Raw genomic sequence first — 72,089 nt, 5'->3', positions numbered from 1 at the left:
ACTCCGCAAACTTCTTTTCATCCTCCTCTTGTCGCCTTAAGATATGAGATTCAAGATCTCTCAATTCCAGCATAGGGGCTTTGACGTGGCGGAAATTGGCAGATTAAGAAATTAATGTAAGAGATACGTTGCAAGTACAGTTCTTAACCAACAAAAATCCGCTTATCAATTTAGAAGGGTTGTCACAAAATTAGAATTAAAATACTGGGAGTATGAATCCCAGGTCGTCTCCCAACGAGTTGCAGAAAGATGTGCTATTTTATTAATCAGATGTTTTCGAAATGGTTTTTGAGTTTGATAAACAGGAAATTAAATCAGAGAATTTATGTAATTTAAATAAAAATCTTGACCGAGAGTAGATTAGTTGGAAAGCCTATCTGTTCCGAGGGTTACCCGAAACGGGAGGTTGATCTCAGATGAGATCTTCTGTACTGGTCGGAGATGACGTGTCCGGCTGTTTGATGACGGCCGGAACTGTTGGGTCCGACTCGTTGGACTCGCTGCGCTGCTGATCCTTGGCCACCGGAGGGTGGGAGCTACCTGCAAGAGACTCCGATGCTTAAGTTAGCATGGGTATTAAGCAGGTTTTTTATGTAGAATCAGAGTATGAGTTATACCTGGGTGCTCCAGCGTATTTATAGTAGAGTGGGCTGATCTTCCTGATAAGATAAGTTAGTTATCCTTATCTTATCTTATCTTACCTTGAGTGAAGTCAGCTTATCTTCAAGGGAACCGCCTTTATCTCTATAGGCTGGGATTGCCTTTGGATTCTGGGCCGTGTTCCTCTATTTGGGCCCTTTTATTGGGCTTTGCTTGTCATTTTGGCCGAGTTCTTCATAAAGAAGTCGGTCCTGTTTGATCATAACAAGTCAGTCGCTTCGCTACTGAACATCCCGGTTCAGACAGCTCGACCCTGGGTATGAACAGTGCCATTGCTTGAGCTCGGTCTTCCGTTTGAGGTCGAGTTCTTGACTTCGGTCCTTCTTTAGTGAAGCCGAACTCAAGCATTTTGTCGATTTCTTTGCAGAAGCTTTTTCGAATGTAGAACGTTTTCCTTCTAAAAGCGCGCCCCTTTGTATTAGCGTTTTGTCCTGGGGAATGTGCGAGGGTTTAATACCCTAATTAATTAGTATTAATTGCTCCGTTTTTCCTTTGGCTCTTTATTTTGATTTTTGAAAGCTTAGAGACGGTTTCTCTTCTTTGCTCTTTTCGTAACTTCTTCACCATTTTCCTCCGTTTTTCTCGTTCTCTGTTTCTCGTTTCCTCTTTTCCTTCGTGGCGATGTTGCTTGACGATTCTCGGGACAACCTGCCTCTCCTTTTTTCCTTTGAAGCTTTTCTCTTCTCCAGGTGAGTTCTATTCGCATTTTCTTCCTTTTTCGCTGCTTTTAGCCTTTTGTGATCAAATTGCGATTTTGCTTTGAGGGAAGTTTGCATCTTTCTGCTTTTACTGTGCCTGGTTACAGTCGTAATGCGTGCTCTGAATCTTTTTCGCCTTTACTATTGCTTGAATGTGCTTAGGGCTTCTGCATGTTATTTCTCGTTTGTGCTTTTGATGATAGTGCATCTGATTCTGGAAAAAGGCTGGTGTCTTTGATGATTTCTTGTTTGGTATTCTCGATGTTGGTGCTTGCTTTTTGCTTGATTTCGAAAAAGTTTGCGCCTTTCTGCTTGGTTATTTTTGCTAAACTGTAGAAATAGTGCTTTCTTTTGATAAAATGTATGAGGGTGATCTTTTTTGTATTTTCGCTTTCTTTTGTTTTCTTTCTGAGAGATGCCGGGGTGCGAGCTGTAGATTTTTCTTGGAAACTTTGCCTGATTATTGCCTCCAAAGGATGCCCCAAGATTTTAATTTTTGAGCCTTGGGGTTTTCCTTTTCTGTGTGATCTCCTACATCGTATTGAGTTGTTTTCTCCCTTGTCCGAGATGTTTTTAGTAATCCCCTCTTCTTTTCTTACTTGTAGGATTTAGTTGGCCTCATGTCTTCTCGCAATAACATTGTAGAGATGTCTTCCAGAGTTTCCGAGGGGATGTCCGACTGGCTGGACTCCCTTGTTTTGTTGTGTGTTTCTATTGTGGATGCTGAATTTTGCACAGAGCTGAGGAAGCGCCATAAGATTTGTGCTAACAGTTCCTGCGAGGGTGATTATGAGCTTGTTGCTCCTGATTCTGATGAGAGAGTTTGTTTTCCGACTTCTGTCGAGGGGGAGCGTCCCTCTTTCTATGCTTATGAATACTTTTTTAGCCAATTGAACGTTACTTTCCCTTTTACTGTCTTTGAAACTGATTTGTTGTGGTCCTGCAACATTGCCCTATCCCAGCTGCATCCAAACTCCTGAGGTTTTATCAAGATATTTCAACTTCTTTGTCAGGAGCTAGATATAACACCTTCTGAAACTTTTTTCCTTTATCTTTTTGTTTCGGCCAAACCTGGGGTTCCTCCAAAAAGAAAGCTTCCTGGGTTTCTTTCAGGTCGGCCCAGGGGCATAAAGTTTTTGCCATGTATGATGAGTCGTTTAAAGATTTTAAGAACTATTTCTTCCGAGTCCGTGCCATTGAGGGGGTTCGCCCCTTTTTTCTTGATGAAAATGATGAACCTGCTTTTCCTCTGGAGTGGAAAAAGAATGTAAGAGTGCCACATTACACGTGGGAGATGCTTAGTGAGGTTGAGCGGGCCTTTGTGGTCGTTCTTGAAGATTTGTGGGGGAAGCCACCCCACCTGGACATGAAGAGATTTTTGAGTGATCCATCTTTAGTTCGGGCTGCTTTGGGTACTGCCTGATTTGTTTTTATACTTGCTCTCAGGCTTTGCTTTTTTCTGTGTTGTAACTTGTCTTTGTTTTTTATGTTTTTCAGAGATGTCGAAGAATAATGATTCTATGAGAGCCTATAAGAAGGCAAAGAAGGCGACCGCAGCACTAAACCTCTCGGCCAAAGCGGCCGGAGAGGGGTCTTCTCAGCCTCTGGTTAAACCTCCTATACCGAGTTCTCCCGGGCCGAGGAGAGCAATTCCTACTCCTCGGGTCCGTCAGGTCGACCCTCCACAATCTTCCGTTGCTGCTTCCGGTCCCCCTCCTAATAAGAAGCAAAGAACAACTGAACCTTTCAACCTTGATGCTCCTGACTTTGATGCAGTTGAGTTTGTAGATCAACAAATTGGCCCTTATGGTGTTCTTCCGATGGATGATGTGTCAATTCTTCATCACTTTGATTATATCACCCGGAGTGGTATCAAGTTGGCACACATGGGGGCGGCCCTATATCGGACTTCTCAAAGTCTTCCACTCCATGCTACTAAAGCTTTTATGGAGGAGGCCAAACAGGAGTTTGATCGGATGAAGGATTTAAAGGGGGAGCTTGAAGTAAGGGTGGCCAGGTTGGAGAAAGATTTGGAGAATGAAAAGGCTATTTCTACTTCCTTGGCTGGCTCTCTGAAACTGGCCGAGGACACGGCTATGCGGCATAAGGACAGTTATTTGACGTCTTACAGGGAGGTGTTGCGTCTGAGAGAAGAGTTGGAGAATGCCCGGGCTAATTATTCCGAACTCCAAGGTCATCTTGTTGGCAGTGTAACTACTGCCTATGAGAACCTGAGGGAACAAGTTTGGGTTATTGCTCCCGAGGCCAACCTGACCCTCTTTAGCTTGGAAAATGTTGTCAGGGATGGCAAGGTTGTCCCTGATGACGAGGATGAGGATGATGTCGATCCTCCCCCTGTGGTCTCTACTAAGGTGTTGACTTCTGCTGTCCCTGCCGAGGTTGGTCCTCCTGCTTCTGACCCCGACTGCCAGATCTTGAACCGGGATGACGGTACTGTGGATGCCGTTCCTCTCCAGACTCGGCCTCCGTCTCCTCAGCCTGATGCTGCTAAAAAATCTTCTGACCCTTAGTTTTAATCTTTATTTTGGATATGTAGTTGGCCCGGCTTGTGGGCTTTTTTAAACTCTTTATGTTTTGCTGACACTTTCTTGTTGCTTGCCTAGCAACTTTTGTTTTTTTATAAAAACAAATGGTAGCATGCTTCTACTTTTGCGGTAGGTTTTGGTTGCCTCCGAGGCTTTTTTTAATCTTGTGGATGATAACTTTGTCTTTTGTGCTTGACTTGGTATTTCTTTTGCTGTCAATGCTGGAATCCTACAGCTTAACCTCCTTTGGATTGCTTTTGTATTTTGTGTTTTGAATCCTTTGTGGTTGTGGCTAGGTAGGTCTAAGAATTTTTTGGTTTGTTCTCGCTCTGGTTTATTTCTGACGATTCGTAACCGATTCCTTCAAGTTGGTCTCCGAGTTGTTTTTCGCAGTCCATTTTCAGGTTATATTTGTAATCCCTTTCCTGGATCTTTGTCAGATTTCCTTTAGGAATTTGCTTGTAGTAGAAGTCCGACTTGGTTATATCGGTCTCCCTTAAGTTATTTGTAGTTCTCTTTCTTGGATCTTTATCAGATCTCTTTCAGGCACTACTTTGATAACTTTTAGTAGCAGTAGTAGGAGTCCGACTTGGTTATATCGGTCTCCTTTAAGTTATTTGTAGTCCTCTTTCTTGGATCTTTGTCAGATCTCTTTCAGGGACTACTTTGATAACTTTTAGTAGCAGTAGTAGGAGTCCGACTTGGTTATATCGATCTCCTTTAAGTTATTTGTAGTCCTCTTTCTTGGATCTTTGTCAGATCTCTTTCAGGGACTACTTTGATAACTTTTAGTAGCAGTAGTAGGAGTCCGACTTGGTTATATCGGTCTCCTTTAAGTTATTTGTAGTCCTCTTTCTTAGATCTTTGTCAGATCTCTTTCAGGGACTACTTTGATAACTTTTAGTAGTAGGAGTCCGACTTGGTTATATCGGTCTCCTTTAAGTTATTTGTAGTCCTCTTTCTTGGATCTTTGTCAGATCTCTTTCAGGGACTACTTTGATAACTTTTAGTTTGGGCTGACTTTGTCACGTCGAGCCCTTCTAAGTTAAAGTAATCCTCTTTAATAGGGTTGACCAAACCTCTTTCCAGGGTTTACTTATAACTTGGGTTGACTTGGTCCGACTTCTCAACGTCGGCCAGTCTTAAAGTTATTATTTTAGCGATCCGTAAGACCTCGTCAGGTTCTTTTTATAGATCACTTTCGATAACTTCTTACATTATTCTGTGTTCATCTTTTGCCGATTTGTAGAAAGTGGTTGTCATCTCTAGATCGTCCTTTGGGTGAATCGTGTTTTCACCTTTATCGGACGGTTTGTCATTACCGTGATCGTGCAGTGAAACTGTTTTTCACTTTCTGTCGATCTGTCGCTTTATAATCGGACGATGAATGCTTCAGATCAATGTGTCTTGAAATCTTTGTAGAATATCTCAAATTTTATTAAAAGAAAAAGTATAAATATATATGTACGTATGGGATTGTCTGAGTCTCAACTTGGTGCCTCATTAAAAAACCTTTTCAGGAAAAAGAGTGTACCCAATGATGAGATCTTTTATATCCTCTTTTCTAACTGTAGTACCTTCTGAGGTTGCAGGCGTGCCATAACCTGGGGAGCTCTCGTCCGTCGAGTTCAAACAGTCTGTAGTAGCCCTTTCCAAGTATCTCTATAACTCGGTAGGGTCCTTTCCAGTTTGCTGCTAGCTTTCCTTCTCCTGGTCGAGTTGTTCCGATATCATTTCGGATTAGGATAAGATCATTCTCTGCAAAACTTCTCGGCACTACCTTTTGATTGTATCTGGAAGCCATGCGGCGCTTTAGGGCTTCTTCCTTGATCCGAGCTCTTTCTTGGATTTCGGGCAACAAGTCGAGCTCTTCTCTTTGGAGTTGGGAGTTTGCTCCTTCATTGTAGTGAACTACTCTTGGCGATCCTTCCTCAATTTCTACTGGAATCATCGCCTCTGTTTCGTATGCTAATCGGAAGGGAGATTCCTTCGTGGTGGAATGTGGAGTTGTTCGATATGCCCATAGGACCTGTGGAAGCTCTTCTGCCCAGGCTCCCTTTGCATTTTGTAATCTCCGTTTTAATCCAGCCAATATGACTTTGTTAGCAGCTTTGGCCTGCCCGTTGGCTTGTGGATGTTCGACGGAGGTGTAGTGGTGCTTTATATTCAAGTCGGCTACTAGTTTTCTGAAGCCTGCATCTGTGAATTGGGTGCCATTGTCTGTGGTTATTGAATACGGAACCCCGAACCTGGTGACAATGTTTTGATATAAGAACTTCCGGCTTCTTTGAGCAGTGGCATTGGCTAGGGGTTCTGCCTCGATCCACTTTGTAAAGTAATCTACTCCCACTATGAGAAATTTAACTTGTCCTGATCCTTGTGGGAAGGGGCCGAGAAGATCGAGTCCCCATTTTGCAAACGGCCAAGGCGAAGTCACGCTGATGAGCTCTTCTGGGGGGGCGATGTGAAGGTTGGCATGTTTTTGACATGGTGGACATGTCTTTACAAATTTTGTGGCTTCTTTCTGTAGAGTTGGCCAGTAAAATCCTGCCCGGAGTACTTTTTTGGCGAGAGCTTGTGCTCCGAGATGATTGCCACAAATGCCGCTATGTATTTCTTCTAGTACTTCCTTTGTGTTGGAGGTCGGCACGCATTTTAGTAAAGGTATTGAGATTCCTCTTTTGTACAGGATATTGTTTATGATGGTGTAGTACTGTGCCTCTCTTTTTAACTTTTTTGCCTCTTTTTCTTCTGCGGGGAGTGTTACTTCTTTGAGGTAGTTGATTATGGGGTTCATCCATCCTTGGTCCTGACTTGTTATGGCCAGGACTTTTTCCTCTTCCGAGATTGACGGGTTTTGCAACATTTCCTGGATGAGGCTTCTATTGTTGCCCCCTGGTTTGGTGCTGGCTAGTTTTGAGAGTGCATCAGCTCGGGCATTTTGTTCTCGGGGTATGTGGCAGATCTTATATTCCCCGATTTGTCCGAGTAATTCCTTGGTTTTATCCAAATATTTTTTCATGGTGGGGTCTTTGGCTTGGTAACTCCCTATTATTTGTGATGTGACCACTTGTGAATCGCTGTAAATATTGAGTTTTTGAGCTCCGACCTCTTTGGCCAGCTTCAAACCAGCTAATAATGCTTCATATTCCGCTTGGTTATTGGAGGCCGGGAACCCGAACTTGAGGGAGAGCTCAACTTGGGTTCCTTGGTTGCTTTCTATTATCACACCTGCGCCGCTTCCAGTTTTATTTGAGGAACCGTCCATGTAGAGATTCCATTCTGTGGGAGTTTTCGGGGTATCTGTGAATTCTGCGATGAAGTCGGCCAAATACTGTGATTTGATGGCCGTCCGAGCTTCATATCGGAGGTCGAACTCTGATAACTCGACTGCCCATTGTAGAATTCTGCCTGCTAAATCTATTTTCTGCAGTATTCCTTTTATGGGCTGGTTAGTTCTAACCTTAATGGTGTGAGCCTGAAAATACGGGCAGAGTCGTCGAGATGTTAGAATGAGAGTATAGGCAAATTTTTCTATTTTCTGGTAGTTCAGCTCGGATCCCTGCAGTGCTTTGCTAATGAAGTAGACGGGTTGTTGCACATTTTCGTCTTCTCTGACTAGTGCTGAGGCTATCGCCCGACTTCCTACTGCGAGATATAATATGAGTGGTTCCCCTTCTCGTGGTTGAGATAGGATAGGTGGCCGTCCTAAGAACTCCTTGAAGTCTCGGAAAGCTTGCTCACATTCTGTTGTCCATTCGAACTATTTTCCCTTTCTTAAAGTAGCATAGAAGGGGAGAGATCTTATCGCAGCTCCTGCTAAGAATCGGGATAGGGCGGCCAATCTCCCGTTGAGTTGTTGTACTTCTTTGATACAGGTTGGGCTCTTCATGTTGAGTATAGCTTGGCATTTGTCTGGATTTGCTTCAATTCCCCTTGTGTGAGCATGAAACCGAAGAATTTTCCTGCTTCAACTGCGAAGGTGCATTTTGCCGGGTTGAGTCGCATGTCATGCTTCCTTATAATGTTAAATACTTGGGACAGGTCGGACAATAATGTATTTTCGCTTTGTGTTTTTATCAACATGTCATCCACATAGACTTCCATGATTTTCCCGATGTGATCTGAGAAGACTTTATTCATTAGCCTTTGATAAGTAGCTCCCGCGTTCTTGAGACCAAAAGGCATCACGATGTAGCAGTAGTTCGCCTTTGGTGTTAAGAACGATGTTTTTTCTTGATCTGGTGGATACATGGGGATTTGGTTGTATCCCGAATAGGCGTCCATAAACGAGAGGTATTTATATCCGGAGGAAGCATCTACCATAGCGTCAATACTTGGGAGTGGATATGGATCTTTTGGGCAGGCTTTGTTGAGATCGGTGTAATTGGTACACATGCGCCACTTCCCGTTTGATTTTTTCACCAAAACGACGTTGGCTAGCCATAGTGGGTACTTGACTTCTCTTATGAATCCTGCCTCCAGTAACGCTTGTACTTGTTCTTCCACAACTTGGGATCGTTCTGGTCCGAGTTTTCTTCGCTTCTGCTGCACCGGCCGAGATCCGGGATAGACCGCCAACCTGTGGCACATTAACTTAGGGTCTATGCCTGGCATGTCTGCGACTTTCCATGCGAAGAGGTCGACATTATCTCGTAAGAATTGTATCAGTGATTCTTTTGAGTCTCCTCTTAGGACCGTGCCGATATTAGTCGTTTTATCCGAGGTGTCTCCAATCTGAACCTTCTCTATCTCACCTTCTGGGTGCGGACGGAGTTCTTCTCGATGTTGAGCTCCGCCAAGCTCAATTGTATGAAACTCTTCTCCTCTGCCTTTGAGGTTTAAACTCTCGTTATAACAGCGACGTGCCATCTTTTGATCTGCTTTTACTGTGGCTATCCCTTCTGTAGTTGGGAATTTCATGCATAGATGTGGAGTTGAGACTATTGCGCCGAGTTGATTGAGTGTTGTCTGTCCTATGAGAGCGTTGTAGGCCGAACTTACGTTGACCACAATGTAATCTATTTTGAGGGTCCTAGATTGGTTCCCTTTTCCAAAGGTAGTGTGTAGTAATAAGTATCCCAATGGTTGTATTAGAGTGTCTCCTAGTCCAAACAGATTGTTCGGGTATGCTCTAAGTTCCCTTTCGTCTAAGCCGAGTTTGTCGAAAGCTGTCTTGAATAAGATGTCGGCAGAACTCCTTTGGTCAACTAGTGTGTGGTGTAAATTGGCGTTTGCCAGTATAATTGTGATGACCATGGGATCGTCGTGTCCCGGGATGATGCCGGATGCGTCTTCTTTAGTAAATGTTATTGCTGGGATGTCAGGTGCTTCCTCCTTTCCCTCAACGTGATATACTTCTTTGAGATATCTCTTTCGGGATGATTTGGAGATCCCACCTCCTGCGAATCTGCCATGTATCATGTGGACGTGTCTTTCTGGTGTCCGAGGTGACCGCTCAGTTCGTCCATCATCTTCGTCTCTTTGTCTTTTTCTTTGTTCATCATCCCGGGTAGCTAGAAATCGATCTAATTTTCCTTCTCTTACCAATTTTTCTATGATGTTTTTTAGGTCGAAGCATTCGTTGGTAGAGTGCCCTCGAATTCGATGGTATTCACAGTATTCCTTTCGATTTCCTCCTCCCCTTTTGCCTTTGAGTGGTCGTGCTGGGGGGATTTTCTCTGTATGGCAGACTTCTTTGTACACGTCGACCAGGGATACTTTGAGAAGGGTGTAGTTGTGGTATTTTTTGATTTTCTCACCCCGTCGGTTTTCTTTCCTTTTGGAGTCCTTGTCTTTGTCTCGGTAGAAGGCTCCAGATTTTGAGGTTTCTCCCAGCCGAGCGTTCTCCTCCATGTTGATGTATTTTTCTGCTCGCTCCTGTACTTCGTCTAAGGAGGTAGGGTACTTTTTTGATATGGATTGGCTAAAAGGTCCCTCTCGTAAGCCATTGATAAGCCCCATGATGGCGGCCTCTGTTGGTAAACTTTGTATGTCCATGCATGTTTTGTTGAATCTTTCTATGTAGTTGCGGAGGCTCTCCGATCTCCTTGCTTGATCCCTAGTAAGCTGGGTGCGTGCTTGGCCTTATCTTTCTGGATGTAGAATCTGGCCAGGAACTTTTTGGCCAGGTCATCGAAGTTTGAGATGGACTTCGGAGGTAAGTTGTCGAACCATCTGATCGCCGTTTTTGTGAGAGTTGTTGGAAAAGCTTTGCAACGAACGGCATCTGAGGCATCTGTAAGGTACATCCTGCTTCTGAAATTGCTAAGATGATGGTTGGGATCTGTAGTGCCATCATACAAAACCATATTCGGGAGCTTGAAATCTCTTGGAATTTTGGTCTTCATGATTTCCCTGGTGAATGGGTCCTGTTCCTTGCATGAATTTTCCTCAGGAGTGGTCCGAGGAGCTTTTATTTTGAGGTCGGCCTCTAATTGCTGTAGTTTTTCTTCTAGTTCTCGACGTCGCCGTACCTCTCTTTGTAGATCTTTTCCGATCTCCTGTTGTTGCTGAGTTTCTTTCTCAAGTTTCTTTAAACGATCTTGGAGTGCTTCCATGGCTCCCGGATTTGGTGAGTTTTTGTCCCCGTTGGATTCCGGAGTATCCTTTAGCGTAGTGTCCGCGTTCTTGTGTGGTGTTCTGTTCTCCAGATCCGAGTCGTGGTCGTTGTCATGGCCGTCCACCATGGTTTTGGGATGACTTTCTTGGGTCCCCGGCAACGGCGCCAATGTTCCGAAGGTTACCCAAAACGGGAGGTCGATCTCGGATGAGATCTTCTGTACTGGTCGGAGATGACGTGTCCGGCTGGTTGATGACGGCCGGAACTGTTGGGTCCGACTCGTTGGACTCGCTGCGCTGCTGATCCTTGGCCACTGGAGGGTGGGGGGTACCTGCAAGAGACTCTGATGCTTAAGTTAGCACGGGTATTAAGCAGGCTTTTTATGTAGAATCAGAGTATGAGTTATACCTGGGTGCTCCAGCGTATTTATAGTAGAGTGGGCTGATCTTCCTGATAAGATAAGTTAGTTATCCTTATCTTATCTTATCTTACCTTGAGTGAAGTCAGCTTATCTTCAAGGGAACCGCCTTTATCTCTATAGGCTGGGATTGCCTTTAGATTCTGGGCCGTGTTCCTCTATTTGGGCCCTTTTATTGGGCTTTGCTTGTCATTTTGGCCGAGTTCTTCATAAAGAAGTCGGTCCTGTTTGATCATAACAAGTCGGTCGCTTCGCTACTGAACATCCCGGTTCGGACAGCTCGACCCTGGGTATGATCAATCTACTCCTCTCTAATCATGCTTTCTAAAATTTGTTCTACACCTAACCAATCAACAATATTTAACGTACCAATGCAAACATAATGAGGTCTTTTCAAGGTTGTAATGGGGCCAAGGTAACGGTAAGGGTACATATATGGCTAAGTAAGCTTATAAATTGAATCTTTAATTAACCTAAGCTTTCACCTAACACATGTATATTCTATATAACTTTAGATTTCATACCTAGCTACCCAAAAATTTCCCTTTCACATTCCATTCTCATGTATCAATTTTATTTTAATTTTATCATATCTGCTTTGATCTTTGAAATTTAACTTAGCAACGGCGCCATTTTTGAAGAACGCAAAACTCTCGCGCGATCTAGAATTTTCACATATGAATTTCCGTTGCAAGTATAGCTTCTAGATCGACAAGAATTTCTTTCTTACAAAAAAACTTTGGTTGTCACAAGTAACAAAACCTAATAAAAAGTAATAACCGAAGTATTTAAACCTCGGGTCATCTTCTCAAGGAATTACAGGGAGGTATGATTTATTATTGGTTATGGAAAAGGTAGAATTTTGTTTTGGGTTTTTAAAATAAGGAACAAGTAATGTAAAATAACAAGTCGTTAAAATAATAACTAATAAAGCTCTTGGCAAGGTATGAGAATTGGAAGTCCTATCCTAGTTATCCTTATCGATGGTGATGAGAATTGACTTTTTATCCCACTTAGTTAACCTTTACTAAAGCAAAGGAAAGTCAAGTGGACTAATTAGTTTGATCCTCAAGTCCTAGTCAATCCCTATGGGAAGACTAGCTTTAGAGCGATCTAGATCAATTAGTAATCTGCCAATTTCAACCACTGCTGAGTTTGATAACTCAAGTGTTACCAATTACTTAACCAAAGCCAAAAGGAAGAAAATATCTAAATTAAATTAAAAGCATTCATAAATAGAATAAAGCAATTATAAATCTGAAATACCTCAAATTACGTTTAAACATAAATTCAAATCTAACATGGAAATGTTTATAAGCTAAATTGAAAAGATAAATATCAATTAAAGTAATAAAATAAAAGTAGAAAAATAAATTAAAGGAACATTGAACCTGTGATGAAGAAGAAATAATCCTAAATCCTAAAACTAAATCCTAAGAGAGAGGAGAGAGCCTCTCTCTCTCTAAAACTACATCTAAATTATGAAAAGTGAATAATGGAAGATATATTCATGAATGGATGCATTCCCCCACTTTATAGCCTCTAATATGTGTTTTCCGGGCATCGAATGGTAATAAGAGAAGATTAAACATATCAAAATTAAGACCAAAGAAGCATGTTTTCAATCATAGCACAAAATCAGGAAGGAAAACGTAAACTCATGCAAATCATATGAATAAGTGTATGAAAGATTGATAAAATCCACTCAATTGAGCACAAGATAAACCATAAAATAATGGTTTATCAACCTCCCCACACTTAAACATTAGCATGTCCTCATGCTAAGGTCAAGAGAAGCTATAAGGGAGTGAAGAGGAATGGTAGAATGTATGAAATGCAACCTATCTATATAAATGCAACTACATGCAAAATGTTTCTACCTACTTGGTTAAAAGTAAATAAGTCCTCCAAGACAAATATGAATCAAATTCCACTAATTCAAATTACATAATAAAAGACAAGTAAACTTGTAAGAAGATAGCTCATGAAAACAGGGAACATAGAATTAAGCACTGAACCCTTACTGGTAGTGTATATCACTCTAACTCTCAAGTATTTAGGGTCAATCACTCTACTCTTCCCTAGTCATGCTTTCTCAACCTTGTTCTTCATCTAACCAATCAACAAATATTTAGTATACCAATGCAAACATCATGAGGTCTTTTCAGGGTTGTAATGGGACTGAGGTAAAGGTAAGGATATATATATATATATATAAGGCTAAGTGAGCTAACAAAGTGAATCCTTGATTAGTCTAAGATCTCACCTAACATATACATACTTTATATAATTTAAAATGCTTTACCTAGCTACCCAATTTTTTCCCACTTTTGTATTACATGCTCATGTATCAAACTTATTTTTGAATTTTATCCCATGTGCATTGATTCTTTTTATTTTGCATTTGGGGTGATATTATTTTTCTCTTTTTTTTTGTATCCCCTTATTTAATTACTTAATATATATTTTTTTTAATACACATGGTAATTTAATTATTTTGATTTCACATGAGCATGCTTCCCAAATTTTCAAATAACTTATTCAATTTAATTCCCTTTTTTTTTTCTATCATCCCATGTTCCCATAAAATTTTCCATACTTAAATTATACACAATATCTATCTTAAGCTAACCAAGGATTCAACTTGGGATTTTTATTTTATTTTTTTGCTTAAGGCTAGTAATGTGGTTATGGAATAGAGGGGGTTTAAAAAGCTCAAAGTGGCTAATAAGGGTGACATAAAAGGGTAGGCTTATTTGGGATAAGTGAGTGAAAACAAGTAATGGCCTCAATCATATGCAAGCATGTAAATACACTAAATAATGGACATATAGAATGGAACAAAGCAAAGATTGCAATTATAGAGAAGAAAACACACAAGAATAAAAAATTTATGGTTAAATAATATAACCATGTAAATAAGCTCAAAATCTCATAGGTTGTGTGTTCTTTGGCTCAAAAACCGTGTTCCAAATACAACTTCGAACAAATTTAACACATAGAAAATTTTAATTTTTTTATTTAAATTAGTGAAAATTTTTTTTTCAAAAATAGGGTCCTAGAAAGAAACTTATTATTTTTCAACTAAGTAGTATTTAAATGCAAATAATCAACTACACATGCAATCTATTCTGCAATGCAACAATGAACTAATGAAGAAAATAAGACATTGGTGTTGAAAAGAAGGTAACTAACCCCTGAAAGTCGGTATCGACCTCCCCACACTTAAAGATTGCACCGTCCTTGGTGCATGCTAAGATGTGCAAGTGGATGGGGGTTGTGGTTCCTTAGCTGGGGCTCTTTTTGTTCCTTTCCTTGCCGGTGGTTTGGGAGTAGCTTTTTCTTTACCCTTCTTGGTGGCCATCCTGAAAAGGGAAAAAGAAAGTAACTTTTAAAGCTAAGGATTAGAGCAAGGAAGAGAGCGGGAAAGGTGGTAATCAATGCACAATAAAGAAAAATAACGTTAACACATGGTCATGACTACATGTGAAAAGTTCATCAATGGAAATATAGCAAGTGCATGTAATGACAATTAAATGCAAGATGTTTATTGGTATGCTGGCAAAGGCATGAGTAGCATAGATCAAGCATTCCAATGCCAAGTTAGATTACCAAGTCTTTCAAACTAACATGTTTGAATAACAATTATATTTAATTAATAAAATATAAAAAGGGTTTTGTGAAAAGCAAGCATTTAGAGTAGTAGAATAAAAGAAATCTAAAAATAGTGCACAATGCCATACGGGCATTTTCACAAACACATAGCATGCATGGTAAATAAGTTATTAAATGTATTAAATTGAACATGCAAGCAACCCTTTAAAAAGTAATATATAATTGTCAAACAATTCCTTTAATAATCCACAAGCAAAATATAGAAAATAATGACCCAAATAAATTTCTAACACTAATGAAAATAATGCAATGAATGAAAGTATGCAAATAAATTAGATGAAATAGAATGGAAGTGAAGAGGGATGAGAAGTTAAAGAGATGAAGAAGAAGAAAGTAAGAAAAGAAAGAAGAAAGAAGAAAAGATAGAAGAAATTAGGATTAGAAAAGAAAGGATAAGATAATTGGCGCTGATCTGGATAAGTTATGTGGCGCAGGCGACATGAGCGCGTGGGTTACGCGTTCGCGCGGATAGCGCTTCTATGAAGTGACGCGGATGCGTGGGTCACGCGTTCGCGTGGAGTGATTTGTGCCATTAGCGCGAGGGCAGCCTCGCGGTCACGCAACTCTCTGTTTTAAATGTATTTTGCCAAAAATCTGGGTGACGCGGTAGCGTGGTTGACGCGATCGCGTGGATGGCCATATTTGCAAAACGTTGCGGACGCATGGGGCACGCGTTCGCGTGGTAAGGCTTGGGCTTCTAGCACCGTTCCAGCCCCATTTCAGCCTAACTTGCTGCCAAACACCCGTTTACGTCGATTTTACAGGGCCACGCATTCGCATGGGTGATGCGGACGCGTGGGAGGTATTTTCCTACATGACGCGGACGCGTCAGCGACGTGGTCACGTGGATCAATTTGTGCCAAAGGCACGCCTCCAGCCACGCTTTCGCGTGACTCTCTATTCAATCTTGTTTTCTTCCCAACGCACATATGACGCAGACGCGTCGGCGACGTTGTCGCGTCGCGTGCCATTTTTTTTATGCAAAATGCAAAATGCAGTATGCAGATGCTGATGCAGATGTTATGAATAATTCTAGGTTCAATAAAATAAAATAAAACTAAAAAATAAACAAAACTAAACAAGATTGAAAATGGAACGATCATACCATGGTGGGTTGTCTCCCACCTAGCACTTTTAGTTAAAGTCCTTAAGTTGGACATTTGGTGAGCTCCCTGTTATGGTGGCTTGTGCTTGTATTCATCCAAAAATCTCCACCAATGTTTGGAATTCCAATGGCCTCCGGGATCCCAAACTAGGTGCAGAAAGCCTTCAAGCAGGTTAAAGCAAGTGACAAGGCCCCAAGAGTGTTGATTGCCAGAATGAATTCCGGGGTCCCAAATCTTGCTTTTGCACCCGTCTTCTTGTTGATCATTATGATTCCATCTGGGTAGTAAGCAGTCTGAATTCTCACTAAAGCGGCCAAACAACTTCCTAGACCCATTCAGTTGAGCTTTACACTAACCATTGCATTTAAACTTTAAGCACACAACCATGTTGAACCTTGCTTGACAACTCCAACCACTAACCATCTTCCTCTTACTCTTAATGCCACAAAGAGCTCTAAGTTGACCATCCGTCTCCAGTAGTCCATATTCAAGTGGAATTAGGAAGCTAAGGGATATGAATTTTACCCACTTGAATGTTGTGAAGGATGATGGCAACTTAGGGGGAGGTATTTCTAACGAATTTGCAAGCTCCACTCCCTTATGCTCTTTTTTGACAACTTCCACCTCTTTGCAAGTTTCTTCAATATCAACTTCTTGCTCTTAGTAGCTTTCTTCCAATTCAATCTCTTCTTCATTGCTCACCAATGGCATGGGAGGCTGTGCTTCTTCTTCTTTAATCTCCATCTCTTGACCAACCTCTTCCAAGTCTTCAACTATGATATGCCTTGGAGGTTGTACACCCTCCTCAGCATCAATTTCAATCGCCTTGGAAGGAGGTTCTATAACCTGACTTTCCCATGGAGGTTCAGCATCTCCTAAGTCTGCAACCATTTCTTCCTCTGCAACTATTATGGCTTCCTCCACTTGTTCCAATACAAAGCCATGTTCCTCATTGTCCACCGAAGTTTCTAGTGTCTCCTTCATGCTACGCTCTTCTTTTGATTCTCCACATGCAGCCATGGGAGTACTTTGAGTGCTCAGATGTTGAGAAGCTAATTTATTTACTACCTCGGTTAAGGCAGTTGCGAGTTCCAGTACATCCCTTTGCATCTTCGCTTGCCCTTGAAGAAGACCACGAAGGAAGTCATCCATTGGAAATTGGGGTGGATATGAGGGTTCATTATTTTGGAGAAAGGGTTCATAATAGGAAGGTGGTTCTTCTTGATAATGATAAGGAGATGGTGTATATTGAGGTGGTGATTCATGAGAGTAATTGTGTTGGAATGGGGTGGTTCTATGTATGGTTCATTTGGCTCATAAAGGGGTTGGTATGGTGGATACGGGTTAGGGTCATATGGTGGTGTTTGGTGGTAACGGACTTGTGAGTATGGTGGTTCAAAATTACGTAGAGGAGGAGGTTCATAGGTTTTTTGTGGTGGGTGTTGATTGTCACGAAGAGGTCCACCATAACCATTGTCTTGGTGCGCATCATAGAATGGTTGTTGATAGTGCCTTGAAGGTGGTTGTCGCCAAGAGGGTTGATCAAATTCTTGTGGCTCCTCCCATCTTTGATTGTCCCATCCATGACCCAAGCTTTCATTGTAATCTCCTCTTCCTGTAACATGATTGTAACTAAACTCATAGCCAAAGGGGTGAGAACTCATAGTAGCTAATAAAAATTAAAAATAAAAACAGATTTAAATTTAAAGGTTATTGAAATTTAAATTTTGAAATTTGAAATTTGAAAATTTTTAAATTTGAAATTTTTTTTTAAATTTTCAAATTTGAATTTTGAAAAAGTCAACAATATAAGATAAAGATTTAAAAAAGATTTAATGTAAGAGATACGTTGCAAGTACAGTTCTTAACCAAAAAAAATCCGCTTATCAATTTAGAAGGGTTGTCACAAAATTAGAATTAAAATACTGGGAGTATGAATCCCAGGTCGTCTCCCAACGAGTTGCAGAAAGATGTGCTATTTTATTAATCAGATGTTTTCGAAAATGGTTTTTGAGTTTGATAAACTGGAAATTAATCAGAGAATTTATGTAATTTAAATAAAAATCTTGACCGGGAGAAGATTAGTTGGAAAGCCTATCCTTGTTGGAGTTCTCCCAAGATTAATTGATAATTGAAGGTTGTTTTGCTTAGTCATCCTTTACCAGGTAGAGGAAAGTCAAGCAAATTGGAAGTCTATTTCTATTCACAAGTTCTAATCCTCTCCCTTGGGAAGGATTAGTGTCAGTGACTAGAGGGCGATCCAACAATAAACCCAATTACAATTTTACTCTTGAGCATTCCAACTCAAGGTTCTCCTTTCAATCAACTTCCAATCAAGTTATGGAACTACTCGCTCATTATGAATGTAAACTTCACAAAATAAGAAAGGAATATAAAGAAAGACATGATAAATACTAATAAAAAAGATCAATTAAAAATAAAAATAGTTATTGTATTAATAAATTCTAAACATAATCCAATAGTAACTCTGAATAAATTAAGGATATGAAAGAGTAAGTGACAAGCAAGGAAAAAAAACTAGAATGATGAAGTCTTGGCAGAGGTAATAACTTTTCTCAATATCCCAATCCAAAAGCAATAAAAACAAAATCCTAAGATCTATGAATGTGTAGAGAGAAAACCTAGAGGAGGAGTAAAGTCAGATCTAAAAATAAAAATTATGCGGAATGAATGTCTCCCTGGTCTCTGCATGTTCCCTGGCTCTAATCTACTTTTCTGGGCCGAAAACTAGGTCAAAACATGGCCCAAAATCGCCCCCAGCGAATTCTGCAAATTCTGCAGATCGCGCACGTACCGCGATCGCGTCATCCAGCGTTTTGCCTTGCCACGCGTGCGCGTCGTCCATGCATTCGCGTCACTTGTGCAGTTTCCAATCCATGCGTTCGCGTCAGGCGCACGAGCGCGTCACTGCAATTTCCTCTATTTCGCGCGGTCGCGTGAGCCATGCGCCCGCATCACTTCTCGCTGGTCATCTCCTCAATTTCTTATGTTCTTTCCATTTTTGCAAGCCTCCTCTCCAATTTCCAAGTCATTCATGCCCTAAAAAACTTGAAACACTTAACACATGGATCACGACATCGAATGGAATAAAGGAGAATTAAAATACATAATTAAAAGTCTCTAGGAAGCAAGTTTTCAACCATGGAGTAATTTTGGAAAGGAATTGTAAATACATGCTAATCATATGAATAAGTGGGTAAAGATTTGATAAAACCACACAATTAAACACAATATAAACCATGAAATAATGGTTTATCAACCTCCCCACACTTAAATATTAGCATGTCCTCATGCTTAGTTGAAGGAGATAAAATAAATGAGTAGGAACATGTAAAGCTCATGCAATGCAACCTATACATATGAATGCAACTATATGATTCTTGTCCACTTGGTTAAAAGTAAATAAGCTCTTCAAGACAATCACAAACCAAATTCCACTAATTCAATTCTTATATAGTAAGAACAAGTAAAAATGCAAGAACGTAGCTCATAAAAGCAGGGAACATAGAATTTAAGCATTGAACCCTCACTGATGATGTATGTGCACTCTAGTCTCTCAAGTGTATGGGGTGATCAATCTACTCCTCTCTAATCATGCTTTCTAAAATTTGTTCTACACCTAACCAATCAACAACATTTAACGTACCAATGCAAACATCATGAGGTCTTTTCAAGGTTGTAATGGGGCCAAGGTAAGGGTAAAGGTACATATATGGCTAAGTAAGCTTATAAATTGAATCTTTAATTAACCTAAGCTTTCACCTAACACATGTATATTCTATATAACTTTAAATTTCATACCTAGCTACCCAAAAATTTCCCTTTCACATTCCATTCTCATGTATCAATTTTATTTTAATTTTATCATATCTGCATTGATCTTTGAAATTTAACTTAGCATTGGGGTAATTTTGTCCCCTTATTTATTTATTGAATGTTTTTTTTGGATTTTTTTTAAATAAAAATAGACATAGCTTATCAATGCACATAGATTTTTAATTTTCTTTTATAGTTTCACATGAGTAGGTACCCAAATTCCCATTATATTATCATGACACATTCCCTTATTACCTTTTGTTTCCACAATCTTCCCATACTCAATTAACGCACAATTCTATCTCAAGCTAACCAAAGCTTCAATTGGGATATATAATTATTTTTCCACTTAAGGTTAGTAATATGGTAAAATACAGAACAAATGAGATTTAAAGGCTCAAAGTGGCTAACAAAGGTAACTTAAGGGGTAAGTTTAATTGGGATAAGTGAGCTAAATAAATAATGACCTCAATCATATGGAAACATATAAATATATTAAACATTGGACATATAGGATGAAATAAAATATAGATTACAATCATAGAGAAGTAAATACACAAGAATAAAATATTTATGGTTAAATAAGGCAACCATGTAACTAAGCTCAAAGTCTCACAGGTTGTGTGTTCTTTAGCTCAAAAACCATGTTCCAATTACAACTTCAAACAAATTTAACATAAATGTTTTATTTATTTAAATTAGTGAAATTTTTTTTTCAAAAAAAATAGGGTCTTAAAAGAAACTTATTATCTTTTCAATCAAGTAGAACATGCATGCAACTAACCTATTACTATGCAATTTATCCTATTCTACAAAAGAAAAAACTAACTAAATATCCTATTTTATTGGTGTTAGGGAAGAGAAATTACCTCCGGAAGTCAGGTACTGACCGACCTCTCCACACTTAAGATTTTGCACCGTCCTCGGTGCCATCTGTCAGGAATAAAGGTGGGCTGGTAGTAGTATCTCCACAGTCGGGACCGTCATGGCTCCCTGTGCTGGTAAAGGAAGTGGAGTCCGAGGTGTCTGGGTCTTTGAAGTGTCCCATAAGTAGCTCCTTGAGGTATGTGAATCGGCACTTCTTACGGCGCTCTCTTAGCTTTGCTTTGTGTTCCTGCCGATCCAACCTTTCAAGTATCTGATGGAGCAGTTGGTTTGTTGAGGGTGCTTGTGGTGTTGAAGGAGGAATGTCTTCAGCCGGTTCAATAGGTTAGCTTGTAGTGGCAGCTGGAGGTCTGATATATTTCCCGTTAGGGACATATTGATCATCCCGTAGAAGCATGGCTTTGGTGTCCCCAGCTCTGTAGGAGACTCTGACTGCTGAGACGAGATCGGAAACCAAGGCGGGAAAAGGTAAGTTGCCCGTAATTTGTACGTGTCCCATTGTATTCGGGATGTGTCTTGGTAAGTTTAGGTGCTGGTCTGTATAGATACACCAGAGTAAAACAGCCATGTCTGCAGTGAAGGATGACTCGTGAGTGCCCGGAAAGACAGAATGGGACATGATCTGTGCCCATACGCGAGCCTCCAAGGTAAGTGCAGAAGCCGATATTCCCTTAGGTCGGGAACGATGGTATCCGTAGATCCATCTGCTGCCAAGTTGTGCGATAACTCTGAGAACAGCGTCCTAGTCGAATTGGTATGTCTGGCACTTGAGTGAAGCTTCTTGAAATGCATCCAGTCCTTCTGGAGTAGGGGGAAGATCTAAAGCTCGCTGAATGGCCTCGTCTGTAATGGGAACTTGCTTTTGATGAACATAGACAAACTTCAGGGTTGGCAGGTAGAAATTAGAGTAGAACTCGACTACCCAGGAAAGATTAACCTGCCGTGGCTGTCTCTGTAGGAAGCCCATTGTCGTCGCTCAATTCGCGGCTCAACAAATTTAGCAATACGGGTCGGGAGGATAAGAAGGTATTCGTTGTTGTAACTCCTTTCTGCCAGTATGGGGAACATCTGCTCACAGTAGTGGTTGGTAAATCGCGCAATGTCCTTTGCTGGGAAGGCTTTCTCTTTTTCATCAACCTTTATAATCCTTTTAATTCTTTTTGTTGAGGGCTTAACTACAGTTGAAGATGGCTTTGCCACTAATGCTCTTTTTGTTCCTCTCCGTGCTGTTGATTTGGGAGTAGCTTTCTCCTTGCCTTTCTTGGTGGCCATCCTAAAAGAAGGAAAAGAGAAAGTATGTTAAAATGTCAAGGGTTAGAGCAAGGAAGAGAACGGGAAAGGTGGTAATCAATGCACATTAAAGATGAATGATGTTAACACATGGTCATGACTATATGTGAAAAATCATCAATGGAAATATAGCAAGTGCATATGATGACAATTAAATGCAAGGTGTTTATTGGCATGCCGGCAAAGGCATGAGTAGCATAGATCACACATTCAATGTACAAGTTAGATTACCAAGCCTTTCAAACTAATAACCTGTTTGTGATAACAATTATATTTAAATAATATAATATAAAAAGGGTTTTGTGAAAAGCAAGCATTTAGAGTAGTAGAATAAAAAAAATCTTAAAAATGGTGCACAATGCCAATATATGATTGTCAAACAATTTCCATAACAATCCACAAGCAAATCATAAGAAATAATAATGACCCAAATAAATTTCCAACACCAATTAAAAGAAAAAGAAAAAAAAGAAAACATGGATAATGAAAGTAAAAATAAAAGAAAAAGAAAAGAAAAGAAAACATAAAAACAAGAAGAAGAATAGGAAAGTAAAGAGGGAAGAAAGAAAACAAAAACCATGATGATGGTGGTGAGAAAGAGAAAGTAGAAAGTGAGAAAGAAGGAAGGAGGAAGAAAGAGGAAGAAAGAAATAAGAAGGGAAAAGAAAAAGTAGGATTTGGGGAAGAGAAAGATAAGATATTTTGGCAGATATGGATATGTTGTGTGGCGCAGGCGACGCGGACGCGTGGGGTACGCGTTCGCGTGAATGGCGCTTATATGAATTGACGCGGACGCGTCGGTCACGCGGATGCGTGACTCGTTCTGTGCTACTGGCGCGAAGGCAGCCTCGCGCTCGCACAACTCTCTGTTCGAAACTCATTGTTGCCAAATTTCAGGGAGACGTGTTCGCGTGGTGGACGCGATCGCGTGAATGGCCAAGAGTGGAATAGGACCCGGACGCGTGAGGCACGCGTTCGCGTGGTAGGGCTTGTGCGTCTAGCGCCATTCTAGCCCCATTCCATCACAACTTGCTGCCATGCACCCTTTCTTACATCGAATTTCAGGGCACGCGTATGCGTTCAACGATGCGGTCGCGTGGGTCGAATTATGCCGAAGGCACGCCTCCAGCCACGCTGTCGCATGACTTTCTGTTAAGTTTGCTTTTTCTTCCCAGGGCTAATACGACGCGGATGCGTCGGTGACGCTTTCGCGTCGCATGCCGCTTTCCTCCTCTCTCTTTGCTTTTTTTTTATATGCAATTGTGCAAATGAAGATGCAAACTAAATGTGCTAATAATGAGAAGAGTTATTGAAAAAGAAAACTAAGAAGAAAGAAAGGAACGATCATACCATGGTGGGTTGTCTTCCACCCAGCACTTTGCTTTAACGTCCTTAAGTTGGACACTCCACTAGCTCAGTCTTCTGCTGTTGGTGGATCCTCCAAGAGGAAGATCTCTAGCTCCTTGTTTTTCGTTGCCTTCTCACCATGATATAGCTTTAAGCGATGTCCATTAACTTTGATGAATTCAGAGCTTGAAGGATGACTCAGGTGGAAAACTCCGTATGGCTTAGCCTTCTCTACTCTATATGGACCTTCCCATCTTGATCTCAACTTGCCTGGCATGAGCCTCGGTCTAGAGTTATAAAGGAGGACTAAGTCCCCAGGTTGGAACTCTCTCCTCTTGATGTGCTTATCATGCACAGCCTTCATCTTTTCCTTGTACAGTCTTGAGTTCTCATAAGCTTCTAGGCGAAGGCTTTCTAATTCTTGCAGTTGCAACTTCCTTTCAGCTCTGGCTTTCTCAAATCCCATGTTGCACTCCTTCACTGCCCAAAAGACTTTGTGCTCTACCTCAACTGGGAGGTGACAGGCTTTTCCATAAACTAAGCGGAAGGGACTCATCCCAATGGGTGTCTTGTATGCTGTTCTGTATGCCCAGAGTGCATCTTGTAGCCTGGTGCTCCAGTCTCTTCTATGGGGTTTGACTATCTTCTGCAATATACGCTTTATTTCTCTATTTGACACCTCAGCTTGCCCATTAATCTGAGGATGGTAAGCTATTGCCACTTTATGAATTATCTCATGCTTTTTCAGTAATCCTGTTAGTCTCCTGTTACAAAAATGGGTGCCTTGATCGCTCATGATTGCTCGTGGTGATCCAAAGCGACAAATAATATGGTTTCTAACAAAGGAAACAATAGTGTTAGCGTCATCAATGTGGGTAGGAATTGCTTCCACCCATTTAGAAACGTAATCTACATCTAACAATATATAAAAATGACCATTAGAATTTGGAAATGGACCCATGAAGTCAATGCCCCAAACATAAAAAATTTCACAGAAAAGCATAATCTGTTGAGGCATCTCATTCCTCTTGGATATATTACCAAACCTTTGGCATGGGGAACAAGATTTACAAAATTCAGCAGCGTCTTTAAAAAGAGTAGGCCACCAGAATCCACAGTCTAAAATTTTTCTAGCTGTTCTTTGAGGGCCAAAATATCCTCCACTCTCAGATGAGTGGTAGGCCTCCAAAATGGATTGGAATTCTGATTGAGGCACACACCGTCTAATTACCTGGTCAGTGCCACATCCCCATAAATATGGGTCATCCCATATATAATATTTGGACTGGCTTTTCAGCTTGTCTCTTTGATGCTTAGTAAAGTCTGGAGGAAAGGTGCGGCTAACTAGATAATTAGCTACAGGCGCATACCAAGGGACTACTTCAGATACTGCTTGTAGGTTGTCGAATGGGAAATTATCATTTATAGGAGTGGAGGTATCCTTAATGTGCTCAAGGCGACTCAAGTGGTCTGCCACTAGATTCTGGTTACCACTCCTATCCTTAATTTCTAAATCAAATTCTTGTAGTAGCAGTATCCAACGTATAAGCCTCGGTTTGGACTCCTTTTTAGCTAATAAATACTTTAGAGCTGCGTGGTCTGAGTACACTACTACTTTAGCACCAAGTAAATAGGCTCGGAATTTATCCAGAGCAAAAACAATAGCAAGAAGCTCTTTCTCAGTAGTAGTGTAATTAGACTGAGCGGCGTCTAAAGTCTTAGACGCATAAGCAATTACAAAAGGATCCTTACCTTCACGCTGAGCCAGCGCCGCTCCTACTGCATGATTGGAGGCGTCGCACATGATTTCAAATGGCTGGCTCCAGTCTAGTCCTCTCACAATTGGAGCTTGAGTCAAGGCGGTCTTCAGCTTATCAAATGCTTGTTTGCAATCCTCACTGAACTCGAACTCAATATCTTTCTGCAGTAGTCTGGATAAGGGTAGTGCTACCTTACTGAAGTCCTTAATGAATCTCCGGTAAAAACCCGCATGGCCAAGGAACGAACAGACTTCCTTCACAGAGGAGGGGTAAGGTAAACTAAAAATAACATCCACCTTTGTTGGATCTACAGAAATGCCAGTATTAGACACAACATGTCCTAGTACAATCCCTTGTTTTACCATAAAGTGACATTTTTCAAAATTCAATACAAGGTTCGTACTAACACATCTATCTAACACTCTAGGTAAACTATCTAGGCAAAGGCTAAATGAATAACCATAAACGCTAAAATCATCCATAAAAACCTCGATACAGTTCTCAATAAGGTCAGAGAAAAGACTCATCATGCACCTTTGGAAAGTAACTGGTGCATTGCATAAGCTAAAGGGCATTCTCTTATAAGCATAAGTTCCAAAAGAACATGTAAAAGTAGTCTTTTCCTGATCTTCAGGAGCTATATGGATTTGAAAATAGCCTGTATAACCATCTAAAAAGCAATAATGGGATTTACCTAACAGGTGATTGATAAACCCATATTTTATGATGTATTTTGTGCTTAATTTGAGTGATTTATTCAATCTTTCAAACACTTATTCATGTTAATTGCATGGTTTTACTCTCCTTCCTGATTATGTGATGTATGTGAAAAAACATGTTTCCTAAGCTTTAAAATTAATTATTTTAATTACCTTTATTTCCATTCGATGCCGTGATTAGTGTGTTGAGTAGTTTCAGATTTTCTAAGGCAGAATGACTTAAAGGATGGAAAGGAAACATACAAAATTGGAAGGAAAGCACAAAACGGAGCTTCTGAAGAAATTAGCATCCACGCGATCGCATGGGCGACGCGGACACATGCCAAGCGCAAAGAAGCAGTGACGCAGTCGCATGACTGACGCGACCGCGCGCCTTAAGCAGAATGTATATGACGCGGTCGCATGACTGACGCGACCGCGTGGCAAAGAAAAGCTCCGAATGATGCGACCGCGTGACCCATGCGGACGCGTCACAGAGGCCACGCACCAGAAATTGCAGAAAACTCTCATAGCGAATTCTGAAGCCCTTTTTGGCCCAAATCCAAGTCCATAAGGCATAGACCAGAGGTTATGAAGTGGGGGAATGCATCCATTCTGAGAGCTCGCCACTTTTCACTTTCCATGATTTAGATTTAGTTTTGAGGGAGGTTCTCTCCTCTCTCTCTTAGGATTAGGATTTAGGACTTCTCTTAGTTTTTAAGAGTGACTCTCGATCCAGGTTTAATATTTACTTTAATCTATGTTTCTATGCTACTTTTACTTTAATGCTTTTATTCGTATCTATAAATGTTGCCAAATTGGCTTATGAACCGTTTCCATGTTATGATTTGAATTAATGATTATTTGAGGTATTTCAGTTTATTATTGTTCTCTTTGAATTAAGATATTTTCGCTTCCCATCTAAGGGCATTTTTATTCCAGAAATTTTACTTTTTCCCCTTTTGGTCTTGGTTAAGAAATCAGTAACTCAATATTATCAACTCAGCATAATTGATAATCGTTATCTTGCTAATTGAACTGAACTTCAATAATCCCAACTTTTTCTTAGGAAATAAATAGGATTCGAAGGTCAAACTAATTAGTCCCTTGACTTTCCTTTGCTTTAAAGGTTGACTAAGAGGAATTAAGATTCAACTTTCATTATTGTTGAGAGGGATAACCAAGTTGGACTTCCAATTTCTCTTACCCTGCCAAAAGTTGCTTTACAGTTATTTATTGATTTTAATTGCCATTTAAATCACTTGCTTCTCATCTTCTAAACCCCGATTACAACCTTTATAGCCAATAATAAGAACATACTTCCCTGCAGTTCCTTGAGAAGACGACCCGAGGTTTGAATACTCGGTTAACAATTTTTAAGGGGTTTGTTACTTGTGACAACCAAAAACGTTTGTATGAAAGGACTTTTGAAGGTTTAAAAACTATACTTGCAACGAGGATTTATCCGCAAATTTCTAGACCACGCAAAAGTTCTCTCGTCAAAATGGCGCCGTTGCCGGGGATCTGCTAACGTGTGCCTTATTATTGGTTATTGTGAATATTTTTCTTTTACTTGTTTATTTATTTCTGTTTTTCCTTTTTATTTTTCATTCACTACTATGAATTCTCACCCCTCTCGCTTTGAGTTTGGTTCTAACTTTGTTAAGGAAATAGAAGTTACAGCAGGAATATGCGTCAAGGTCAGACCAATCAAGGATGGATGGAGCCAAGAGGATCTAATCAACCGTTTAGGCAACAACACCCTCCAAGATATCATGGACAACGACCATTCCACAATGCATACCCAGTTGGGAGATATGGTGGACAACCTTGTAACTACCAACAAGCCCCACCCCGTGCCTATAGACCATCCTCTCAACATAACCTCGAACCACCACACTCACAAGCTTCTTTTCACCTTTCGCCACCGTATGATGCTTCCTTACCCCAGTACCAATCCAATCACTCCCAATCACCACCACTTTCCTATGTATCATGTCCAAATCCAGCACCCCGAGAATCAGAGGTTCGCTTGAAGGAAATAGTAAATAAACTTCAAACAACCATTCGACAACTGGAGCAAGCAGTAATCCAATGGGTTTCTAGACGCTCAAACATTCAAGGACCAACCACAGCCCCATGTGGACAATTTCATGAAGAGCGTAGCATGAAGGAGATACTAGAGACTCCAGTGGACAAGACAGAGTATGAATTCATACTAGAACAAGTATAAGAAGCTGTCATTGTTCAAGAAGAAGAGTTGGTTGAAGATCTAGGAGATGCTGAACCTCCATGGGAATCCAGAGCTGAAGAGAACTCCATCAAGGACGTTACAGTTGATGCTAAGGAGGATAGTGCACAACCCCCAAGGCAAGTCGTTTATGAAGAATCAGACAAAATAATCCAAGAAGCAAATTCCCTTGATAGTGATAGTCACAAGTCTAGCTCTCTTAGTAATGAACTTGCATCCGCAAGTGAATTCTCTGAGATCGAAGAATCTTTCCCAGACGAATACGAAGATGACGCAGAGGTAGATTTCTCTCAACCTCCAATCTATGACTCGAGTGATGAGGAAGACATAGAAGACTTTGACCAGGGTGATACTACATTTGAAGACTCTTGCAAGGAAGCGGAGAAATTCACAGAAGAACCCAAGGGAGAAGAACTTACATAACCACCAGAAACACCTACCCCAAGGCCATTGCCACCCAATACAAGCTTCAAGTGGGTACAATCCTTAACCTATAATTTTACTTATTCATTTGAATATGGTTTGCTTGAAACAAATGGCCAGCTTAGAGCTCTTTGCGGCTTTAAGAGTAAAAGGGAAATGGCTCGTACTCAGAGCTGGTGCACAAGGTTCAATAAGGTTCCACGCTTCACCTCGAAGTACACGGATTGGTATCATGCTCAATTGCATGGATCACGGAGAACGTTTGGTCACCATGGTGAGATTCTACTTTTTAAACTGCCCGGATGGAAACATGTAGATCAAGACGGAGGTGGATTTAAAAGCAAGGCTTGGAATCATGGACTCTATCCTGACATTCGTCATCATGAGAGTCTGAAAATCTGTTTGAAGCTGCTCAGAAGCTTTACATGCCTAGTTTGGGACCCCGAAGGCTATTGGCATTCCAAGCACTGGTGGAGATTTTTGGACGAATTTAAACATAAGCCACCATAGCAGGAAGCTCCTCCAATGTCCAACTTAAGGACTTTAACTAAAAGTACTAGGTGGGAGACAACCCACCATGGTATGGTCGCTTTTTTTTCAGTTTATTTCATGTTATTTGTTTTTATTTTTACTTCCTTTTTAGTTTACTTTATTGAACCTGGAATCATGCATAACACTCATATTAATCATTGCATTCTGCATAAAAAAAAGGGGTGTAAGACGCGACCGCATGTCCCATGCGATCGCGTCATATTGCGAAAACATAACCCACGCGACCGCGTCAACCACGCGGCCGCGTGACCTGGAGATCGGCGTAAAGATCCAACGTCCAGAAAGTTAGGCTGGAATCATGCGGCCCTGGTGCGTTTAGCACAAAATGGACCACGCGACCGCATGCCCCAAGCGATTGTGTCACATGCACACAACCAATCCCATGCGACCGCGTGAGCGACGCGATCGCGTCGCATGGATTGCACATCACCCTAGAAGGAGATAGAGAGTTGCGCTGAAACGACGCTGGAGTCGTGCGTTTAGCACAATTTCCAGCGACGCGATCGCGCGGCCCACGCGATCGCGTCATCCCCTCTTCTATCCCTTTCATGCAATCGCGAGACCCACGCGATCGCGTTAACTCCATTTTCACCCCCCACCATGCGACCGCGTCCCCACGCGATCGCGTGGATTTGAAAATATAATCCCCCAAGCCACACGAACCCTATCAGTCGCGCAGCCCCCCCAACCCTCTTCTCCCTCTCTTCTTCTTCTATTCTCAACCACCACCCAGCCACCATTGCCGCCGCCCCGACCACCGCTGACACCACCGACCACCCAGACGCCACCACCACCCAACCCCCTCTTTTCCCCCCCTTTTCTTTCTTCTTCTTTCTTTCCCTTCCCCCCCTCTCTGCCACTGCCCTCCGTGAACCACCACCCACCGCCGCCGTCCGTCCCAGCCGCACCCACCCCCCTTCCTATCTTCCCCTACCCCCCATTATCCCATCCCTTCCCCCTGCCCCCAAACAGCCGCGCCAGCAACCGCCGTGCCCACCACCGCCAGCCGCCGCGCCGGACGTCACCGCCACCAACCCAGCCACCTCTGTACCCCAACCTCCTTCTTTCGCCTTCCAGGTTCCGCAACACGCGATTCCTTTTATCCGTTCGTATTTTTTCTTATTTTTTTTCCGTTTATGATCATGTTAGGATAGTTAGATATGCATGTTGTAGTGGATTTTAGGGTGTTAGGTAGCCTAGGACGTGGTTAGTGGATTTAGGTCTGTTTATTTGCACTGTTCTTGTTTTTGTTTTATCATATTTGCAAATCTGCTGTTGCTGTAATCTTGTTCATATGCTATGATTTCCTGCATTTGCTGCTTATTACTCTGAATTTTCATGTTTCTATTCATTATCTGTAACTGCAGCTTGATTTTTAATTCATATGAACTGCTTTGATTGTTGTTTATTTTCCGAGATAATCCAATTTTAGCCGGAATGCTGCCCAAATTTCTATAAAAATGTTTTCACTCATGTTTCGGTTTGGCAATTTGAACTCTGTTTTCCTCTGCTTTAACCAAACCATTTCATGAATGCCTGGGCATGCTTTCTTATCTTTTTTGATTTCCTGGTTTATAAACTGCATTTGTGATGTTTTGATTCCAATTTTTGCTTTCTTTATATCTATTTGAATCAGCATCAACTTGTTTTCTTGTTTGGTTGTGAGTTACTTATAGTTCCTACCTGTGAATCCTTGTTAAATGGAATATTTTCTTTATGCCACTTACCTTAACCCACTTTTTACTGACTCCCTGATTTTAAATTAGTAACTTCTTTTTCAAATTCTAACCAAACTACCCTTTTAAAATCTCTTTTCTGGTTTTTCACTTTCCTTTAACTTTCTAACCATGGCATAATGATAATTTTTTCTGTTTAACATGAATTCAATTACATTTTGGATTGTGAATTTTTCCTTTCGACCTTTTCATTCCTATACAATCCTGAATGCACATTTCCTTAACTCATTTACCTCATTCTAATTCTCCTTTGCCACTTTGTGTTTTCTTTGATTATTTGCCTATTTGCTTTCCCATTTTTATTATATCCTGGTTTTCTGCTTTTCAGGATGTCGGATTCCCATAGAAAGGGAAAAGGCAAGGCCACTACTGGCAAAAGGAAAAGAGGAGAAGCCTCCGTGTCTATCATCGACCTCATGCATGATGCCTCCTTGCGGGAGAAAAATTTTACCCAGCAGGAGAAGGCCGACCAGCTGCTACCGGCTACTGATCCAATAAAATTTGCAAACCGATACTGTAAGCTGAGGTATCCGGTGTTTGCAAACTCTAGGCACCTATACCTAGAGCGGACTTTGAAGATCCCAGAAGAACTCCAGCAATACACCTCTGATCAGATCAAACAAAGAGGCTGGTTCTTTCTGGAGAGACCTCTGACTGAGGTTAATGCATCTTGGGTTAGGAAATTCTAATACAACTACTTCAAAACTTCCCTAGATGTAGTGAACCTCAGAGGGAAGCAAATTTTGGTTACTAAGGAGGCAATAGAAGAGGTTCTGAAGCTTCTGCCTAAGACTGATCAGACAGATGGCTATCAGAAAGCTGAGGAGGACATGCGCTATATGCGTTTTGACTGGGATGCAGTCAAGGCCCGGATTGCCCTTGACCTGCCAGTTCCTTGGATCATGGGTCAGAACACCACCATGCCTAAAGGGATCAAGCGGATTTACCTGAACGATGAGGCTCGGCTATGGCATCAGATATTCAGCAACTACATTATGCCGAGTACTCACGAGACTGAGATACCTGCCGCTATGATCACCCTCCTTTGGTGTGTGATGGAGGGTAAGGACCTGTACCTGCCACGCTTTATTCAACACTATATGGCCAGGGTCCACATCCGAGGCACTCTTCCTTTCCCATACTTGGTTACACAGCTGGGCCGTCGGGTTGACGTGCCATGGGAGGATGTTGATGAGAGGCCACCCGCCGCGGACTGCAGGAAGATCATTCCTCACAGTAGGAACTTCCTGGCCTTGGGTTACAGACCTCCTTTCCTGACTGCCACTGCTGATGATACAGCTACACCATCTGCCGGTCCCTCTTTCTCTACTGCACCACCTACCCCTGCCACCACCACTACACCTCCACCTGCCACAGAGCCTGTCTATCATTTGGTGCACCGCTTGTTTTGACAACTTGACCAGATGGAGCGTCGCAACAAGCGACGCTATGAGCACCTGAAGCTGATGATTCGATCCGGTGACATCCCCTCCGAGCCCGACACACTATCCGAGGCATCTGAGGAAGAGGCGGATGAGTCTGAGGCAGCGACCCATTCCCAGGGAGAGGCAGAGCAGGCAGACACCCAGCAGGCAGCACCCCAGCAGATCCAGGCTGCAGATCCTGAGATCCCCATCCAGACAGCCCCTCCTTTGTAGCCGCCAGATCCTCAACCAGTCACCACCACTGAGACTCCAGCTACCATCCCTACCAGTGATGACACCCCTTCACACCCGGCTTAACTGAGCATCAGGGACAATGCTTCACTTTAAGTGTGGGGAGGTCGCCATCTCTGGCGTTTTATTTTGGTGAACCACTACATACTCTTTTCTTTTATTTTGGATATTTTTCTATATTTTTCTTTTTTTCGTTATTTTCTGAGTATTTATACATTGCTACTTTTATGTATTCTTACTCTATTTCTGTATTTTGCATTTTAGTCATATCTTAGTTATTTAGTTTAGTTTGTAATTATAACTTATTAGTGGATTAACTAGTATAGTTTACCCTTTTTAACATAAGATAGCTTAGTTATAGCCTAGTTTAATTTGATAAATATAAAAAGGAAGTAAGCTAGGAACTTGAACATAACAGATTAAAATCCATCAACCTTTTATATATAGCATTACATCACGTAGTTAAGTTAACAACATTTCACCAAGGAGTAACACTAAAACTTTAAAGGCATTCAATATAAGTTGTTGATGAGCGGATAATTTATACGCTTTTTGGCATTGTTTTTAGTATGTTTTTAGTAGGATCTAGTTAATTTTAGGGATGTTTTCATTAGTTTTTATGTTAAATTCACATTTCTGGACTTTACTATGAGTTTGTGTGTTTTTCTGTAATTTCAGGTATTTTCTGGCTGAAATTGAGGGACTTGAGCAAAAATCAGATTCAGAGGTTGAAGAAGGACTGCTGATGCTGTTGGATTCTGACCTCCCTGCACTCAAAATGGATTTTCTTGAGCTACAGAACTCAAAATGGCGCGCTTCTAATTGAGTTGGAAAGTAGACATCCAGGGCTTTCCAGCAATATATAATAGTCTATACTTTGGCCAAGTTTAGATGACGCAAACTGGCGTTCAACGCCAGCACTCTGCCCAAATCTGGCGTCCAGCGCCAGAAAAGGAGCCAAAACCAGAATTGAACGCTCAAACTGGCACAAAAGCTGGCGTTCAACTCCAAGGAGGACCTTTACACGTGCAACACTCAAAGCTCAGCCCAAGCACACACCAAGTGGGCCCCGGAAGTGGATTTATGCATCAATTACTTACTCATGTAAACCCTAGTAGCTAGTTTATTATAAATAGGACCTTTTACTATTGTGTTTGAAATCTATGATCAGTTGTATGCTATCTTAGATCATGTTTGGGGACTGGCCATCTCGGCCATGCCTGGACCTTTCACTTATGTATTTTTAACAGTAGAGTTTCTACACTCCATAGATTAAAGTGTGGAGCTCTGCTGTTCCTCAAAGATTAATGCAAAGTACTACTGTTTTCTATTCAATTCATCTTATTTCGCTTCTAAGATATCCATTCGTACCCAAGAACATGATGAAGGTGATGATTATATGACGCTCATCATCCTTCTCCCTTATGAACGCGTGCCTGACAAACACTTCCGTTCTACATGCAACAAGCTAGAATGAATATCTCTTAGATCTCTTAATCGGAATCTTTGTGGTGTAAGCTAGAATGATGGCAGCATTCAAGAGAATCCGGAAAGTCTAAACCTTGTCTGTGGTATTCCGAGTAGGATTCAATGATTGGATGACTGTAACGAGCTTCAAACTCGCGATTGTTGGGCGTAGTGACAGAACGCAAAAGAATCAATGGATTCTATTCCGACATGATCGAGAACCGACAGATGAATAGGCGTGCTGTGACAGAGCATGTTAGCATATTATTCACTGAGAGGATAGGATGCAACCATTGACAAGGGTGATGCCTCCAGACGATTAGCCGTGCCGTGACAGGGCATTGGATCATTTTCCCAAGAGATGACCGAAAGTAGCCATTGACAATGGGATGCATTACATAAAGCCAGCCATGGAAAGGAGTAAGACTGATTGGATGAAGATAGCAGGAAAGCAGAGGTTCAGAGGAACGAAAGCATCTCTATTCACTTATCTTAAATTCTCACCAATGATTTACATAAGTATTTCTATCCCTATTTTACCATTAATTTCGAAAACTCCATTATTATTTTATATCTGCCTGACTGAGATTTACAAGGTGACCATAGCTTGCTTCATACCAACAATCTCCGTGGGATTCGACCCTTACTCACGTAAGGTATTACTTGGACGACCCAGTGCACTTGCTAGTCAGTTACACGGAGTTGTGAACCATGGTATTGGCACCATGTTTTTGGGGCCATTGCCAGGGAAAGAAAGAGCGATGAATTTTACATAATTAAAGTGTAATCACGATTCCGCGTACCAAGTTTTTGGCGCCGTTGCCGGCGATTGTTTAAGTTTGAACAACTGACGGTTCATCTTGTTGCTCAGATTAGGTAATTTTCTTTTTGTTTTATTTTCAAAAGAAAAATTTTTCAAAAATCTTTCAAAAATATTTTCCTTTGTTTTCGAAAAAAAAAATACTAAAAATAATGTTTTCAAAAATAAATTATTCTATGGCTTCAAAATTTTTAAGAATGAATTCTAGTATTTCATGAAACATGTTGAATCCTATCTGGCTGTAAAGCCATACCCAAATTGCTTTGGGATTGGTCTTCAACTAATCACCTCAATGGAGCCATGTCCAATTCTTTTGGATAGGGCATGCTAGGCTTGTCATGTCTGAATTACACTCATATTTTTATTAAAGCTTGGCTGGCTATTAAGCCATGCCTGACCCTTTGATTGGAGCTTTAAGACTAACATGGCAAGATTCCTGGAATTCATATTAAAAATTTTGGAATCCTTATTTTTGTTTTTCAAATAATTTTCGAAAAATATAAAATAAAAATCCAAAAAAAATTAGAAAATCATAAAATTAAAAATATTTTCATGTTTATTGTTTGAGTCATGAGTCATGTTACAAGTTTGGTGTCTTTTGCATATGCATCTTGCATTTTTTTCGAAAATAATCATGCATTCATAGTGTTATTCATGATCTTCAAGTTGTTCTTGGTAAGTCTTCTTGTTTGATCTTTGCATTTGCATGTTGTGTCTTTTCTTGTTTTTCATATGCATTCTTGAATTCCTAGTGTCTAAGCATTGAAGAATTCTAAGTTTGGTGTCTTGCATGTTTTCTTTGCATCAAAAAATTTTTCAAAAATATGTTCTTGATGTTCATCTTGACATTCATAGTGTTCTTGGTGTTCATCTTGACATTCATAGCATTCTTGCATGCATCATATGTTTTGATCTAAAATTCTCATGCATTGCATAATTTTCATGTTTTTCTCTCTCATCATAAAAATTCAAAAAAAAAATATATTTCCCTCTTTCTCTCTCATAAATTCGAAAATTAGATTTGACTTTTTTTTAAAAATTTTTAAAATCAAGTTGTTTTTATGAGTCAAATCAAATTTTCATTTTAAAAAAATCTTATCTTTTTCAAAAATCAAATCTTTTTCAAAATTCTTAGTTATTTTCGAAAATTCCAAAAATATTTTTCAAAAATCTTTTTCTTATTTTTATATCAAATTTTCGAAAATAACAATAACAATTAATGTTTTGATTCAAAAATTTCAAGTTTGTTACTTACTTGCTAAGAAAGATTCAAACTTTAAGTTCTAGAATCATATCTTGTGATTTCTTGTGAATCAAGTCATTAATTGTGATTTTAAAAATCAATTCTTTTTCAAAACTAATTTCAATCATATCTTTTCAAAAATATCTTCTTATCTTACTTTTTTTTAAAAATTTTATTTCAAAATATCTTTTCTAACCTCCTAACTTCTTCTCTTTTCAAAATTTGTTTCAACTAACTAACTAACTTTTTGTTTGTTTCTTAACTTTTTCAAAACTACTTAACTAACTCTCTATCTCTCTCATTTTCGAAAATATCTTCCCTCTTTTTCAAAAATTTCTTTTTAATTAACTAATTATTTTTATTTTTGATTTCAAAAATTTTTTGAAAAATTACTAACATTTTTCAAAAACCATTTTCGAAAATCACTAACCCTTTTTCAAAAAATTATTTTCGAAAATTCTCCCTCTCCCATCTTATTCTATTTATTTATTCATCTTCTAACATCTCATCTCACATCTCTACCCTCCTCACAGTTTTGTTTCTTCCATTACATTACATTCTTTATCTCCCTCTTTTCTTCCACTCACAAAGGGATCCCTATACTGTGGTATAAAGGATCTCTATTATTATTATCTTTTTTCTGTGCCCTCTTCTTTGTCATATGAGCAGGAGCAAGGACAAGAACATTCTTGTTGAAGCAGATCCAGAACCTGAAAGGACTCTGAAGAGAAAATTAAGAGAAGCTAAATTACAACAATCCAGAGAGAACCTTTCAGAAATTTTCGAACAGGAAGAGGAGATGGCAGCCGAAAATAATAATAATGAAAGGAGGATGAAACCTCAATTAGTTTCTCTGATGCAGCAGAACTGCAAGTTTCATGGACTTTCATCTGAAGATCCTTTTCAGTTCTTAACTGAATTCTTGCAGATCTGTGATACTGTTAAGACTAATGGAGTAGATCCTGAAGTCTACAGGCTCGTGCTTTTCCCTTTTGCTGTAAGAGACAGAGCTAGAATATGGTTGGACTCTCAACCCAAAGACAGCCTGAACTCTTGGGATAAGCTGGTCACGGCTTTCTTAGCCAAGTTCTTTCCTCCTCAAAAGCTGAGCAAGCTTAGAGTGGATGTTCAAACCTTCAAACAAAAAGATGGTGAATCCCTCTATGAAGCTTGGGAAAGATACAAACAGTTGACCAAAAAGTGTCCTTCTGACATACTTTCAGAATGGACCATCCTGGATATATTCTATGATGGTTTATCTGAGCTATCAAAGATGTCATTGGACACTTCTGCAGGTGGATCCATTCACCTAAAGAAAACGCCTGCAGAAGCTCAAGAACTCATTGACATGGTTGCAAATAACCAGTTCATGTACACTTCTGAGAGGAATCCTGTGAATAATGGGACGCCTATGAAGAAGGGAGTTCTTGAAGTTGATACTCTGAATGCCATATTGTCTCAGAACAAAATATTAACTCAGCAAGTCAATATGATTTCTCAGAGTCTGAATGGAATGCAAGCTGCATCCAACAGTACTCAAGAGGCTTCTTATGAAGAAGAAGCCTATGATCCTGAGAACCCTGCAATAGCAGAGGTGAATTACTTAGGTGAACCTTATGGAAACACCTATAGCTCATCATGGAGAAATCATCCCAATTTCTCATGGAAGGATCAAAAGCCTCAACAAGGCTTTAATAATGGTGGAAGAAACAGGTTTAACAATAATAAACCTTTTCCATCATCCACTCAGCAACAGACAGAGAACTCTGAACAAAATACTTCTAATTTAGCAAACTTAGTCTCTGATCTATCCAAAGCCACTGTAAGTTTCATGAATGAAACAAGATCTTCCATTAGAAATTTGGAAGCACAAGTGGGCCAGCTGAGTAAAAGGATCACTGAAATCCCTCCTAGTACTCTCCCAAGCAATACAGAAGAGAATCCAAAAGGAGAGTGCAAGGCCATTGACATAAGCACCATGGCCGAACCTGTAAGGGAAGGAGAGGACGCGAATCCCAATGAGGAAGACCTCCTGGGACGTCAAGTGATCAATAAGGAGTGTCCCTCTGAGAAACCAAGGGACTCTAAGGCTCATCTAGAGACCATAGAGATTCCATTGAACCTCCTTATGCCATTCATGAGCTCTGATAAGTATTCCTCTTCTGAAGAGAATGAGGATGTTACAGAAGAGCAAGCTGCCAAGTTTCTTGGTGCAATCATGAAGCTGAATGCCAAATTATTTGGCAATGAGACTTGGGAAGATGAACCTCCCTTGTTCACCAATGAACTAAGTGATCTGGATCAACTGACATTGCCTCAGAAGAGACAGGATCCTGGAAAGTTCATAATACCTTGTACCATAGGCACCATGATCTTTAAGGCTTTGTGTGATCTTGGTTCAGGTATAAACCTCATGCCCCTCTCTGTAATAGAGAAACTGGGAATCTATGGGGTGCAAGCTGCTAAAATCTCATTAGAGATGGCAGAGAATTCAAGAAAATAGGCTTATGGACAAGTAGAGGACGTGTTAATAAAGGTTGAAGGCCTTTACATCCCTGCTGATTTCATAGTCCTGGATACTGGAAAGGAAGAGGATGAATCCATCATCCTAGGAAGACCTTTCCTAGCCACAGCAAGAGCTGTGATTGATGTGGACAGAGGAGAATTGATCCTTCAATTGAATAAGGACAACCTTGTGTTTACAACTCAAGGATCTCTCTCTGCATCCATGGAGAGAAAGCAGAAAAAGCTTCTCTCAAAGCAGAGTCAAACAAAGCCCCCACAGTCAAACTCTAAGTTTGGTGTTGGGAGGCCACAACCAAACTCTAAGTTTGGTGTTGAACTCCCATATCCAAACTCTAAGTTTGGTGTTGGAGAGTCTCAACAATGCTCTGAACATCTGTGAGGCTCCATGAGAGCCCACTGTCAAGCTAGTGACATTAAAGAAGCGCTTGTTGGGAGGCAACCCAATTTTTATTTATCTAACTATATTTTTCTTAGATATATGTCTTTATAGGTTCATGATCATGTGGAGTCACAAAATAAAGAGAAAAATTGAAAACGGAATCAAAAACAGCAGAAGAAAAATCACACCCTGGAGGAAGCATATGCCTGGCGTTCAACGCCAGAACAGAGCATGGTTCTGGCGCTGAATGCCCAAAATGGGCACCAACCTGGCGCTGAACGCCCAGAGTTGTGTGCAAGAGCATTTTTACATGCCTAATGGGTGCAGGGATGTAAATCCTTGACACCTCCGGATCTATGGACACCACAGGATCACCTCAAGATCTGTGGACCCCACAGGATCATCTCAGGATCTGTGGATCCCACAGGATCCCCACCTACCTCACCCTCTCTCTCCATTCATGATCATCCCTTCTGTTTTCCATTCACCACTCACATCCCACTTACCTACAAAATTCAATACCCCTTTTTCCACCCAATCCCACCCATATGGCCGAATACACACATCCATCCATCTCCTCCATATCTTCTTCTTCTTCTTCTATTCTTTCTTCTTTTGCTCGAGGGCGAGCAACATTCTAAGTTTAGTGTGGAAAAAAGCATAGCTTTTTTGTTTTTTCCATAACCATTGATGGCACCTAAGGCCAGAGAAACCTCTAGAAAGAGGAAAGGGAAGACAAAAGCTTCCATCAAGGGTCTATAGCTCAGTGGTAGAACATTTGACTGCAAATCAAGAGATCCCTGAGATACCTCAGGGGATACATTTTCTCCCACACAATTATTGGAAGCAACTAAGGGTGGAACATCAAGAGCACTCCATCATCCTTCATGAAATCAGAGAAGATCAAAAAGCAATGAGGGAGGAGCAACAAAGACAAGGAAGAGACATAGAAGAGCTCAAGGACATCATTGGTTCCTCAAGAAGGAAACACCACCGTCACTAAGGTGGACTCATTCCTTGTTCTTATTTCTTCTGTTTTTCGTTTTCTTTATGTTATGTGTTATCTGTGTTTGTGTCTTCATTACATGATCATTAGTAGTTAGTAAATTTGTCTTAAAGTTATGAATGTCCTATGAATCCATCACCTCTCTTAAATGAAAAATGTTTTAATTCAAAAGAACAAGAAGTACATGAGTTTCGAATTTATCCTTGAACTTAGTTTGATTATATTGATGTGGTGACAATGCTTCTTATTTTCTGAATGAATGCTTGAACAGTGCATATGTCTTTTGAAGTTGTTGTTTAAGAATGTTAAATATGTTGGCTCTTGAAAGAATGATGATAAGGAGACATGTTATTTGATAATCTGAAAAATCATAAAAATGATTCTTGAAGCAAGAAAAAGCAGCAAAGAACAAAGCTTGCAGAAAAAAAAAATATATTAGGCGAAAAAAAAAATAAAATAGAAAAGAAAAAGCAAGCAGAAAAAGCCAAAGCTCTTAAAACCAAAAGGCAAGAGCAAAAAGCCAATAACCCTTAAAACCAAAAGGCAAGGGCAAATAAAAAGGATCCCAAGGCTTTGAGCATCAGTGGATAGGAGGGCCTAAAGGAATAAAATCCTGGTCTAAGCGGCTAAACCAAGCTGTCCCTAACCATGTGCTTGTGGCATGTAGGTGTCAAGTGAAAACTTGAGACTGAGCGGTTAAAGTCAAGGTCCAAAGCAAAAAAAGAGTGTGCTTAAGAACCCTGGACACCTCTAATTGGGGACTCTAGCAAAGCTGAGTCACAATCTGAAAAGGTTCACCCAATTATGTGTCTGTGGCATTTATGTATCCGGTGGTAATATTGGAAAACAAAGTGCTTAGGGCCACGGCCAAGACTCATAAAATAGCTGTGTTCAAGAATCATCATACTGAACTAGGAGAATCAATAACACTATCTGAACTCTGAGTTCCTATAGATGCCAATCATTCTGAACCTCAATGGATAAAGTGAGATGCCAAAACTATTCAAGAGGCAAAAAGCTATAAGTCCCGCTCATTTAATTGGAGCTATGTTTCATTGATAGTTGGAATTTATAGTATATTCTCTTCTTTTTATCCTATTTTATTTTCAGTTGCTTGGGGACAAGCAACAATTTAAGTTTGGTGTTGTGATGAGCGGATAATTTATACGCTTTTTGGCATTGTTTTTAGTATGTTTTTAGTAGGATCTAGTTAATTTTAGGGATGTTTTCATTAGTTTTTATGTTAAATTCACATTTCCGGAATTTACTATGAGTTTGTGTGTTTTTCTGTGGTTTCAGGTATTTTCTGGCTGAAATTGAGGGACTTGAGCAAAAATCAGATTCAGAGGTTGAAGAAGGACTACTGATGCTGTTGGATTCTGACCTCCCTGCACTCAAAATGGATTTTCTGGAGCTACAGAACACAAAATGGAACGCTTCCAATTGATTTGGAAAGTAGACATCCAGGGCTTTCCAGCAATATATAATAGTCCATATTTTGGCCAAGTTTAGACGACGCAAACTGGCGTTCAACGCCAGCTCTCTGCCCAAATCTGGCGTCCAGCGCCAGAAAAGGAGCCAAAACCAGAGTTGAACGTCCAAACTGGCACAAAAGCTGGCGTTCAACTCCAAGGAGGACCTCTACACGTGAAACACTCAAAGCTCAGCCCAAGCACACACCAAGTGGGCCCCGGAAGTGGATTTATGCATCAATTACTTACTCATGTAAACCCTAGTAGCTAGTTTATTATAAATAGGACCTTTTACTATTGTGTTTGAAATCTTTGATCAGTTGTATGCTATCTTAGATCATGTTTGGGGGCTGGCCATCTCGGCCATGCCTGGACCTTTCACTTATGTATTTTTAACGGTAGAGTTTCTACACTCCATAGATTAAGGTGTGGAGCTCTGCTGTTCCTCAAAGATTAATGCAAAGTACTACTGTTTTCTATTCAATTTATCTTATTTCGCTTCTAAGATATCCATTCGTACCCAAGAACATGATGAAGGTGATGATTATGTGACGCTCATCATCCTTCTCCCTTATGAATGCGTGCCTGACAAACACTTCCGTTCTACATGCAACAAGCTAGAATGAATATCTCTTAGATCTCTTAATCGGAATCTTCGTGGTGTAAGCTAGAATGATGGCGGCATTCAAGAGAATCTGGAAAGTCTAAACCTTGTCTGTGGTATTCCGAGTAGGATTCAATGATTAGATGACTGTGACGAGCTTTAAACTCGCGATTGTTGGGCGTAGTGACAGAACGCAAAAGAATCAATGGATTCTATTCCGACAGATGAATAGCCATGCTGTGACAGAGCATGTTAGCATATTATTCACTGAGAGGATAGGATGCAACCATTGACAAGGGTGATGCCTCCAGACGATTAGCTGTGCCGTGACAGGGCATTGGATCATTTTCCCGAGAGATGACCGAAAGTAGCCATTGACAATGGGATGCATTACATAAAGCCAGCCATGGTAAGGAGTAAGACTGATTGGATGAAGATAGAAGGAAAGCAGAGGTTCAAAGGAACGAAAGCATCTCTATTCACTTATCTGAAATTCTCACCAGTGATTTACATAAGTATTTCTATCCCTATTTTACCATTAATTTCAAAAACTCCATTATTATTTTATATCCGCCTGACTGAGATTTACAAGGTGACCATAGCTTGCTTCATACCAACAATCTCCGTGGGATTCGACCCTTACTCACGTAAGGTATTACTTGGACGACCCAGTGCACTTGCTGGTCAGTTACACGGAGTTGTGAACCATGGTATTGGCACCATGTTTTTGGGGCCATTGCCAGGGAAAGAAAGAGTGATGAATTTTACATAATTAAAGTGTAATCACGATTCCGCGTACCAGTTGTACATTGAGAATAGTGAGAATTTTTAACTAAACCTGCATGACATACATAACTGATAAATGATTTTTGAGCTAGAGAACACATAGCCTGTGAGTTTTGAGCTTAATTGTATGGTTACATTTAAACCATAATTTTTATTCCTGTGTGTTTCACCCTTCTTTTCGTTTCTGATGTTCTTTACTTTGTTTTAATCTATATGTCCAATTATAGAATATAGACACATACCAAAAGAGTGATTGAGGCCATCATTTGATTTTAGCTCACTTATCCCAAAATAACCTACCTTTCACATCACCCTTGTTAGCCCCCTTGAGCCTTTAAATCCCCTTTTATTCTATCAGCCACACTACTAGCCTTAAGCAGAAAAACAAAATAAAATCCCAAGTTGAATCCTTGGTTAGCTTAAGATAGAAAATTATGAATAGTTTAAATGTGGGAAACCTATTGGGAACATGGATGATTAAAACAAAAGGTAGAAGAATTGAAAAGAATAAAATAACTCAACTAAGAAATTTTTGGGAAGCATGCTCATGAGAAATCAAAGTGATTAAATTACCATGTGCGTTAAAAAAAATTTCAGTATTTAATAAAGGGGATACAAAAGAATTCCCCAAATGCAAAAATAAAAACAATGCACATGGAATAAGAACAAAAGTTGAAACATGAGCATGTAACATCCAAAAGTGGGAAAAGTATGGGAAAATAGGTAAAGAAATTCTGTTTTACTAAGTATGTATGTTAGGTGAGATCTTAGTCTAATTAAGGATTCACTTATTTGCTCACTTAGCCTTATACATATACCCTTACCTTTACCTTGGTCGCATTACAACCTTAATTAAAGACCTCATGATTTTTGGTATGACTGTACTCTATAATTGTTGATTGGTTAGATAAAGAACAAAGTTATAGAAAGGAAGAATAAAAAGAGGAATAGAGTGATTAACCCAATAAACACTGAGTAACTAGAGAGTAAACACAAATCCAGTGAGGGTTGGATAGCTCATTAACATTTATCTCTGTTTGAATTATCTAATTGTCTTGCAAATGTTTCTTCTCCCATCTCAATTGTAAAAGTGCTTATTGATTATCCAAGGCTTGGCTATATATACATATATGACTCCTTGAGAATGTGAATTAATTTAACTACCTGTAAGCTTAATATATGAGTGAATAAATTAGAATTGCATGATGCATCATTCATTTAGGTAGTTGCATTTAGAATAGGTTGCATTGCATGACATTCCATCACTTTAACCTTACTTATTACCTTGGATTTAGCATGAGGACATGCTATTGTTTAAGTGTGGGGAGGTTGATAAACCCATATTTTATGATGTATTTTGTGCTTAATTTGAGTGATTTATTCAATCCTTCAACCACTTATTCATGTTAATTGCATGGTTTTACTCTCCTTCCTGATTATGTGATGTATGTGAAAAACATGTTTCCTAAGCTTTAAAATTAATTATTTTAATTACCTTTATTTCCATTCGATGCCGTGATTAGTGTGTTGAGTAGTTTCAGATTTTCTAAGGCAGAATGACTTAAAGGATGGAAAGGAAACATACAAAATTGGAAGGAAAGCACAAAACGGAGCTTCTGAAGAAATTAGCATCCACGCGATCGCATGGGCGACGCAGACGCATGCCAAGCGCAAAGAAGCAGTGACGCGGTCACATGACTGACGCGACCGCGTGGCAAGGAAAAGCTCCGAATGACGCGACCGCGTGACCCACGCGGACGCGTCATAGAGGCCACGCACCAGAAATTGCAGAAAACGCTCATAGCGAATTCTGAAGCCCTTTTTGGCCCAAATCCAAGTCCAGAAGGCATAGACCAGAGGTTATGAAGTGGGGGAATGCATCCATTCAGAGAGCTTGCCACTTTTCACTTTCCATGATTTAGATTTAGTTTTGAGGGAGGTTCTCTCCTCTCTCTCTTAGGATTAGGATTTAGGACTTCTCTTAGTTTTTAAGAGTGACTCTCGATCCAGGTTTAATATTTACTTTAATCTATGTTTCTATGCTACTTTTACTTTAATGTTTTTATTCGTATCTATAAATGTTGCCAAATTGGCTTATGAACCGTTTCCATGTTATGATTTGAATTAATGATTATTTGAGGTATTTCAGTTTATTATTGTTCTCTTTGAATTAAGATATTTTCGCTTCCCATCTAAGGGCATTTTTATTCCAGCAATTTTACTTTTTTCCCTTTTGGTCTTGGTTAAGAAATCAGTAACTCAATATTATAAAATCAGCATAATTGATAATCGTTATCTTGCTAATTGAACTGAACTTCAATAATCCCAACTTTTTCTTAGGAAATAAATAGGATTCGAAGGTCAAACTAAGTAGTCCCTTGACTTTCCTTTGCTTTAAAGGTTGACTAAGAGGAATTAAGATTCAACTTTCATTATTGTTGAGAGGGATAACCAAGTTGGACTTCCAATTTCTCTTACCCTGCCAAAAGTTGCTTTACAGTTATTTATTGATTTTAATTGCCATTTAAATCACTTGCTTCTCATCTTCTAAATCCCGATTACAACCTTTATAGCCAATAATAAGAACATACTTCCCTGCAGTTCCTTGAGAAGACAACCCGAGGTTTGAATACTCGGTTAACAATTTTTAAGGGGTTTGTTACTTGTGACAACCAAAAAAGTTTGTATGAAAGGACTTTTGAAGGTTTAGAAACTATACTTGCAACGAGAATTTATCCGCAAATTTCTAGACCACGCAAAAGTTCTCTCACCAGTGATCAAGCATCTGATCAATGAATGGCAAGGGGTAATGATCCTTGCGAGTGGCTTGGTTGAGACGCCTATAGTCAATGCAAACTCTCCATGAATTCTGCAGTTTAGTTGTCAGAAGCTCTCCATGCTCATTTCTTACTGTTGTGATTCCAGACTTCTTGGGCACCACTTGTACTGGACTGACCCATTCGCTATCTGAGATGGGGTAAATGATATCTGCTTCAAGTAGCATGGTCACTTCTTTCTTGACAACTTCTAAGATGGTGGGATTCAGTCTTCTTTGAGATTGACAGACAGGCTTTTCTCCCTCTTCTAAGAATATTCTGTGCTAAAAAACTTGAGGGTTGATGCCTACTATATCTGCTAGGCTCCATCCAATTGCTTTCTTGTGTTTTCTCAGCACACTGAGTAGCTGTTCTTCTTGTTGAGAAGTGAGTTCCCATGCAATGATAACTGGAAACTTCTGCTTGTCCTCAAGATAAGCATACTTGAGGTGTGGAGGGAGGGGTTTTAATTCTAATTTCTGCTCATGGCCAGGCTCTGGATCATTCGGAGCTGGTGATAATGGTGCAGTGCTCTCATTGTCCTCTGAAAATGTCCCTACACTTGGACCTTGTCCTATGTACTTCTCTTCTAATTCCTCCTGGTGAACTTTAGCCACGGTTTGATCTATGATGTCACACTGGGAGATAGAATGATCATCCGGAGGGTGCTTCATAGCTTCATTTAAGCTGAATTCTGCCATCTATTTCAAAAGAATAGGTTCCGAAAAATGCGTCCAACTTGAACTTTGAAGTCTTCAGGAATGGTCTTCCAAGCAGGATTGACGATGGCCTTCCTGAGTTGTTAGGGGGCATTTCCAGGATATAGAAGTCAATGGGAAATGTGAGCCCCTTAATGCTCACTAATACTTCTTCAGCAATTCCAACCACTGTAATAATGCTTTTATCTGCTAACACAAAACGAGCTGCCGACCTTTTCAAGGGAGGGAGCCTCAAAGTATCATATATAGACAAAGGCATTATACTAACACACGCTCCTAAATCACACATACAGTCAGAAAATATCACACCTCCAATAGTACAATTAACCATACATGGACCTGGATTACTACACTTCTCAGGTATACCTCCCATTAAAGCAGATATAGAACTACCTAAAGGAATAGTTTCAAATTCATTAATTTTGTATTTATGTATACATAAATCTTTTAGAAACTTTGCGTATTTAGGTACTTGCTGAATAACATCAAAAAGGGGAACAGTTACCTCAACCTTTTTGAATATTTCTACCATTTTGGGATCTAGTTCCATTTGCTTTTTGGGCTTCCTTGCAATTTGTGGAAATGGAATAGGGAGGGCGTTTTCTGCAGCGTCTACAACCTTTGGTGCTTCTTTCTGTAGTTGAGCTTCTTCTTCTTCAACCATGTCTTGTATGTCCTCTTCCTCTTCAGCATCCTTTACTTCCACCACCTCTTCAGCTGAGGCGTGTTCTGGTGGGTTTGGCTCCTCCTGATTCCTCTCTTGCAGTGTGGTTCCGGACCTTAGGGTGATGGCATTGATGCCACCCTTTGGAGAATTTATGTAATTTAAATAAAAATCTTGACCGGGAGTAGATTAGTTGGAAAGCCTATCCTTGTTGGAGTTCTCCCAAGATTAATTGATAATTGAAGGTTGTTCTGCTTAGTCATCCTTTACCAGGTAAAGAAAAGTCAAGAAAATTGGAAGTCTATTTCTATTCACAAGTTCTAATCATCTCCCTTGGGAAGGATTAGTGTTAGTGACTAGAAGGCGATCCAACAATAAACCCAATTACAATTTTACTCTTGAACATTCCAACTCAAGGTTCTCCTTTCAATCAACTCCCAATCAAGTTATGGAACTACTCGCTCATTATGAATGTAAACTTCATAAAATAAGAAAGGGAAATAAAGAAAGACATGATAAATACTAATAAAAAAGATCAATTAAAAATAAAAATAGTTCTTGTATTAATAAATTCTAAACATAATCCAATAGTAACTCTGAATAAATTAAGGATATGAAAGAGTAAGTGACAAGTAAGGAAAACAAACTAGAATGATGAAGTCTTGGCGGAGGTAATAACTCTTCTCAATATCCCAATCCAAAAAGCAATAAAAACAAAATCCTAAGAACTATGAATGTGTAGAGAGAAAACCTAGAGGAGGAGTAAAGTCAGATCTAAAACTAAAAATTATGCGGAATGAATGTCTCCCTGATCTCTGCATGTTTTGAGCCAAAAACTGGGTCAAAACATGGCCTAAAATCGCCCCCAGCGAATTTTGCAAATTCTGCATATTGCGCACATCACGCTATCACGTCATCCACGCGTTCGCATCATCCAGCGTTTTGCCTTGCCACGCGTGCGCGTCGTCCACGCATTCGCGTCACTTGTGCAGTTTCCAATCCATGCGTTCGCGTCAGGTGTGCGAGCGCGTCACTGCAATTTCCTCTATTTCGCGCGGTCGCGTGAGCCATGCGCTCGCGTTACTTCTCGCTGGTCATCTCCTCAATTTCTTGTGTTCCTTCCATTTTTGCAAGCCTCCTCTCCAATTTTCAAGTCATTTATGCCCTAAAAAGCCTGAAACATTTAACAGACGGATCACGGCATCAAATGGAATAAAGGAGAATTAAAATACATAATTAAAATTCTCTAGGAAGCAAGTTTTCAACCATGGAGTAATTTTAGGAAGGAATTGTAAATACATGTTAATCATATGAATAAGTGGGTAAAGATTTGATAAAACCACACAATTAAACACAATATAAACCATGAAATAATGGTTTATCAGCCTTCATCGGGAGATGATGGTGGAAGAGAAGGTTCATTATTTGAGGGAAGGTTGTTGTAATTGGAAGGTGGTTCATATTGATGAAATTTCTGCGGTGGTGCGTGTGAACTTTGTGGTCCATGCGAGTATTGGTATTGGAAAGGTGGTTCATATGGTGGGTATGGGTTGGGGTAATATGGAGGTGAGTGGTGGTAGAAGGCTTGTGAGTGTGGTTGAGGGTTATGTTGAGGAAGGGGCTCATATGCATGTGGTGGTTGTGGTTGACAATCACAATAAGGGTCATCACACACATTGGATTGGTATGCATTAGGATTAGGAGTATACCCATAAGAGTTTGGAGGAGGTTGTTGCCAAGAAGGTTGCCCATAAGCTTAGGGTTCCTCCCATCTTTGACTTCCAAATCCTTGATGCACATCCTCGTTGAAGCTTCCATTTCCTACAACATAGTCTGAACTACATTCATAGCCAAAGTGATGAGAATTCATGATGTCAGAGAAAATAAAAATAGAAGCTAACAAGAAATAAAGAAAATTAAGCCATACAACCAGCAAAAACTAACAAGGAAACAAAAAATCAGGCTATTCACAATATATACAATAGCCAATAACATAGCACCATTACAATCCCCGGCAACGGCGCCATTTTAATGAAGAGAATTGTTGTGGTGGTATAGAATTTCACAAATAAATTCTCGTTGCAAGTATAGTTCTACACCAACAAACAATCCTCAAATCAAAAATTTGGTTGTCACAAATAACAAACCCAAATAAGAATTAACCGGAGTATTTGAACTCCGGATCGTCTCACGATGATTGCAATGAAGTGATCAATTATTGGCTATGAAGATGCAAGGGGGTTTGATTGATAAGAGGGCAAGAAATTAAATGGGCAAGAATTTAAATGACAAGACGAGTAAATCAAGAAATTAAAGAAAGCAAGTAATAAAGAGAAACATTCATGGCAAGGATTGAGATCATAGGCTTTCCATCCTAGTCACTAGTAACAATAATTAACAAGAATTTATCTTATTTCGTCATCTCCAACATGGGAAGAAGGTGTAAGTTATCTTCCATGAGAGAAAGTCAAACAAGACTAGCTAATCTTAATCCAAATGTTCCAATCAACTCACTAATTAAATTAGCAAGAGATTAGAGTCAATGGAAATAATATTAACTAACAACTCTAGATCACCAATCTAAATTGGGTTTTCATGACTCAAGATTACCTAATTACTCTTTCCAAGCCAAGAATGCTCAAAGTCTACTCTAAAGCCCAACCAAGCATTTTGTCAAACACTTGGTGGGTACAAAAGGAAAGCATGGTAAAAGTTCAAGAATGATAAATCTACCAACTACCAATTGCAAGAAAAGTAAATTCACAACTCAATCATCAATAAAGGAAACATCAAACCTCAAATTTCATTAAATGTAAACCAAATCCAACATAGAACATTCATGAACATAAAAGAGACAAGAAAGTAAAATTAACACTACAAACCATGAGAATGTAAGAGTAGAAGCCAGAAATTGTAAAGAAAATAAGATGAGAACATGAAATTGGACCTAGATCTAAGATGGAAATATCCTAAGAACCCTAATTCTAGAGAGAAGAGGGAGCTTCTCTCTCTAGAAACTAAGCTACATGAAGCCAAAACTCCAAAACAATTGCTCCCTCCTTGCTTGGACTTCAATTCTGTATGAAATACACTCAGAAATAAGTTAGAATTGGACTTGGGCAGCACAGAAATCGCCCCTAGCATTTTGCCTTTAAGTGAGTCACGTGCGAGTATCGGCGTGTACGCACCATTTGCGCGTGCGTGTCGATTGGCTATTTATTCATTCCCGCGGATGCGTCGTGTACGCATGCGCGTCTCTATGCGAAGTCACTTTTGCTCGCGCGCACCTTGTATGCTTGGGCACCCATCGATGCATTTCCAATTCTTGTTTCCTCATGCATCCTCCACTTTGTATGCTTCTTTCCTCATTTCTTCCATCCAATACTTGCCTTATGAACCTGAAATCACTCAACAAATACATCAAGGCATCGAATGGAATTAAGGTGAATTAAAATCACCAATTTAAGGGCCTAAAAAGTATGTTTTTACATTTAAGCACAAATCAAGGAAGAATTGCAAAACCATGCTATTTCATTGAATAAATGTGGGAAAAGGTGAATAAATCCCCTAAAATAAGCACAAGATAAACCACAAAATCGGGGTTTATCACCTTACCACAGACCATCTAATAGGGGTATATCCCGATGGGAGTCTTGAATGCAATTCGGTATGCCTAGAGAGCATCGTCAAGTCTCCTTGCCCAGTCCATCCTGAAGGTGCTCACTGTCCTCTCTAGAATTCGTTTGTGCTCCCTCTTGGAGACTTCAGCTTGTTCATTGGTTTGTGGATGGTAGGGGGTTGCCACTCGGTGTCGGACACCATAACTTTGTAAGATGGATTCAAGCTGTCTGTTGCAGAAGTGAGTGCCTCCATTACTGATCAGTGTCCTTGGGACACTGAATCTACTGAAGATATACTTTTGGAGGAATTTTAACACCACTCGGGTGTCATTGGTGGGTGATGTGATTGCTTTAACCCACTTAGACATATAGTCTACCGCCACAAGGATGTATGTGTTCGTGTAAGAGGGTGGAAAGGGTCCCATGAAGTCTATTCCCCATACGTCAAATAGCTCGATTTCCACGATCCCTTGTTGTGGCATTTCGTGATTATAAGGAAGATTTCCAGCTCGTTGACATCTGTCACAACTGCGGACAAACTCTTGGGAATCCTTGAAGAGTGTTAGCCAGTAGAACCCGCTCTGAAGGACCTTGGTAGCTGTTCGCTCTCCTCCAAAATGTCCTTGATGAGCAGATAATTTATACGCTTTTTGGCATTGTTTTTACATAGTTTTTAGTATAATTTAGTTACTTTTTATTATTTTTTATTAGTTTTTAAATAAAAATCACATTTCTGGACTTTACTATGAGTTTGTGTGTTTTTCTATGATTTCAGGTAATTTCTGGCTGAAATTGAGGGACTTGAGCAAAAATCTGATTCAGAGGCTGAAGAAGGACTGCAGATGCTATTGGATTCTGACCTCCCTGCACTTGTAGTGGATTTTCTGGAGCTACAAAAACCCAATTGGCGCGCTCTCAATTGCGTTGGAAAGTCGACATCCAGGGCTTTCCAGAAATATATAATAGTCCATACTTTGCCCGAGTTTTGATGACGCAAACTGGCGTTCAAATGCGAACTCCCTGCCCTATTCTAGAGTTAAACGCCAGAAACAGGTTGCAAATCAGAGTTAAACGCCAGAACCAGGCTACAACCGGGCGTTTAACTCCAAAAGAGTCTCTACACATGAAAGCTCAATGCTCAGCCCAAGCACACACCAAGTGGGCCCGGAAGTAGATTTCTGCATCATTTACTTAATTCTGTAACCCTAGTAACTAGTTTAGTATAAATAGAACTTTTTACTATTGTACTAGGGGTCTTCTTCCCTATTTTCGAATTCATATGCCATTTGGGGAGGCTGGCCATTCGGCCATGCCTAGACCTTGTTCTTATGTATTTTCAATGGTAGAGTTTCTACACACCATAAATTAAGGTGTGGAGCTCTGCTGTTTCTCATGAATTAATACAAAGTACTATTGTTTTTCTATTCAACTCAAGCCTATTTCTTCTCTAAGATATTCATTCACACACAAGAACATGATGAATGTGATGATTATGTGACGTTCATCACCATTCTCACTTATGAACGCGTGCCTGACAAACACGTCCGTTCTACATGAAAGCAAGCTTGAATGCATATCTCTTAGCCTCCTGATTTACGATCAGAGTCTTCGTAGTATAGGCTAGAATTATTGGCGGCCATTCTTGAGATCCGGAAAGTCTAAACCTTGTCTGTAGTATTCCGAGTAGGATCTGGGAAGGGATGGCTGTGACGAGCTTCAAACTCGCGAGTGCTGGGCGTAGTGACAGACGCAAAAGGATCACTGGATCCTATTCCAGCATGATCGAGAACCGACAGATGATTAGCCGTGCGGTGACAGCGCATTTGGACTATTTTCACTGAGAGGACGGGATGTAGCCATTGACAACGGTGATGCCCAACATATAGCTTGCCATGGAAAGGAGTATGAATGATTGGATGAAGACAGTAGGAAAGCAGAGGTTCAGAAGGAACAAAAGCATCTCCATACGCTTATGTGAAATTCTCACCAATGAATTGCATAAGTATCTCTATCCCATTTTATATTTTAATTATATTTTAACTATCAATTCACCATAACCATTTGAATCCGCCTGACTGAGATTTGCAAGATGACCATAGCTTGCTTCAAGCCGACAATCTCCGTGGGATCGACCCTTACTCACGTAAGGTTTATTACTTGGACGACCCAGTGCACTTGCTGGTTAGTTGTGCGAAGTTGTGAAAAAGAACTAAGAGTATGAACGTGCGTATTAAGTTTTTGGCGCCGTTACCCAGGATAAGGTTTATTACTTGGACGACCCAGTGCACTTGCTGGTTAGTTGTGCGAAGTTGTGAAAAAGAACTAAGAGTATGAACGTGCGTATTAAGTTTTTGGCGCCGTTACCCAGGAATGAACAATCACGATTTCGTGCACCAGTCCTCCATATTCGGAGCCATGACAGTGCCAAAGAATCTGCTGGGTTTCTTCCTCGAAGACACAACGTCGGATTATACCATCCGAGCACCTCTTAAAGAGGTAAGGTTCATCCCACAGGTAGTATTTAGCATCATGCAGAAGTTTGCACACTTGCTGCTTGCTATACTCTTTTGGAATGAACTTCATTTATTTATAGTTTGCAATGTCTGCGAACCACGGTGCTTTTTAGATTGCAAAAAGTTGCTCATCAAGGAAAATCTCTGATACTTCAGTGATGGGCATGGTCATCCCTGCTTCAGGCTCAATTCGGGATAGATGATCAGCTACCTGGTTTTCTGATCCTTTTCTATTCTTGATCTCAATCTGATTAACCTTGGTTTAGAGTCCTGCTTGGTCAGGAGGTACTTTAGAGCCGCATGGTCAGTGTAAACAATGATCTTTGAACCGATCAAATAAGATCTCAACTTATCCATTGTGTAGACAACTACTAGTAGTTCCTTCTCAGTGGTGGTATAGTTCCTCTAAGCATCATTTAAGACGCGGCTAGCATAATAAATGACGTGCAAAAGCTTGCCATGTCGCTACCCCAGAACTGCACCTATAGCATAGTTACTGGCGTCGTACATCAGTTCAAATGGAAGGGCCCAGTTGGGTGCAGAAATGACGGTTGCAATGACAAGCTTTGCCTTTAAAGTTAGCAGGTAGTCCTCATCAAAAGCAAAAGGTGTGTCTGTGACAAGAAGGTTGCACAGGGGTTTTGCAATTTTAGAGAAATCCTTGATAAACCTCCTGTAGAACCCTGCATGGCCTAAGAAACTTCTAATTGCCTTAACATTCATAGGCGATGGTAATTTTTTAATTACTCCCACCTTAGCTTGGTCAACCTCTATTTCCTTGTTCGAGATCCTATGCCCAAGAACAATCACTTCAGTAACCATAAAATGGCATTTCTCCTAGTTTAGAACTAGGTTTGTTTCTTGGCAACGCTTCAGCACCAGGGCTAGATGGTTAATGTAAGAATACAAGGAATCGCCAAAATAGAGAAGTCATCCATGAATACCTCCAAGAATTTTTTCACCATATCAGAGAAGATGGAGAGCATGCACCTTTGGAAGGTTGCTGGCGCATTGTAGATGCCAAATGGCATCCTCCTATAAGTGAACACTCCATATGGGCATGTGAACGCTGTCTTTTCTTGATCCTAAGGATTTACTGCGATTTGGTTGTAGCCCAAGTAGTGATAAATCCATATTTCATGGTATTTATTTGCTCTAATTGGGTGGATTTTATTAACTTTTCCTACACTTATTCAAGGATATATCTTGGTTTTGTAAATTTTCCATAAATCATGCTCAAAAGTGAAAACATGCTATTTAGGCCCTTAGTTGCTAAATTTTATTTATTTTAATTCCATTTGATGCCTTGATGTGTTTGTTGAGTAATTTCAGGCTTGTAAGGCAAAGATTGGATTGAAAGAATGAAGAAAAAACAAGTAAAAGTGGAGAATTCATGAAGACATAGAGTTTGGAGCTTTTCAGCAAGTGTGCGTACGCACAAGTGAAAAAATCAGAAAGTGTGCATATGCACAGGTGCCAGCACGTGACCTCATTAATGCAATTCATTGGCAGCGAATTTTGGGCCTGCATAACCCAATCCAACTCATTTTTGAAGCTATTTCAACCCTAATTTAAGAGGAGGCAAGGGGGGAGCAATTAGGTTTAGATTTTTCATGTTTATGTCTTAATTTTCTAGAGAGAGAAGCTCCCCTTCTCTCTAGAATTTAGGTTTTCTTAGTTAATTTCTCTTTAATTTCAGTTACTAATTCTTGTTTTAATATAGTTTCATTTTTGTTTTCATGCTTTATTGTCTTAATTCTCTTAGTTCTTCTTCTTAATTTCTCATTTATGTCACTTTTTATTTTATGAACACTCTTGTAAATCTTAATTTTTTATTAATGTAATTTAATGTTTCTTTGCTTATTGTTATTTAATTGAGTTGTTATTATTATTTTCTTGCACTTGGTAGCTTTAGATTTTATTTTGATTGCAATTTAACATGCTTTTATTTTCATGCACACCAAGTGTTTGATAAAAATACTTGGCTTAGTTTTTACTTAGTTTTTCCTCACTCTTGGCTTGAAATTGAGGACTTGGGTGACCTTGAGTCATTGATGTCCATTTTTGATTGATATATTAGGGTAGTTAGTTGATTTGGTTTCCACTAACTCTAAGTCTTTGATGGGAGGAAAAATGCCGGTTAAGAATTTCTGATAAAAATAGCGTTGTAGGTACAGCCTTAACCGACAAAATTCCCACTATCAATTTAGAATATATCACAATTAAGAATAAATAACTGGGAGAAGAATCCCAAGTCATTTCCCTAAAAGTTGACATAGGATGCAATTTATTGGTTAGGATTTTTTTGAATATTTTCTGAATTTAAGAACGAAAAGATAAATAACTATAAATTAAAGCAATGAATGAATAATAAGAGGTGATATGTATTTGAAATAAAAGGCCTTGGTTAGGGGAGAGAATTGGGGTTTCTATCCTTGTTGCCTTTTCCAAGTATAATAATAAAGGTTCATTGCTCTGACTTAGTTATCCTCTAACAATTGAAGAAAAGTCAAGTGGTTGTCACTAACTCTGACTTATAAGTCCTAGTTACTCCATGGAGAATGGCTAGAGTTAGTGAGAAATGAGCTAGCCATCAATGTCCAATTACAGATTAATACTTGAGTATCACAACTCAAGGGACCCCAACTAATCAACCCCTAAGCTAAGTTGGAAGGTCTACTCTATTAACATGAATGCCATTTTCATAAACACATAATAGGAGTAAATAAAAGACATGGTAATTATGATAAATTAATGAAATCAAAATTGGCACTAACAATTAATCAACAAGGATCAAACAAGCAATAAAAATAAACATAAAAATAATTGACTGCATTAATTAAATTTAAGAGTGACAAGATCCAAACATGAATGCAAAATAATCAAATAGAACAGAGTAATAGAGAAATTAGAACAGAAAACTAGAAGGAAATTGACTCCAATTGAAGGTAGTAGCAACTCTCTCAAGATCCGATTCCAAGCAAAAACTAAGTCAAAAACCCTAGGAGAAGTAGTAATTTTTCTATCTAGAACTCAAAACTAATAAAAAAATAAAGTGGAAAGTGAAGTGTCCTTAGTCTCAGCTCTATCCCTGCCTCTAGTCTGCGTTTTCGGGCTTGAATTTGGGACCAAATCAGCCCAGAAATGGCCCCCAGTGAGTTCTGTTAAGTGCAGCACGTGACGCTCTGTCACACGTACGCGTCGGCCACGCGTACGCATTGCTGAACCTTGCACCTGGCCACGCGTACGTGACGCGTACGCGTCGCCGAACAACACTCCTGGTCACGCACACGCATCAGCCATGCGTGTGCATCGCTCCTCGCTTCTCAACTCTTTAGTTTCTTGTGTTCCTTCCACTTTAACATGCTCCATCTTCATCCTTTAAGCCATTCATGCCCTATAAACCTGAAAACACATAACAAAAATATCACGGCATCGAATGGTAATAAAGGAGAATTAAAAATTAACAATTTTAAAGCCTAGGAGGCATGTTTCAATCATAGCATAAAATTAGGAGGGAAACTTAAAAACATGCAATTTACATGAAAAAGTGTGAGAATAGTTGACACAACCCACTCAATTCAATCCAAAATATATCATAAAATAGTGGTGTATCAGTCTTCCATTAATAGAGTTAGCTAGGACTTGTGGATTGAGATTAATTATGCTTATTTGACTTATCCTCGATGTTAGGGTTGACTAAGTAGGATTAACTCTTCATAATTATCATATGTTTATAGTCAATGACTAGGATAGGTAATCTTGACTCTCAATCCTTTCCAAGAGGTTTCTTAGCATTTGAATTTCACTTTTCTTTGATTAATTGCCTTTGAATTTAATTGCTTTGATATTTAGTTATTGTTTGCTTATTTATTTTCTTGCTATTTACATTTCTTGCTCCTTGCCATCAACCCCATTCCCTTATAGCCAATAATTGAGCACTCTATTGCAATTCCTAGGGAGAAAGATCCAGGATTTAAAACTCCCGGTTTATATTTGTTTTGGATTGTGACATCATTATTTTAAACTTTGATGTGAGGATCCATTACCGGTTTGGACTATACTTGCAACGAAAGAAATTCTATTTTGTCTAAATTCTGAATTGGCATAATCCTCTCTACTAAATTTTTGGTGCCGTTGCCAAGGAGTTTCAATGTGTGCTTATTATTGACTATTGTAAATATGTTAATATGTAAATAGCTTGCTTCTTTTTTGTTGTTTGCTTGATTTTGTTAGTTGTTAGGAGTTTGTTTAGTTTCTCTTAGTAGCTTTTGTTTTTTATTTCCTTTTTGCTCTATGAATTCTCACCCCCTTTGGCTTAGAGTTTGGTTGTTATGATGTTGCAGGAAGTGAGAACCTCAATGATGGAATGCATCATGGTTTATGGGATCAATTGAGTGAGGAGCCATATGTCTCTAGGCAACTCTCTTGGCAACAACCTCCTCCATATCCTTCTAGCCATTACCCACCTCTTGATGCACACCAATACAACCCAAACCCTCAACATTGTGATCAACTTTACTCACAAGTCACTCACACTATTACCAAACACCTCCACATGAGCCTAACCTATACCCACCATACCATTAACCTTATGTACCTCATGAACAACCTTATGAACCACGCATAGAACTACTACAATTCCAACACCAATACCCCACACCACCTCAACACTCTCATCAATACCAACCACCTTCAACATATGAGGACCTTCTCCTACATGATGAACCTTCTTTTTTCCCACAACCTTCAATGGAGGAAGCACTTCAATTCTTCCTTCAAGAGCGAGAAGAGTACCAAAAGAGGCAAGACAACACCATGGCTACCTTAGCTGGAGCCCTAACTCACTTAGCCTCACTACACTCTTCCAACAATTCAAGCACTCCCACGGATAAAAATGAAGAATCAACTCCAATTGAAGCATGTGGAGTGGAGGAGAGCTTGGAACCACAAGGAAAAGAAGAGGAATTAAAGCATGAGTTGCAAGAGGAGGAGGTTGAGATCAAGAAACTAAAAGAAGTGGTTGAATAATTTGAAGTTAAACAAGGAAAAAAGCTTGAGAAAGCTTGTCAAGAAGTGGAGATCATACAAGAAGCGCTATCAATTCCTTTCATTTAAGTGGGTAACATCATTAACCTTGATCTTCATTATTCCACTTGAATATGATTTGATTGAAAATGATAGTCAACTTAGAAATATTTGTGGATTGGGAAATAAAGAAAAATTTGGTAGTGGTTGGAAACATGATCCTAGATTCATAGAATTTGAATCTTTAAAATTTTGCTTTAATGGTTGGTGTAATTCTCAAGTAAGTAGATTTTGGAGAATGTTTGGATGCTTGAGTGAGAACTCTAGTTGCTTGCCACCTGGATGGAATCACATGAGTTAAAAGAAGATCGGGTGCATAAGATTTGGGATCCCAGAGGCTATTGGCTAAACAAACATTGGTGGGGATTCAAGGAAGAATTTAAGCACAAGCCACCATAGCAAAGGCTCTCCAAATTGTCTAACTTAAAGACAATAAATGAAAGTGCTAGGTGGGAGACACCCCACCATGGTAACACCTTTCTAACCCTCTCTTTGTAAATAGTTTTAATTCATTGCATTTTGTTTCTTGTAGATAGCTTATGTTTAGTTTAATTTTAAGCTTATTTAGGTTAAATTTTAGTTTGGATAATGTGGTTGTGCAATGTTAGATGTTTTGGGGTTAAAACCCTTTTGTTGAGCTCAAGTTTGGTGCCTTAGAGCTCTAAATTTTTTTTGAAAAAAACAAAGTATGTGCGTACGCATACATACCCCAATGTCTGCACCCTGTGCGCACGCACCCAACTGTGCATATGCACACCCCTTTGCATAGCCCCTGTTCGGAGCGCTCACACACCTAGTGGGTTCGCGTCCCCCTTTTTTTGCCTCTTGTGCGTACGCACGGAACTGTGTGCGTACGCACAGATGGCAAATTGGGCATTAAGTTTTGATGTTTCATTTTCCAAAAAAAAGAAAGAGCTTTGTGTGTGTACGCACAGTCCCGTGTGCACGCACATGCCTTATCACCCCTTCTGTCCAAGGCGCTTGCACCAACTTGTGCGTGTGCACGCTACCCTTTTTCCCATCTGTGCGTCCGCACAACGTTTGTGCGCGCGCACAGGTCACCTTTATTCTTAAAAAATCTCTCTATGTGCGTGCTGTGCGCATGCACAAATCAAATTTCACCTTCTGCCCGGAGCACTCGCACATACTTGTGCATGCGCACACCCCATTCTACACCTTTTGTGCGTACGCACGACTCTGTTCTCACACCAACCTACTTCTTTTCTTCTCTTCTCTCTATTTCTTCTTTTCTTTTCTCTTTCCCTCTCCTCTTTCTTTTCTTCAACCATCATCCACCACTATCATTCACCACCACCCTACTCACCTTAGTTAGTTGGTTTGTTTAATTTTTTGTTTTGGTGCTAAGTGTTGGATGATTGAGTTGATCTGTTGATTCTGTGAGATATTGCTGCTGAATTATTGATATTGTTATTGCTATTTATTGTTGGATGTCTTCATTGAGGTCATACTTTGTTGCTTGGTATCGAGTTTTGAATGTTGAATATTTGCACATACCAAGTACTTATGACATTGCCTTCATGAATATTTTTGGATTTCTAAATTGCATGTTGCAGCTAGCCACCATGTAATTGGATTTCATTATCTATCATTAGGCAATTTGTTCTTAGTTGATGCATTTTTTGTTAGGTGATGCTTGCTATGATTGATTTTTATTAAGTTACCTAGTTATTGCATTAAAATTAAGGAATTGTGAAATTGGATCATAAGCTTACCTAGAGACATTTTTTTGAGCTTTTTAAGCTTTGTGGATCATGTTTTCCACTTCATGTCATTTAGGTGTTGCAAACAAACTTTCCTCTATCATCCCTTTCATAATTTCTTGATTCTTGCTTGAATGCTTTCATGCTTCTTTATTGCTTGTTTGTTTATGTTAACAAGTTTTCTTTAAAAGTATTTCAAGATACTAGAATGAGTGAAGTGTATGTTTCTTTTGTGTAATTGTGACATAGCTTTCTATGATAGTGTGTGTATTGTAAAACCGCGCAACATAGAAAACACACCCTTGTTTTCTTCATGTCACAAATGTATTCACTCACTTCATTTTAGTGATTCTCACCTCATTTCGACAATCTATGCTTCCTTGTTTTTGCATTTACTCATATTACGGTGTTATTTCCTATTTTTCATGAATGATTCATCATAAGCAACAAAGGAAGCGGGAGAAAGAGCATGCAGCAGCCGGTTGATCCACCAGCTGAAGGTGGCAATCCGAAGTCGCCATACCCCCTTGGTCCACGAAATTGTGATCATCAACAATGGCGCCAAAGGCTTGGTGCTCTCAAAAATGAACCACACTTTGTCACAACTTCGCACAACTAACTAGCAAGTGCACTGGGTCGTCCAAGTAATAAACCTTACGTGAGTAAGGGTCGATCCCACGGAGATTGTCGGCTTGAAGCAAGCTATGGTCACCTTGTAAATCTCAGTCAGGCAGATTCAAATGGTTATGGTGAATTAATAATTAAAACATAATTAAAATATAAACTAGGATAGATATACTTATGTAATTCATTAGTGAGAATTTCAGATAAACGTATAGAGATGCTTTGGTTCCTCCTGAACCTTTGCTTTCCTGCTGTCTTCATCCAAGCATTCCTACTCCTTTCCATGGCAAGCTGTATGTTGGGCATCACCGTTGTCAATGGCTACATCGCGTCCTCTCTGTGAAAATAGTCCAATGCGCTGTCACTGCATGGCTAATCATCTGTCGGTTCTTGATCATACTGGAATAGGATTTACTATCCTTTTGCGTCTGTCACTACGCCCAGCACTCACGAGTTTGAAGCTTGTCACAGCCATCCCTTCCCAGATCCTACTCGGAATACCACAGACAAGGTTTAGACTTTCCGAATCTCAAGAATGGCCGTCCATGGGTTCTAACTTATACCACGAAGATTCTAATATCTCGGACTCGGTCCCCTGTATTAGATACCTAAGAGATACTCATTCTAGCTTGTTTGCATGTAGAACGGAAGTGTTTATCATGCACGCGTTCATAAGTGAAAATGATGATGAGCGTCACATAATCATCACATTCATCATGTTCTTGTGTGCGAGTGGATATCTTAGAATAGGAATAAGCTTGAATTGAATAGAAAAACAATAGTACTTTGCATTAATCTGTGAGGAACAGCAGAGCTCCACACCTTAATCTATGGTGTGTAGAAATTCTACCGTTGAAAATACATAAGAACAAGGTCTAGGCATGGCCGAATGGCCAGCCCCCTAAACATGATCAAAGGATCAAAAGATAATCCAAAGATAATCCAAAAATAATCCAAAGATGTCTAATACAATAGTAAAAGGTCCTATTTATATCAGACTAATTACTAGGGTTTACAGAAATGAGTAATTGATGCAGAAATCCACTTCCGGGTCCCATTTGGTGTGAGCTTGGGCTGAGCATTGAGCTTTACACGTGTAGAGGCTTCTCTTGGAGTTGAACGCCAGTTTGTAACCTGTTTCTGGCATTTAACTCCACTTTGCAACCTGTTTCTGGCGTTTAACTCCAGAATAGGGCAGGAAGCTGGCGTTGAACGCCAGTTTGCGTCATCTAAACTTGGGCAAAGTATGGACTATTATATATTTCTGGAAAGCCCTGGATGTCTACTTTCCAACGCAATTGAGAGCGCGCCAATTGGGTTTCTGTAGCTCCATAAAATCTACTTCGAGTGTAGGGAGGTCAGAATCCAACAGCATCTGCAGTCCTTCTTCAGCCTCTTAATCAGATTTTTGCTCAAGTCCCTCAATTTCAACCAGAAATTACCTGAAATCATAGAAAAACACACAAAATCATAGTTAAGTCCAGAAATTTGATTTTTATTTAAAAACTAATAAAAATATATTAAAAACTTACTACATCATACTAAAAACTATGTAAAAACAATGCCAAAAAGCGTATAAATTATCTGCTCATCACAACACCAAACTTAAATTGTTACTTGTCCCCAAGCAACTGAAAATCAAATAGGATAAAAAGAAGAGAATATACTTTAAATTCCAAAATATCAATGAAACTTATCTCCAATCAGATGAGCGGGACTAGTAGCTTTTTGCCTCTTGAATAGTTTTGGCATCTCACTTTATCCCTTGAAGTTCAGAATGATTGGCATCTATAGGAACTTAGAATTCAGATAGTGTTATTGATTCTCCTAGTTCAGTATGTTGATTCTTGAACACAGCTACTTTATGAGTCTTGGCCGTGGCCCTAAGCACTTTGTTTTCCAGTATTACCACCGGATACATAAATGCCACAGACACATAACTGGGTGAACCTTTTCAGATTGTGACTCAGCTTTGCTAAAGTCTCCAATTAGAGGTGTCTAGGGTTCTTAAACACACTCTTCTTTTGCTTTGGACCTTGACTTTGACTGCTCAGTCTCAAGTTTTCACTTGACACCTTCACGCCACAAGCACATAGTTAGGGACAGCTTAGTTTAGCCGCTTAGGCCATGATTTTATTCCTTTTGGGCCCTCCTATCCACCGATGCTCAAAGCCTTGGATCCTTTTTATTACCCTCGCCTTTTGGTTTTAAGGGGCTATTGGCTTTTTGATCTTGCCTTTTGGTTTAAAGAGCTTTTGGCTTTTTCTGCTTGCTTTTTCTTTTTCTTTTTTTTTCTTTGCCTTTTTTTTCTTTTTTTTTCACAAGCTTTTGTATTCACTACTTTTTCTTGCTTCAAGAATCATTTTTATGATTTTTCAGATTATCAAATAACATGTCTCCTTTTCATCATTCTTTCAAGAGCCAACATATTTAACATTCACAAACAACAAATTCAAAAGACATATGCACTGTTCAAGCATTCATTCAGAAAACAAAAAGTATTGTCAGCACATCAAAATAATTAAACTAGTTTCAAGAATGAATTCGAAACCATGTACTTCTTGTTCTTTTGTTTTTAGAACAGTTTTCAATTAAGAGAGGTGATGGAGTCATAGGACATTCATAGCTATAAGACATAGACACTAAAACACTAATGATCATATAGTAAAGACACAAACATATATAAAACATAAAGCATAATAAACGAAAAACAGAAAATTAAGAACAAGGAGATTAAGGAACGGATCCACTTTAGTGAGGGTGGCGTCTTCCTCTTCTTGAAGAACTAATGGTGCTCTTGAGCTCCTCTATGTTTCTTCCTTGTCTTTGTTGCTCCTCCCTCATAGCTCTTTGATCTTCTCTACTCTCATGGAGAATGATGGAGTGCTCTTGGTGTTCCATGAGTGGGCTCTCTTGTTGTGTAGTTAAATGCTCTACTACTGAGCTATGGACCCTTGAGATGAATCTTTCCATCTCCCATGACTCGGAGGTGGAACCTTTTGTCTTTCCTTTCCTCTTTCTAGAGGTTTCTTTGGCCTTAGGTGCCATAAATGGTTATGGAAAAATAAAAAGCAATGCTTTTACCACACCAAACTTAAAATGTTTGCTCGTTCTCGAGCAAAAGAAGAAAGAAGTGAGTAGAAGAAGAAGAAAATAGAAGAGATAGAGGTGTGTGAATGGTTTAAAATTGAGTGGGTGGGTGTAGGTGGGTTGTATGATGGTTTTGGAGGAGTAATGGAGGTGATTGGTGGACGTTATTTTGGGGAAGAGTGTTATGGAAAGGTGTGAAGAGGAGAAAAGAAGTAGTGGAGATCCTGTGGTGATCCTATAGGGTCCACAGATCCAGTGAGGTCAATGACTTAACATCCCTGCTCTAATTAGGCGTGTAGAACACCTTTAGTGTGCAATCCTGGCGTTTAACGCCAGACTGCTACTTGTTTCTGGCGTTAAATATCCAAATGTAGCCTATTTCTGGCGTTTAACGCCAGCCAGATGCTTGTTTCTGGCGTTAAACGTCAGCTTGGTGCTTGTTTCTGGAATTAAACGCCAGACAGATGCTTATTTCTGGCGTTTAAACACCAGAAAACTCCTCCTCCAGGGTGTGCTATTTTTAATGCTGTTTTTCATTCTATTTTTTTATTTTTCAGTAGTTTTTGTGACTCCACATGATCATCAACCTAATAAAATTCGAAATAACAAAAAGAAAATAAAATAGATATGATTAAAATAATATTGGGTTGCCTCCTAACAAGCGCTTCTTTAATGTCAATAACTTGACAGTGAGCTCTCATGGAGCCTCACAGATAATCAGAGCATTGTTGGGACCTCCCAACACCAAACTTAGAGTTTGAATGTGGGGGTTCAACACCAAACTTAGAGTTTGACTCTGTAGTGAGAGAAGCTTTTCATGCTTCCTCTCCATGGTTACAGAAGGAGATCCTTGAGTTTTAAAGACAAGGTTGTCCTCATTCAGTTGAAGGATCAACTCTCCTCTGTCCACATCAATCACAGCTCTTGCTGTGGCCAGGAAGGGTCTTCCAAGGATGATGGATTCATCCTCATCCTTCCCAGTGTCTAGGATTATGAAATCAGCAGGGATGTAAAGGCCTTCAACCTTTACTAGCACATCCTCTACTAGTCTATAAGCCTGTTTTCTTGAGTTGTCTGCCATCTCTAATGAGATTCTGGCAGCTTGCACCTCAAAGATCCTAAGTTTCTCCATTACAGAGAGTGGCATTAAGTTTATTCCTGACCCCAGGTCACAAAGAGCCTTCTCAAAGGTCATGGTGCTTATGTTACAGGGAATTAGGAATTTACCAAGATCCTATTTCTTTTGAGGTAATTTGTGCCTATCCAGTGCATTTAGTTCATTGGTGAGCAAGGGAGGTTCATCTTCCAAAGTCTCATTACAAAATAATTTAGCATTTAGTTTCATGATTGCACCAAGGTACTTGGCAACTTACTTTGCAGTAATGTCTTCATCCTCTTCAGAGGGAGAATACTCATCAGAGCTCATGAAGGGCAGAAGCAGGTCCAATGGAATCTCTATGGTCTCTAGATGAGCCTCAGATTCCTTTGGTTCCTCAAAGGGAAACTCCTTATTGGTCACTGAACGTCCCAGGAGCTCTTCCTCACTTGGATTCATGTCCTCCTCCCCCTCTCTGGGTTCGGCCATGATGGTCAAATCAATGGCCTTGCACTCTCTCTTTGGATTTTCTTCTGTATTGCTTGGGAGAGTACAAGGAGGAGTTTCAGTGACTCTTTTACTCAGCTGGCCCACTTGTGCCTCCAGATTTCTAATGGAGGACCTTGTTTCATTCATGAAACTTAAAGTGGCCTTAGATAGATCGGAGACTATATTTTCTAAGCTAGATGGATTCTGCTCAGAGTTCTCTGTCTGTTGCTGAGTGGATGATGGAAAAGGCTTGCTATTGCTAAACCTATTTCTTCCACCATTATTAAAGCCTTGTTGAAGCTTTTGTTGATCCTTCCATGAGAAATTTGGATGATTTCTCCATGAGGGATTATAGGTATTTCCATAGGGTTCCTCCATGTAATTCACCTCTGCTATTGCAGGGTTCTCAGGATCATAGGCTTCTTCTTCAGAGGATGCCTCTTGAGTACTGTTGGATGCAGCTTGCATTCCATTCAGACTCTGAGAAATTATATTGACTTGCTGAGTCAATATTTTGTTCTGAGCCAATATGGCATTCAGAGTATCAATTTCAAGAACTCCCTTCCTCTGAGACGTCCCATTACTCATAGGATTCCTTTCAAAAGTGTACATGAACTGGTTATTTGCAACCATGTTAATGAGTTCCTGAGCTTCTGCAGGTGTTTTCTTTAGGTGAATAGATCCACCTGCAGAATGGTCCAATGACATATTTAATAATTCAGACAGACCATCATAGAATATATCGAGGATGGTCCATTCTGAAAGCATGTCAGAAGGACACTTTTTGATCAGTTCCTTGTATCTCTCCCAAGCTTCATAGAGGGATTCACCTTCTTTCTGTTTGAAGGTTTGAACATCCACTCTAAGCTTGCTAAGCTTTTGAGGAGGAAAGAACTTGGCTAAGAAAGCTGTGACCAGCTTATCCCAAGAGTTCAGGCTATCTTTAGGTTGAGAATCCAACCATATTCTAGCTCTGTCTCTTACAACAAACGGGAAAAGCATAAGCCTGTAGACCTCGGGAGCAACCCCATTGGTCTTAATAGTATCATAGATCTGCAATAATTCAGTAAAGAACTGAAAAGGATCTTCTGATGGAAGTCCATAAAATTTGAAGTTTTGTTGCATTAGAGAAACTAGTTGAGGTTTAAGCTCAAAATTGTTTGCTCCAATGGCAGGGATTGAGATGCTTCTTCCATGTAAATTGGAATTTGGTGCAATAAAGTCACCAAGCATCTTCCTTGCATTATTATTATTTTCGGCCATGTCTCCTTCTTCTTCGAAAATTTCTGTCAGATTTTCTCCAGAGAGTTGTGCTTTGGCTTCCCTTAGCTTCCTCTTCAGAGTCCTTTCAGGTTCAGGATCAGCTTCAACAAGAATGTTCTTATCCTTGTTCCTGCTCATATGAAAAAGAAGAAAACAGAAAATAAAATATAGAATCCTCTATGTCACAGTATAGAGATTCCTTTATGTGAGTAGAAGAAGATAAGAATAGAAGAAGGAAAAGATAAGAATCCAAACACAAGGGAGAGGAGTGGGTTCGAATTCTTGAGTGAAGAGGAGTGTTAGTAAATAAATAAATAAATAGAAGGAGATGACGGAGAAGAATTTTCGAAAATCATTGAAAAGAAAAGAAAAATATTTTTGTTTTTAATTTAAATTTAAAGTTAAAATTTGAAAATAAAAAGAAAAATGTTTTTAAATTAAATTAAAATTTAAAACCATTAGTTAATAAAAAAAGAATTTTGAAAAAGAGGGAAGGGAATTTCGAAAATTAGAAAGAGAGAGTTAGTTAGGTAGTTTTGAAAAAGATATGATTGAAATAGTAAACTTTTAAAATCAATCAAAAAGTTAAGTGGTTAATTGAAAAAGATTTGAAAATCAATTTTGAAAAGATAAGAAGTTAGAAAAGATTGTGAAATTGATTTTGAAAAAGATGTGATTGAAATTTATTTTGAAAAAGAATTGAAAAAGAAATTTAAAAAGATTTGATTTTGAAAATTAAAGTTAATTACTTGACTAACAAGAACTAAAAAGATATGATTCTAGAGTTTAAAGATTGAACCTTTCTTACTAGGCAAGTAATAAACTAAAATTTTTGAATTAATCACATTAATTGTTAGCATTAATTTTGAAAATATGAAATAAAAATAGGAAAAAGATTTTTGAAAATCAATTTGAAATTTTTGAAAATTATGAAAGAAAGATGAAAAAGATTTGATTTTTGAAAAAGATTTGAAAAAGATAGATTTTTTTTAAATTGAAAATTTGATTTGACTCATAAGAAACAACTAGATTTTAAAATTTTTTGAAAAAGTCAACTCAAATTTTCGAATTTTATGAAAAGAAAAAGGGAAATATATTTTTTTGATTTTTGATATTTTTAATGATGAGGGAGAAAAACATAAAAAAGACTCAATGCATGAAAATGTTGGATCAAAACAAATGATGCATGCAAGAACACTATGAATGTCAAGATGAACACCAAGAACACTTTGAATGTCAAGATGAACTTCAAGAACTTATTATTTTTGAAAATTTTTAAGAAAAGGAAAACATGCAAGACACCAAACCTAAAGATTTTTAATTTTTAGACACTAACAAATTGAAAATGCATATGAAAAACAAGAAAAGATGCAAAACATGAAAATGCAAAGATCAAACAAGGAAATTCATCAAGAACAACTTGAAGATCATGAAGAATGCAATGCATGAATTTTCGAAAATGCAAGAAAGAGATAAACATGCAATTGACACCAAACTTATGACTTGACACTAGACTCAAACAAGAAACACAAAATAATTTTGGTTTTTATGATTTTATTAATTTTTTTTTTTGGGTTTTTTTGAAATTTTATTTTTAGAAAAACAAAAACAAGGAAAAATTTTTGAAAAATTTTTGAAAACTTTTTGAAAACAACATAAAAGTTGAAACAAGAAGAAAATTACCTAATCTGGGCAACAAGATGAACCGTTAGTTGTCCAAACTCGAACAATCCCCGGCAACGGCGCCAAAAACTTGGTGCACAAAATTGTGATCATCAACAATGGCGCCAAAGGCTTGGTGCTCTCAAACGTGAATCACACTTTGTCACAACTTCGCACAACTAACCAGCAAGTGCACTGGGTCGACCAAGTAATAAACCTTACGTGAGTAAGGGTCGATCCCACGGAGATTGTCGGCTTGAAGCAAGCTATGGTCACCTTGTAAATCTCAGTCAGGCGGATTCAAATGGTTATGGTGAATTGATAATTAAAACATAATTAAAATATAAATTAGGATAGAGATACTTATGTAATTCATTAGTGAGAATTTCAGATAAGCGTATAGAGATGCTTTCGTTCCTCCTGAACCTCTGCTTTCCTGCTGTCTTCATCCAATCATTCCTACTCCTTTCCATGGCAAGCTGTATGTTGGGCATCACCGTTGTCAATGGCTACATCGCGTCCTCTCTGTGAAAATGGTCCAATGCGCTGTCACTGCATGGCTAATCATCTTTCGGTTCTCGATCATACTGAAATAGGATTTACTATCCTTTTGCGTCTGTCACTATGCCCAGCACTCACGAGTTTGAAGCTCATCACAGCCATCCATTCCCAGATCCTACTCGGAATACCACAGACAAGGTTTAGACTTTCCGGATCTCAAGAATGGCCATCCATGGGTTCTAACTTATACCACGAAGATTCTAATATCTCGAACTCGGTCCCCTGTATTAGATACCTAAGAGATACTCATTCTAGCTTGTTTGCATGTAGAACGGAAGTGTTTGTCATGCACGCGTTCATAAGTGAGAATGATGATGAGCGTCACATAATCATCACATTCATCATGTTCTTGTGTGCGAGTGGATATCATAGAATAGGAATAAGCTTGAATTGAATAGAAAAACAATAGTACTTTGCATTAATTTGTGAGGAACAGCAGAGCTCCACACCTTAATCTATGGTGTGTAGAAACTCTACCGTTGAAAATACATAAGAACAAGGTCTAGGCATGGCCGAATGGCCAGCCCCCTAAACATGATCAAAGGATCAAAAGATAATCCAAAGATAATCCAAAAATAATCTAAAGATGTCTAATACAATAGTAAAAGGTCCTATTTATATCAGACTAATTACTAGGGTTTACAGAAATGAGTAATTGATGCAGAAATCCACTTCCGAGGCCCACTTGGTGTGTGCTTGGGCTGAGCATTGAGCTTTACACGTGTAGAGGCTTGTCTTGGAGTTGAACGCCAGTTTGTAACCTGTTTCTGGCGTTTAACTCCACTTTGCAACCTGTTTCTGGCGTTTAATTCCAGAATAGGGCACGAAGCTGGCGTTGAACGCCAGTTTGTGTCATCTAAACTTGGGCAAAGTATGGACTATTATATATTGCTGGAAAGCCCTGGATGTTGACTTTCCAACGCAATTCAGAGTGCGCCATTTGGAGTTCTGTAGCTCTAGAAAATCCACTTTGAGTGCAGGGAGGTCAGAATCCAATAGCATCTGCAGTCCTTCTTCAACCTCTGAATCTGACTTTTGATCAAGTCCCTCAATTTCAGCCAGAAAATACCTGAAATCACAGAAAAACACACAAACTCATAGTAAAGTCTAGAAATGTGATTTTTATTTAAAAACAAATAAAAATATATTAAAAACTAACTAAATCATACTAAAAACTATGTAAAAACAATGTCAAAAAGCGTATAAATTATCCGCTCATCACCCCCTCTTACCCATTTTTGGATGTACCGCGGACGGTACAAACTTTTAAGTGTGGGGAAGTCGTCACTGATTGGCAATCTTGGGTGACAAATTCTAATTCCAAACACTTGCACATTTTATTTTTTCTTAGTTTGTATATATTTAGAACTTTAATTGCGTTTTTCCATAGTTTACTACATTTCTTTGAATATATATATATATATAATAAATTTAGTTAGAATAATGAAATTTCCAAGAAAACTTTCCATTACATAGGGTATTCATATCCTAACTGATTTGAGTCTGTATTTGTTTTATTGAAACTTGCTTGAAATATATTGTGGAACATATTTTTGAGCTAAGAACACATAAGTATGTGAGTTTTGAGCCTAATTATGTGGTTGCATCATATAACCACTATGTTCATTATTGTGTGTGTTATTCTCTTCTTATGATTGCAATCTTTGATTTGTTTGATTATTTATGTCCATTATTTGATGTATATATGCATTTATATGATTGAGGCCATCAATTCATTTAGCTCACTTACCTAAATAGCCTACCCTTTTATCTTCCTTTGTTAACCACTTTTGAGCCTATTTTAATCCCCTTTTTGTTCTTAATTTTGGCACATCACTACCCCTAAGTGAAAAACAATAAATGTCCTTTATTTGGATCTTTGATTAGCTTAGGCTAGTGAGAGTGTGTATAATTTAAAGTGTGGAGAAGCTTCGGAACATTGGTTGATATAAAGGTGTATTGTTGTATTTCTTTGTTAAAGGTCTTGGGAATTGGGTACATACTCATGCATTAAATGTTTAAACCATATGCATTGATACTCTTGTATATATTTTAGTTTGAAAAAAAAAAGAAATGAAAATGAGAAAAAGAAAAAAAAAGAAAAAAAGAAAAAAAAAGCAATAAAAAGGGGACAAAATGCCCCAAAGTAGAGTAATAAGAACAATGCATATGAGATGTGAATTGAAAAGAATGCATGAGTGTGTGAAAAAGTGAATTATAGGTAGCCAGGTATTGTATTAGAATTGCATAGGTTGTTATATGTGTTTGGTGAGAGCTTTAGTTAATCAAAGATTCCAATTTCAAGCTCACTTAACCATATGCATCCTTACCTTTACCCTAGCCCCATTACAACCATGAAAAGTCCTCATGATACTTGTATGCATATATTAAATAATTGTTGATTGTTAGATGAAAAACAAATCTTAGAAAGTAGTGCACGAATCCCCACGCTTCGTACAGTTGAACCAGCAATTGCACTGGGTCGTCCAAGTAATACCTGAGCGAGTCAGGGTCGATCCCACGAGGATTGTAGTTTGAAGCAAGCTATGGTTATCTTGCAGTTCTTAGTCAGGCGAATCAAGAAGTTGTTGGATTTGTGAGATCTAAACTAGGTTGACATGAAAGGAATAAAAGTGTATAAAATACTTTGTAAATTAAATTATAATCAGGGATAGGAAGATGGTTAAGGCTTGGAGTTGCTTTGTCCTTCTGAATTAACTCTGGTCTTACTGTCTTCTTCAATTGTGAATGATTTCTTCAATGGCAGGTTGTATGTGATCAATGCCTTTCTTGAGAGGTCATCAATGCTTCTCCAAATCTGAACACCAGGATTAGTGCACATCTAGTTTGATTGAGGGTGAAGCTCCTGCAGTCCATTCTCCTTAATGATCCTACTCAAATGCCATATATAAGGTCGGATCTTCCATATCAGAGAATGCTGCGCCTTTGGGTTCTAGCCTCTACCACAGAGACCCTAATCTCCCCGTAAATTGGCTGAAGTCTCGAGAAGTCCCCAATGAAGTCGTGGATTAGCCGTCTAAGAGATGTATAATCAAGCTGGCGGTTCATGCTTTCCAGTCACGTATTCACACAAACCCAAGTAGACACGAATGGTTGCCAGGCACGCTGTCTTAGTATGATGAACGGAGCTGATTGTCACAAATCATCCCATCCATCATGTTGAAGAATGAATATACATCTTAGAATTAAATCAAACACGGATTGAAGAGAAACAATAATACTTTTATTAATTCATAGAACTCAGCAGCGCTCCTCTCCTCAACCTAGGAGGTTTAGAAACTCATACGGATAAGAAATACAATGGTAAAAATGAAAATATGGTGTAAAAATGGTAGATGATGTTTGAATGATATAAATCTAATCCCTTAAATACTAAACTAATGACTAGTAACGGTAAAACTGTCTTTTCAGTGCTAAAATCCACTTCTAAGGCCCACATGGTGAGTGTTTGGGTTGAGCTTTGATGAGATCCACGTGCTATGAGGCTTCTAGGGCATTGAACACTGGCTAGGGGGTCCTCTCTGGGCGTTTGGATGCTGGTTTCTTCCTCGTGGGCACTGGACGCTTGGAAGGAGGCAGGAGGCTGGCGTTGGACGCCAGTTTTAGGTCTTTTATTTTAAAGCAAAGTATGGAAAATTATCCATTGCTGAAAAGCTCTGGAAGTCAGCTTTCTATAGCCATTGAGAACACTCCATTTGGACTTCTGTAACTCCATTAAA

General features: G+C 39.4%; 2 non-coding genes across 2 annotated transcripts; one reads left to right on the top strand and one right to left on the bottom strand.

Annotated features, from left to right (window-relative positions):
* Nucleotides 1-36,761: 36,761 nt before the first annotated feature.
* On the bottom strand, nucleotides 36,762-36,865 carry LOC112773824 (small nucleolar RNA R71). The gene has a single exon (XR_003188352.1). It is a non-coding gene; the product is annotated as a small nucleolar RNA R71 (small nucleolar RNA).
* Nucleotides 36,866-65,625: 28,760 nt separating this feature from the next.
* Nucleotides 65,626-65,733, top strand: LOC112774561 (small nucleolar RNA R71). Its single transcript, XR_003189044.1, has one exon. It is a non-coding gene; the product is annotated as a small nucleolar RNA R71 (small nucleolar RNA).
* Nucleotides 65,734-72,089: the final 6,356 nt, after the last annotated feature.

This window comes from Arachis hypogaea, chromosome 18, assembly GCF_003086295.3.
Source record: "Arachis hypogaea cultivar Tifrunner chromosome 18, arahy.Tifrunner.gnm2.J5K5, whole genome shotgun sequence".
In the NCBI taxonomy this organism is placed as follows: domain Eukaryota; kingdom Viridiplantae; phylum Streptophyta; class Magnoliopsida; order Fabales; family Fabaceae; genus Arachis; species Arachis hypogaea.
This window is presented reverse-complemented; position numbering and strand designations above follow the sequence as displayed.